The sequence below is a fragment of the Rattus norvegicus genome, chromosome 14, assembly GCF_021556685.1.
Source record: "Rattus norvegicus strain SHRSP/BbbUtx chromosome 14, alternate assembly SHRSP_T2T, whole genome shotgun sequence".
Lineage (NCBI taxonomy): Eukaryota > Metazoa > Chordata > Mammalia > Rodentia > Muridae > Rattus > Rattus norvegicus.
Window position 1 is genome coordinate 82,886,733 of NC_141547.1, and position 66,888 is coordinate 82,953,620.

A 66,888-nucleotide genomic window follows, 5' to 3' on the forward strand; every position below is an offset into this window, starting at 1 on the left:
CACAGTGCCTGGTGGGTAGGTGTGACCAGGAGATGAGCGAGATGAGCTAATGGGCTTAGAGAGCAGCTCTGGCCTCCTGACTGTCATACGGGGAGGATCTGGTTCAGAGTGGTTCCAGCTTGTTCATTTACCCAAATCTTTTATTAGTTTTCAAAGTGGACCTAATTCACTTATTTGAAAAATGTCCAAAAGAAAGATGCCCTCCTCACTGGCCCTTCTGATCTCCACTTTTTTTTCTTTTCCATTACTGGGGACAGAACTAAGGCCTGTGCATGCTAGTCAAGGGCTAGCACTCTACCTGAGAGTCGCACATCTCAGTCCTCTGACCTTTCAAGTAGATTTCAGGTCAGCATCTTCCTCTATCTTGTGTAGGGGTGAGAGGAGAAGTGAAGCATCTCCCTCTCAGGACCAGTTCCTATGGTGGGGAAAGAGCCCTGTGGTCCACCATTGGTTTCTTCTTTGGTTGATTCTTAAGTTCTCAAGCAACTTAATTCATTTTTCCAAGCACAGTTTCCCTATCTGTGAAAGAAGGATGACTACTTAGTTCTGTGTGTGTGTGTGTGTGTGTGTGTGTGTGTGTGTGTGTGTGTGTGAGAGAGAGAGAGAGAGAGAGAGAGAGAGGTGTGAGAGAGAGAGGGAGAGAGGGGTGTGTGTGTGCATGAGAGAGAGAGGTGTGTGTGTGTGTGTGTGTCAGAGAGAGAGAGAGAGAGAGAGATAGAGAGAGAGAGATAGAGAGAGATGTGATTCATACACTGAGGCGCCTTCCCAGTCACATTTGTCTATTTATTTGATTTATTTATTTAATGTACATTGATATTCTACCTCATGTTTGTGAAAATGTCAGATCCTCTGGAATTGGAATTACAGACAGTTGTGAGTTGCCTTGTGGGTGCTGGAAATTGAACCAGGGTCCTCTGGAAGAGCAGCCAGTGTTTTTTTTTTTTTTTTTTTTGGTTCTTTTTTTTGGAGCTGGGGACCGAACCCAGGGCCTTGCACTTCCTAGGCAAGCGCTGTACCACTGAGCTAAATCCCCAACCCTGTCAGTGTTCTTACTTACCGAGCCAGCTCTCCAGCCCTTGACTTTGACCTCTTGATTCTCCTGTCTTTCCTCCAAGATCTTCGACAAAGGCATGTGTCACCACGAATTAGAGGTATTTGTTTCTGAATCAGGATCTCAATGTGTAGCCCAGGCTGCTGTGGAGCCCCAGATCCTCCTGCCTCAACTTCCTGAGTGCTACAGACATGCATTGACACATCCTGCTACCCTACATTTGGCTCAAGACTGTCCTGAAGAGCTATAAAGGGCTTTGGCAACAGTATGGAAACAGGAAGTTTGTATAACATGTGCCAAGTAGTATTACTCACAAAAACTGTCCAGGATGCTTGAAGGCGCAGCATGAAGCTTTAGAAATGAGAATGGCAGGCTTGGTGGCTCACACTTTTAACCCAAGCTCTTAGGAGGCAGAGGCAGGTGAATCTTTAAGTTCAAGGCCAGCCTGGTCTACAAAGAGAGTCCCATAGGGCTACATAGAGAAACCCTGTCTTGAAAAAAAAAAGAAAGGAAGGAAGGAAGAAAGGAAGGGAGGGAGGGAAGAGAGGAAGGGAGGGAGGGAGGGAAGAAGGAAGGAAGGAAGGAAGGAAGGAAGGAAGGAAGGAAGGAAAGAGAATGGTGGGTCACAGTGGTGCATGCATTCACACTTTTAATACAGGTTCTTAGGACACAAAGGCCGGTAGGTGGATCTGTGGGTTTGAGGCCAGCATCTACATAGCTAGTTTAAGGCCAGCCAGGGCTACATAGTAAGACTGTGCAAAGGGGAGGGGGCTTGATGGTGGAAAAAGTGGAAGCTGCAAGATTTCCCAGTCCTGTCTCTTCTCCACATCATTGTTCCTTAATTCCTTAATTTTGTCATCTGGAAATCTGTTCTATGGACTGCTGTGGTCATGAAGGATCTCTTTGATTATTTCAGAATGGGCACTGAAGGATGTATAAAAATGAGAGAGAGAGAGAGAGAGAGAGAGAGAGAGAGAGAGACACTCTTCAGTCATTCAGTTAGAGTGCACTCCATAAACAAGAGCTTGGAGTTAAAATTACTGTGACATTGATGAGAGGCATAGGTCTCATGTTTTGTTTCATGGGGACAATAGGGACAATAATGATACTTCAGTGGGATGGGGTGATAGTTGCCTGTACTCCCAGTATTTGAGAAGTGAAGAAAGGAGAGTCTGATATTCAAGGGCATCTTTGGCTACTTAGTGAGGCCAGCCTGGGCTATATGAGACCTTGTCTAAAACAGAGAAAGCCAGACAGTCGAACTGGGGATGTGGTCAGTTGGTAGAGTCCTTTCCTACCACACACAAGACCCTGGATTCTATCTCTAGCACCACAATGCTAGCACTTATGAGATGAAAGCTGGAAGATCGGAAGTTCAAAGTCATTCTCAGCTATAAAAGGGGATGTAGGTACAGGAGTCCTTGAGTTTAAGGAAAAGAAAGGTCCCAGTGTACAGGCACACACACCTTTAATCTCAGCACTCAGGAGCCTAAGGTGGGTAGATATCTGTGAGTTTGAGTCTAACCTGCTCTACTTAGTGGGTTCCAGGCCAGCAAGAGGCCCTGCCTTGATAAATAAATAAACAAACAAACACACTCCTTTGCTCGGTGAGAATTGTACAAGACAATACAGGTAGGTTCATAAAATAGTCTGGTGTACAATGATGTCACTAACAGCACATGCTTTTCTTGTGTTATTTTATTTTGGTTAGATAAGCTTTCGAAGAAGCGATGCCGTAGCCCAGGGTCATACAGTCAGTCATCTGCGACTGGGTAGGGTTGAACCACATCCTTTTTTAACTGTTTGGTACTGTGGTAATGCCGGACAAGTGCACTGAGTTACACCCTCAGCCCCGAACCCACGTCTCTCTGACATTAGGGTCCAAGGCGGAAGCACTGTATAGCCTCTCTCTCTGGCCCTAGCTGCCTCACTGACTCAGCAACCGTGGGTGGCCTTATCCCTGTGCGTGGGCAACAGAGCCGGAGAGTAGCCTCTTAATTCCTTGGAAACCAAATATGGCCAGTCCTGCTTCTTCAAGGCCAGATCCCCGGGCTGGGCCTGCTTCTGCCTGCTCCCTGGGCTGTGGGTCCCTAATCACTACTCACCCTCTTGGCTGTTTTCCAGAAAACTTAGAGAGAGAGAGAGAGAGAGAGAGAGAGAGAGAGAGAGAGAGAGAGAGAGACTGACTCCATTCAGATAACCTCTCCTCAGGATATTTCTCCATGAGTTGCTAAAATGAACACCAGACCAGGGTCTTTCATTCCTGTTGAAGTAATTCTCAACTCCAAGGCTCTCTTAGGGATGCCAGTTGCTTGGAGAGTCTTTCCCTAAGCCTTTCCTATTCCCTCATCCAGTGCCCTGCACGAGCTTTCATGATCCTGTGATCAGGAGGAAGTCATCCCACCCCTCCCTTCCTCCCTCCCTCTCCTTCATTTACACCCATGTACACATATCTTTCATTTATACACCCATCCGCTCATTCGCCTAGCCCCTCATCCCCTACCCCGGACTCCGTGACTACCCACTTATGCTAAGAACTTCATGTATTCGTATAGATTAGAAACCTCTGATATCGAAGGCCTGGTGCTAAAAGATAAAATTTCCACCAACATCCACACATACAACAACAGTCCTAGTGTGCTCCTCCCAAACTAAATTATTTACCTTTCGTTTTCTTAAGGTTTTACTATATTTGCACTTGTGTGTGTGTGTGTGTGTGTGTGTGTGTGTGTGTGTGTGTGTGTGAGAGAGAGAGAGAGAGAGAGAGAGAGAGAGAGAGAGAGAGAGAGAGAGAGAGAGTTAGAAGATAACTTGCAAAAGCACTTCTCTTCTCCCACTGTGTGGCTTGCACTGATGGGACTCAGGTTGTCAAGCTTTTCAAGTGCCTTAAGCACCTTTATCCCATGAACCATCTTGGTGATCCTATTTTGGGTTTTGAAACAGAGTCTCCTGTAGCCCAGACTGGGCTTGAACTTGCTGTGTGATTGAGGCTGGCTTTAAACTCCAGATCCTTCTTTCTTCACTGTCTGAGTGCTAGGAACAATTGTGGTAAGTTCTACCTCACCTTCTCATAAATGTGTGTGTTAAAATACCGTCCGTACTGAGGGGATGGTGCGGGGCTGGGCTTTGGGGAGGTGGTTGGATGAGAGGGATTAGGGGATTATCCATTTTTACATAGCCTTGGCTGGCCTGGGGTCTACCCTGTAGACCAGGCTGGCCTGGAACTCATATCCATCCACCTGCCTCTGCCTCCCAAAGACTGGGTCTAAAGGTGTGGCCATCACTCCTGGTCTTACAGCTTGGTGGGATTTCTTAGGTACCAGTGGGAGGGGCATCATGTTGAGGGGAGGGTACAGGCTGGAGCGGGGACTCAGCATTTGGCTTGGAGGTTGTCCCCTTTACTAACAGCCTTTCTAGGCCCTTCCCTGCCTCCCGTTCTCCAGCTACTCTGGGATGGGGCTCCATCCTTTCCCTGCTTCCCCGAGTCCAGGGTTTGAGGGCGTCTGTCTTAATTCAAGGCCTGTACTTTCCCAGGTCCTTAGTGTCCCTGTGGTGGCGGCAAGTCTGAAAGACCGTTCCATGGTTCACGTGGGAGAGTATACACCTCAGTACAAACTCAAGGTCATATGCTAGAGTAGGCGGCAGCGCTGGGCTTTAAGGAACTGGGCATGCGCTCTGACTTAGTGCCTCCAGAGGAGGTGTTAGCATGAAGTGCTTAGAGCTGACAGATCCCACTTCCGCTAATTGCATGTGTAGCCGCTAAGGAGCCATTTTGCCCTCTGGCCTTTAGTTCCTGTGGAAAGTGAGGCTAATGCTAGCGTCTCCTAAAGTCATGTCAGAGGGTGCCCTGACGCAGAACTTGTGAAACCCAGTGGGTGCCTGACAACGAGGTGTTTATCCTACCAAGTACATACGTTCTCATCAACTCTAGAGAATCGTCCCACACCGAGCATAGTGCCAGGCAACAACACTACTTTAGCATACCTGTGTACCAGCCATCCTCACCAGGACGATTTTCCGTAACCTAGTGCTACTGCGTAGGCTGAGTCTGTGTTCACTCAGACTTTGGTGCACTTTCTGGGGTCTCTACGAGAGGGTTAGGAAGTTACACACTCATCTAGGGTATGTCAGACCACAGTGACCTCCCGGCATTCCACATGGGTCTTGATAATTCTCCAGTGTTAAGATTAAGGCTGGGCTTGATGGACACGTTTACAGTCCTAGAATGGTTTGAAAGGAAGGGCTGAGTGCCTATCAGTGACAGAGAGCTTTCCGGGCGTGAGCAAGGAAAGCAGTTCAATCCCTAACACCAATTAAAAAAAAAAATTGCTGGCTACAGTGGCACACAGCGGTCAACCTAGCCTCTGGGAAGCAGAAGCAAAAGGGTCAGGAGTCGAGTTCAAGGTTATCTGTGAGAGGTCAGCCTGAGCTACAGGAAATGCTGTGTCAGCAACAACAATCCCCACCCCCACCCCCGCCGCCAATCTACAAACACATAAAAATGGGTCTGGAGGTCCTAGGCAGTGATCAGATTCATCTGACAGCCTCCATTTTTGCTTTCCCATGGGGCTATCTCTTTCCTACCCCCAGCGTTAATGCACAGGGCCCCCTTTTTTATATCAGCTGAGCCCTCAGCCAAAGAAAACTCATCAATGCCCAAAAAACCAGCCAGCTGGGAGGAGGCCGCTTTGGAATGTCGGAGGGGGGTCACGAAGCTGCCTGTGAGCAGTCAGCAGAGAACTCTGCAGAGAAATTCGAACGGCTACCTTTTTTGGGGAAGTCAGAGCTCCACGTGTTGGAAAAGATCCAGGGGAAACCAGTCTAGAGGCTCAGGCCTCAGTTTCCCATCGTCTCCGGCACCACAGCCTTTACAGGGTGTGAGGACCTTTGGTGGGACTGGCTACTGGGAGGGAACACAGAGGAAAAACAGCCCTCCATCTTTGGTGGGCTGACATGCTGGCGGGAGGCAGCCACTTGTAAGGGTTATCTGGTTCCTGAGGCAGAAGTCTGGGGCCTAGCAGCCCTGATCAACATTCTTGGGGCTGGACGGATTTCAAAGTTCAAAAAGCTCTTTTGGGTTTTAGAAAGTGATGGAGGAGGAAGTGCAGGCCAAATTGTTCAGGCCTACAATCCCAGTAATTGGGAATTTGAGTCCAGTTTGGGACGTACAGCAAGAGCCTGTCTCAATGACAATGAAATGACCAGCAAGGTGACCGTGGCCAAGTGTTGTCCTGATGGCCGGAGTTTGATTTCCAGGACCCACAGGCTGGGATTAGGAAGGACAACGGACTCCTGAAAGTTGTCCTCTGACCACTGCACAGCTGACACACATGTACCATGGCCTGTGCACTCACGTGTGCATGCACACACAATGAAATGTAATAATGATGATTACACAAAACAAAATAAAAAGTGACTTGGTGGGCTCTGAGGCAGAATTCTGTAACTAGAAGTGACTATTATTATTGTTGCCGTTGTTGTTGGTTTGTTTGTGAGACTGGATCTCACTATGCTGCCCAGCTAATTTTAAACCCTTAGGTTCTTCCTGCCTCAGCCTCCTTAGTAGCTGGGGCCACACGAGTGCAGCCCTGCTCTGAGAGTAAGACCCTTAGGAGGCCAGGCCTTCGCTTCAGATGGGTACCCCTTGAGTGTATAAGGAAGCCTCTGCCTGCCTGCTCGTTCAGGATGGTGGGTTTGTAAAGAAAGGTTAAGGACCTGGCTCCCTCTTTTTTTGAGACCATGAGAAGCTGAGGCTCAGTGTGGGGAGTGGGGTTGTCACATAGTCAAGGCCTTCAGGGTGAGCAGATGTGGGTGGGTAAGAAACAGGGCTGGGTGAGTCCTCATTCAAAGCCTGTCAGCACTAAGACCTGAGTCTGGAAGACAGGCAGGGAGGCCCTGGGGAGAGGAGGTTCTGTAGCCAAACCTCCATGGCTCATCAGTGAGTTTGTCTAGGAAGGAGTTAAATTGAAGCGTTGCTCTGGCCAGACTTCTGCAGCCCAGGGCTAGCAACAAGGCCTGCCTGTCTGGGGCCTGTTTACCAGTGTGCTTGCATCACTGGCTCCAACGCGCAATGCAAACACTCACATTGTTGGGTCATGAGAAACAGGACTGTGGTGACATCATGCCCAGCCAGGAGCCTCTTACCATCCTCCCTCGGCCTCAAGTTGAAGCTGTTCAATTAGCACTGTTACCAGGAATTCTGTCTTCCTATAAAAACTTTGGAGAAACTTAGCCAGTGAGGGTGATGTGGAGTGTGTGCTCAAGTGTGTGTGTGTTTTAAAGGCTAAAAATAACCCATCTAGGACTCCTTTTGGGGTATTTGTAAGTATTAATGCACCACTGTTTATATTAAATCTGTGTCACACTGGACATTTTCATCTGGGTTTGGCTTGGAGACGGGATGAGGGGGATCACCCAGGCCTTTATATTCCCTCTTTTTTCCCCTTTTGGGAGAAAAACATGTAGCTCAAGTAAAAGTGCTCTTGTCCACAGCTTAGATAAATCTTTGCTTAGCTGGTGAGGAATGAGAGGCTCAGAGAGAAGGACCCCCCACCCCCACCAGGGTACACACATTACCACAGCCCCCACTGTGTCTGTAGAAGTTATTTTTCAGGGTATTGAAGAGAGATGTCTCTGTTTACAATATCTTGGCCATGCAATTATTATTTTTTTTCTTTTTTCTTTTTTTTCAGAGCTGGGGACCGAACCTAGGGCCTTGCGCTTGCTAGGCAAGCACTCTACCACTGAGCTAAATCCCCAACCCCCATGCAATTATTAATTTCTTTTAAAGCAGAGTAAACAGATTAAGGAAAAAGCTTCTTCTTTTTGAAAGTTTCATGTCGCTCAGGCTGGCTTTAAATACCTTAGCAGGTATAACCTAGCACTTCTTTTTTTTTTTTTTTTTTTTTTCCGGAGCTGGGGACCGAACCCAGGGCCTTGCGCTTCCTAGGCAAGCACTCTACCACTGAGCTAAATCCCCAACCCCTAACCTAGCACTTCTGATCCACCCAAGTGCTCATCCTTGGGCCTATTGAGTAAGGGATTATAGGTATGTGGTATCACGTCTGCTTTATGTAACTGGGAATCAAACCCAGGGTTTCAAGTGTGCAGGGAAAGCACTCTACCTACTCAGCTACATTTCTAGCCTTGTCTGCTTGTTTTTAATTATGTATATATTTGCAGTACTGGGATGAAACCTAGAGACTCCTAGCCACACACTCTACCATTGGGCAATAACAGCGGCAGTGAATGGAGGTAGACCAGATGGTCATTTTATCAGGGGTGGCATGGATAGATCTTGAGTGGATGTGGTAGCAAAGAAAAGTGAATGGTACAAAAAAAAAAAAAATCTCAGTTGACTAACCATGACATCACCTTTTCTTCTCTGACCCTAGACTCACTTCAGACTTTGAGATTGTTCCTCTCTCGATCTCTCCAAGACTTTTTTTTTGTCTCTTTCCTAAGAAACCCAGTCATGACCACTGAAGGACAATATTCTACTCAGGGTGGTGGACTTAGCTAATAAAGATAAGAATTAAGGGACTGGAGAGATGGCTCAGTGGGTGAGAGCAAGTACTGCTCTTGCAGAAGACTTTAGTTTGATTCCCAGCACCCATGTCAGGAGCTCACAGCTGCCTGTAACCCTGGATCCAAGAGATCTGGTGTCCCTAGTCTCTGAGGTCACCTGTACTCAAGTGCACATACCCTCACCCAGTCACATATGTACATGTGTCTAAAAATAATAAAAGTTCTGCATTTCAAAAATGCAGTTAAATGTGGCTTCAGATATACAATCATGGATTATAAATCTGGTGGAAATCAGGTGAACACTTGTCTGGCAATCAGTTCTCTTTCCTGTTGGTCACTGCCAGTGAGGGACATTCTCGCCCACCTCCCAGTCAGCCTTCCTCCTTCTTTCTGACTGGCTGCTGTGCCCCAGGTGTTGACTCATGAGAAGCTTAAGCTACAATTCTGTCTCCTTGGCCTTCGCATACTCCCTGTCATCAGGGAGGATCTAGTGGTTTTAAAGTTCGTTGACATCTTCCTTTCAGACACGACAGAGAGTCATCCTTCCCTTGGATGTAGGCTGTTCTCTGACTCACTTCATAGAGTGACTTCTGACAGTGGCCCACACCACACTGCTGCCACCATCTCACTCTCTTACTCACACTAGGGGAGGCCTGCAAGCTGGTTGCCATCCGCCATGGTGTAAGGATACTGAATGAGGCCCACAGGGGAAGGAACCACCCACAAACAACCAGCCCTGACTTGCCTAGCATAAGAGTTGGGCCACCACAGAAGTGACTTTTGGGTGACTGTGTCATGGACCAACATTCTGGCTTTACCATGAGCTGGCCATCTGTCATTTGTTTCTACTGCTGCTTCCCCCTTCTTCTCTCTCTTCTTCCCTCCCTCCTTCCCCCCTCTATCTCCTTCCCTCCCTTCCTTTCCTCCCTCCCTTTTTTTTTTTTTTTTGGTTCTTTTTTTCGGAACTGGGGACCGAACCCAGGGCCTTGCGCTTCCTAGGTAAGCGCTCTACCACTGAGCTAAATCCCCAGCCCTCCTCCCTCCCTTCTTTCTGTCTTTTCCTTTTTCTTTCTTGAGATATAGCCATACTACATAGCCCAGGCTTGCCTGGAATGTGCTATGTAGCCCAGGCTAGTCTTAAATGTATGGCCATGTGTTGGATTTGAGTACATCAGTCTTCTAATTATACTTCCTTTTTTAAACTTAATTTTTTTTAAAGATTTATTCATTTTATTATATATATATAAGTACACTGTAGCTGTCTTCAGATACACCAGAAGAGGGCATTGGATCTCTCTTTTTTTTTTTTTTTGGTTCTTTTTTTCAGAGCTGGGGACCGAACCCAGGGCCTTGCGCTTCCTAGGCAAGCGCTCTGCCACTGAGCCAAATCCCCAACCCCGCATTGGATCTCTTTATAGACGGTTGTGAGCCACCATGTGGTTGCTGGGAATTGAACTCAGGACCTCTGGAAGAGCAGTCGGATGCTCTTAACCGCTGAGCCATCTCTCCAGCCCCCTTAAACTTAATTTTTAAGAGTGCTGCTGAGTTTCTCAGGCTGGTAATAAACCAATCCTTATGGATGAGAGTACCCACCTACCCTTCCTTCTTTCCTCCTCCCTTTCTTTCTTCTTCCTCAGTCTCGATCTGTTAGCTCAGAGTATCTTTGAACTCACAGCAATCCTCCTGCCTCAGACTCTCCGCTGTTGGAATTATAAGCATGAGCCACCAGTCTCAAATCCATGTAGCTTCTGTCTCTGCCATCGGAACACCAGACTGCAGGCCTGTGATGCCATGCCCACCTTCCCCCATCTCTTTTACACCTTATTACATTTCTGCCCTCTATTAGTCCCAACAACTAGGAAGGCTCTCATGCCCCAAACCCACTGAGAAATGATCCAGTTGGATTAGTCCTAAACTATTTACCCTGCACAGCCTTCCCAACAGTCCCTCAACAGGGCTGGGGCCTACACCTCCTGAGGCCTAAGCCTCCTGGGGCCTACACTTCCTGGGGCCTACATTTCCTGGGGACCTATACCTCCTGGGGCTCTTTCTGTTTCATAATTGGTACCAGCACTTCTCTCTGTTCCCTGCATGCCATGCCAGGCCTACAGTGAACTTGTCTTTCAATGACACTTGGCCTCTCTGTATTGTTACCCAGTTAGATTTCTAAGTTAATATCTGGGCCCAAATCAACTAATAGATGGTAGGACCCAGAAATACCAAGCCATCCCTGGTTATCAGACCTGAAAGAGGCTTGAGAAAAGTGAAATGTTCACTGTTGTTTTCAGCGGTCAGATTCTGTGGTGCTGAGTCTTGAACCATAGGATGGTTCTTAATTGGCTACTGTTGGGATGGAAATCGAGGCTCAGGTCTGCACAAACCACACCAGGCCAACACGGTCTCACAAGGAGGAGGTTTATTGGGATGGCGGAGACAAGGTGGGGTAAGAGAGGAAGAGAGGGAAAGGGAGAGGGGGGAAACAGTAAGGGTGTGCCTTTTATTTCAAATGTGACGTAACTGCCCCCAGGTGAAGGTGGGAGCTGAACCAAAGGTATGCTGGGAATGTATGGCCATTGCCATGGCAACGGGTGATGTCACAGCTGGAGGCAGAAAACAGTTCCCAGATACTAACAGCTATGAGCACTGGCTTCCCATGTGCTTAGATGACTGGTTTCCTGAATCCCTTGAAAGTTTTCACAAGTGAAATTGTCTGCTATGTGATGTTGAGTGGGGGATTCAAGGGTCAATTAAAAAAAAAAAACCCAAGAAATAAAAATGAAAGGACATGACATGACTGCTCCTGGGTATGGTGGAGGAGAAAGTTTATTGTAGATGTGTGGGAGAGCACAGCCAGAGGCAGACACACCTGGAGAGTCCAGAGTGAACATGACCAGACTGAGCTGGGTCATGTGGAGTAGATGGGGAGGGCAAGGGAGAAAAGAGAGAGGGGAGCAACAGCCAAGGGGCCAAAGATACCAAAAGGGGTCCATAACCAAAATGTCTGGGTTACATAGAGAAGAGCCTCTGGGGGAAGGGCAGCCCAGTCCCTGGGAGGGAGGGTTCAGGGTGGTATTGCGGTATGCAAGCCATACCTTGTAACAGGTAGGGACTAAGGGATTCCGGGAGAACCATGTCATCAGGTCCGATTTGGTATGGTAAATAGCCACTGTAGCTGCCTGTCTGGGATTTGAAACTTAACAGAGGGTTACCCCCAAAGCACATTTACTCCATCTGGGATAATGGAGGGAACCTAAGACAGGCCAGCTCAGCATGGCCTATGAACTGGGGTGAGGGTGGGAAGGGACAGGAACTGAACACTGAGCCTTCCCAGACTCTAGACAGTGAGAATTGCTTCATAGCTCCTTCAAAGTGCCCGGATGTCTCATTTCACATGGAGGTAGTTCCCAATGCACGGCTGCTGTGAGCTCCTCATGCTCAGGACCTGTCCAGGATTTCCTGTGTGGGGGAAAGACTGGAGGAGCAAATACATCCTCCAGGGCCTTTTCCCAAGTGTGTGAAGCTTTCTCCCTGGTGAGTTGGCAGAAGCCTTGGCATGAGCTTCCACCACGGACACATGTTTTATGGTGTTTCTGAATAGCCACTGATGTTCAGAAATGTCTAGGGATGGCTGAGGCTAGAGATGTAGCTCACACGCTGGAGTGCTTGTCTAGCATGCACAGGACTCAAGTTCTATCCCCAGCAGCGCACACAAGGTCACGCCCCTGACCTCAACACTTAGGAGGCAAAATCATGAGAGTCAGAGTCTGGATCCCCAGTGCCCACATAAAATACACCAAGAACAGTGGCTTCTACCTAACCCCAGTGCTGGGTGGACAGACAAATCCCCGGGTCTTACTAGCTGGCCAGTCTAGGCTAAGAGAGAAACCGCGTCTCAGAAAGTTAAGAATAGACTGGAGAGGGGTTGGGGATTTAGCTCAGTGGTAGAGCGCTTGCCTAGCAAGCGCAAGGCCCTGGGTTCAGTCCCCAGCTCTGAAAAAAAAAAAAAAAAAAAAAAAACAGACTGGAGAGATGGCTCAGTGTGATTAAGAGTACTGCTCCTCCAGAGTGAAAAAGGAATTATGAATTCTAGTGATCCCATAGAGGACACACAGTCCAGGTATTTTATTTACAAGCTGTAAGCCTAGTGGGCAGGTCTTAGAGCTATTTTAACTTACTTCCCAGCCACATGTGCCTTGTTAGTCGCTTTCTCCTGCCACTGCAGCTGCTCCATTATGACTGATGGAGACTTCTTGTTCTGTCTTCTCCTCCGCTGTGTCCCCCCTCTCTTCTTCCTCTTATGATTCTTACCTGTGCCCCCTAGCCCTGTAACTCAAACTCCATCTCTCTCTATTCCAGTAATTGTCTGTTGCCAGTTTTATGCAACCAGTAGTTTTTAAAATTTATTTATTTATTTATATTTTTATGTGCATTGGTGTTTTGCCTACATGCATGCTTGTGTGATGGTGTCAGATCATGGAGTTACAGACAGTAGCAAGCTGGCATGTGGGTGCTGGGAATTGAACTCCAGTCCTCTGGAAGAGCAGTTAGTGCTCTTAACCTCTGAGCCATTTCCCCAGCCCTGCAACCAGTAGTTTTAAATTGGGGAGCAAGGTTTATATAGCATCACTTGATGTATACAAGGATCTGCAAGTGTAGGGGGGCAACCAGATCTTGGGGGCCAGTATTTTGCATTTGCATACATAGCAGAATCAGACCAACCTCCAATACCAGAGGACCCAAGTTTGGTTTGACCACAATAACTCCAGCTCCTGGGGAATCTGATGCCCTCTTCTGGCCTCCATGGGCACCTGCACTCTCGTGCACATACCCACACACAAATACACTCATATACACACAATTAAATAAAACCTTAAAACATAAACTGCAGAGGGCGCTGACCCTCTCCAAACCTGATGACCCAAGTTTGATTCCTGGAACCCGCATGGTGGAAAGAGAGAGCCCACACCTAATTGTGCTCAGGCATGTCTCTATGTACTCGCTGACCTCCACAAGTGTGCAGTGGCACACGCAGGCACACGCCCACAAAGTCAAGGTCATCTTTGATTACACTGGGAGTTGGGAGACCAGCCTATACCTCATATCACACTCTCAGAGAGGGAGATGATCGAGCTGTACTGAGGTCCACCCCTGCAATCCTAGTACTCAAGGGTCTGTATGGGCAAGTCATCTCCTGGAGGAACCAGAGGCGTCCTTATAAGGAAGTGGGCTCCATGTAAGAAGCACATCGAGCAGGGTGTGATGGTGCACGCTTTTAATCCCAGCACTGAGGAGGCAGAGGCAGGGGGATCTCTGAGCTGCAGGCTAGCCTGGCCTACAAAGTGAGTTCCAGAACAGTCAGGGCTACAGGGAGAAACCCACCAAAACCAAAACCAAACCAAACCAAACCAAATGAACAGAAACTCCCAAAACAAACAGAGATAAAGTAAACATAAGGGGGCCATTGCTCAGGCCCCTGCGCTCACCTTCCCTAGGGAGCTATCAGAGACATGAGGTGGCCAAGGAGGCCAGAGCATCTGTAGAGGTCCTCATCCTTCATCCCAACACTTCCAGATTGTGGGGCAGTCAAGTCATCCTGTGAGTTCTTGGCAGACAGCTTCTGATAGGTAGAGGTGATTATCAGGGAGATAAAGGCCATCTGGCTCCAGGGGCCTGGCCACTAATTCATTTTACATTTACAGGAAATGGAGGTTCCAGGCTCAGGGAAAATGCCTCCTACTCGGGCATAGAGGTCATGTGCAGTGTAAGGCAAGAATATTTTTTCCCTGCCAAGGCTGCATCTAGGTGACCCTTCCCAACATCCCTTGCAGTTAGGAAAGGTCTCATCACTGATTGCAGACGTCAAAATGAAATGAAATTTGAAAGGGTGTGTAGTGCTCCCCGGCTTGGCTCTTCCAGTTCTACGGCAGTCTCGAAGCTATGCCTGGTGAAGCATCTCTGACAGATCGCTGATAGAAGACACCACCACACAGATTACCATGCAGACTGTCATTGCTGTTACCACTGGGATGAACAGGGCAGCACAGAAACCTTGGGCACTTTGCCTTTGTGACCCAGGGAGCGAATGTTGTAGGCCAAGGTCCTGGAGCAGAGAGAAGGATTCAAAGCTGTCTGGAAGGAGTCAGTAAAGAAGAGTTGTCTGGTGCACAGAATCCTGATGGGAAGGTAATAAATTTGCCCTGGGAGTTGAGGGAGCCATCAGTAACATCAGTGAGAGGAACCAGACTGGAAGCAGAAGGGGCCAAGTCTAGAGACAACAGAAAGTGTGTGTATGTCATAAATATATGGGTTTTTGGTCCTCATGCCTGGAGCCTTCTGTCTTAGAGGTCAGGCTACCACATTTATCTGATGTGAGAAGGACATTTCCCCCTCAGCTACAGCCTAGCCTTGTCTCATTCTCAGGTCAGGCGGCCTGAACTCGGTAAGTTTTGAAACCACGCACCCTAGGCTTTTGGTGGGCTATGTGGCTGTTATGCCAGGCAAACCATGCCTTCTCAGTGCAGCGAGGAACAAGCCTGCTGGGCCAACTGCTGGCCTAAGCTGTGGGAGGGATGGCTTCTCCCTCACTTCCCTCCCCCAGTGAAGTGGCCTCCCGGGAAGTGGGCTGACCCAGCTGCATCCGTGGGAAGATCTAGCCCCCACACCTCGGCCTGACTGCCCCAGCTGAGGCCACAGGAAATGAGCCTCCAGCAGCCACGAGCTGTGATCTAGAGGACAATGACAAGGGCCGGAAGGCCGTTTGTCCCAGCTAACTTGCTCCCTTGGGTGGATTCCAGCTGCTAGAAATATAAGATTGAAGAGTCAGTGGGAAAACATATCTTTTAAGAAGATAAATAAACATTCTTTGGGTGTTAGCCAAACTCTGGGGCTCTGAAGGTGTGTGTGTGTGTGTGTGTGTGTGTGTGTGTGTGTGTGTGTGTGTGTGTGTGTGTACGTGCGCGTGCGCACACGTGTGAACAGGTACGATGCAGAGAATCAGAGTCTAACGTCTGGCTCTGGTGGAAGCCCCCCATGGTGGTTTCACCTCTCCGGCTGCTCTTCCTGATCCTGTCACCTGCTTTGGTTATTGTTCTCTGTGCTGCAACCGCCATGCCACTTGCCACGGAGAAGCCTCCTTTTGTTGAGACAGAGCCTTGGTATACAGCTCTGATGGCCTGGGACTCTCTACCAGGCCTTCAGATTACGCTCTTCCTCTCGTCTCTGGGCCACAGAGCTTCTTAAATCCAAATCAACTCACCCCTCTCTGGACTTGGCAAGCGGCCGGTCCCAGCTCAAATGCCACCTCCTACAAGGGGCTAACACGACCACTTCATCCATATGAATGCTCCTTTAGTGCTCATAGCCCTTACATATGGAGAGATCTGGTGTGTGTGCCCACACATAATAGGTTCTCAGTATATGTTTGTCAGCTGACTTGCTCAATATTTACATTCAGACCAGGGGTGGTGGTATATGCCTGTAATATACCCAGCACTCAGAAGGCTGAGGCAGGAGGATTACTAGCTTGAGGCTAGTCTGAACTACAGGATGAGACTCTGTCTCTAAACAAGAGCCAGGCAGTGCATACATGTAATATTAACACTTGAGAGACAGAGGCAGGAGAATTCGGAGTTAGAGGCCAGCCTGTACTATTTAGAGCGCTCAAGGCTAGCCTGAGTTTCAGAGTTAGAACCTGTCTTGAAAACACCATCAAAGCAAACAATAACAACAACAAAACCCAAACAAACAAACAAACAAACAAACAAAAAAAGACCTCAAAACAAACACAACATTCCACTATTAGCACCATCATGACCAACAACAAGAAAACCACAACTGAAACCCAAACCAAGTTGTCTCAGAAAATCCAGGCTTCCCTGCATGTCAGTAAAAGTGAACTATAAACTGAGTGTCAGGGCCGAAGTTCAGGTAGTCAGGGTTGCGAATCTCAGAGGAAACGTTGATGCAGTCTGGGTGGGCAGACGCCCAGGAGCTTCATAAAGAGACACAAGTGTGTCTAGGGTGCATTAACGTGACTGCTTTTGAGACTGGAAGAGAACTGCAGAGTAGAACTCAGGGTCTGCTCTGCAGTGGGGCTCAGGAAGGACACTCCGTGTCTGTAGGAAGGGAAGGACGGACGTGAGCAACAGCTACAGGTAGAGCTGTTCAAGGTTGTGTGGATGGAGGACCTAGATGCCATGCTGGGCAGCCTGCGCTTGCTGTCCCAGGTCAGAGCAGCAAGTCCTGATTCTTGGGAGCCTGTTGTAGTTCTGCATTTCTGACCACCGCTCTCCAGGCTAGTCCTGGTTGCTTCTGGAAATTACAGCTATTCGAAGCATTTCTTGGACGAGTCTGATTGTAACTCGAAGTATATTGGTTGTGAGCTTAGCCATGTCTGCTGCCTATGTTTTCTTCCCCTGTTGGTTTGGGGACCGTGGAGGCTCTAAGAAGCAGCAGAGAGAGCTCTGGAACTCTCCTTGGTTCCTCTGTGCTTCTGACTCCACACAGCCCCCCCCTCCTCCATCAGTTCCTTTCTCTGGTTTTCTTTTCCCTTGGTGGAATCGGGCTGTGGTGGAGCCTTGCCTGCAGTTCTCCCTGCCCCCCACTCCCCAGCCTCAAAGGTCAGGTACGTCCCAGACTCCCTCAGTCATGGCCATTTATGGCTCTGTTGTTCCAAAATGTGGCCAAATTTATAAACTCCCCTTCCTGGAGACATGAAACAATTTGTTCAGAGCACAGCGTGGGGGTGGAGCTGGGAGCCTCAGCTAGGCCTGGACTTCAGCCTCAGGCCTGGGGTCCATTGAGCTCCAGCCCCTCCCAGGGCCTCAGTTTCCCCAATCATAAGAGCAAAGAGATTGGATCATTTCCTAAATCTTTCAAATTTAGACAGATTCACTTTGCTGCTGTAAATGCCAATTCCCTAAACCCACTGATCTAATAACTGTAAGAGGATAGGGAGTGGGTGGTGGGATGGCTCAGTGGTTGACGGTGCTTCTCCTCCAGCTTGGCCACCCTGGAACCCGGGTGCTGATGAGGAAAAAAAAAAAAACCCAACTCCACAAAGTTGTCTTCTGACCTCCACAGGTTGCTGTGACTCACCCATAGTTTGTATTTTGTCCTGAGCTGCCAGGAATGGAACTGGGGTCTTTGCCTCTGTTAGACGAGAGCTCTGGTTCTGTCCTACATCACCAAAGCCTAAAAGTTTTTGAGACTTGATTTTTTTAGATAGCCTAAGACCCTGACTTTAAAAACATAATTATCAGGTGTCAAGAATGTGGGAGTGTGGGGTTGGGGATTTGGCTCAGTGGTAGAGCACTTGCCTAGCAAGTGCAAGTCCCTGTGTTCGGTCCCCAGCTCCGGAAAAAAAAAAAAAAAAGAATGTGGGAGTGTGTGTGTGTGGGGAAACCTGTGCATTTCTATCATTGTATGTTCAGGTCCATGTGAAGGGCTTTTCATTATTATCTCATTTTATTTTTTTAATTTTTCTGTTTTTTTCATACCAACTTCATCTTTTCATAGAAAATGCCTTAAGGTACACGCCAAATGTTATAAAGCACACGATGAGAGTAGAGTCCAATGACTGTTTGACAAGTTAGTAACCTGGTGTAGCCATTACGGCCATCCTAGTTCCTTTTAAGACAGGACCTTGAACCATATCCCAGGCTGGCCTCAAACCCATGGCATCCTTTTGTCTCAGCCTCCAGATTACTGAGATGACAGAATCGAGGCACCACATATACAACACTCTCATTCCTTCTGCAGAGTATGAGGGATGTAGATGTGAACCACCACCCCCAGCCCTGCCTGAGCTTCTCTTACTGGAGAAAAAAAAAAGAAATGTCCTTTAGGTGAGCCAGTGTAGAAGAACCACTGTAAGAGATCCACTGCAGGAGATCCACTGTAGGAGATCCACCAGAGGTGAGCTGAGCCACTGGAGGTGAGTCCCTGGAGGTGAGTCCCTGGAGGTGAGCCCCTGGAGGTGAGTGAGTCCCTGGAGGTGAGTCCCTGGAGGTGAGTGAGTCCCTGGAGGTGAGTCCCTGGAGGTGAGTGAGTCCCTGGAGGTGAGTGAGTCCCTGGAGGTGAGTCCCTGGAGGTGAGTCCCTGGAGGTGAGTCCCTGGTGGTGAGTGAGTCCTGGAGGTGAGTCCCTGGAGGTGAGTGAGTCCCTGGAGGTGAGTCCCTGGAGGTGAGTCCCTGGAGGTGAGCCACTATTATTATGCAACTGAGGTTGCTCATTGAAGCCTCACAGTCCTGTGAGGTCAGTACTATGACTGTTGGATATGAGTACTGCAGGAAACCCAGGGCAGCCTATGAACCATAGGGGAGGGCATTGGGGAACATCACTGATTGTCAGTGCCAAGTACCTGGGCTCCCCAGACAGCAAAGTCTTTGAAACTAAAGGAGTCACAGTCATGGTCCAACCACTGAGGCCCTACTGATAGGGTATCATTAACCTCTCCCAGAGACCATGAGAAGTGGGGCTGAGAAGTTCTATGAGAAGTAGAACACTTGTCTAGCATGTGGACTCCCTTGGGCTAGTTTCCCTCCCCAGCACTAAAGAGGGCGGCTGTAAAAAAAAATGGGAGATAAAGTTATAGCTCCTTCCTTCCTACACCTGAGAGATCTGAGGCTGAGACAATGAACTCACTTGTCCAGTGTCAGAGACTAGGAAAAGGCAGAGCTGGGGTTTAGGCCAGGTCTCTCCATGGTGGGTATGCAGGGTGGCCAGAGATTGAAGCCAACTCATATGTGTTGAGCAAAGAGTACCACTGAGCTGCATTTTACTCTGAGAATGTCCCAGGACTTGGGTTTGGATGGCACACATTCTCTAAAGGCCTGTGTGATAAGGACTTGGTCCCACGGCACAATTGGGAGGCTGTGGTCACCTTTAAGTAGTGGGGGGGTTATCACCCCCCATCTGTCACGCAATGGCATGGGTGCAGGAGCGATGCCCCATCCACCCGCACCTATAAGCCAGCCTCAATTAAATGTTGTCCTTATAAGAATTGCCTTGGTCATAGTGTGTCTTCCCAGCATGTTGAGCAGGTTAAGAGCCAGGGACCTAGCCCCACCCCTTGCCTAGGCAGCATAGTAGAGCTGGCCCTGGTGACGTGGGCACAGGAGAGCTGCAATACTGACCAACTCAGCCTTGACCCAGGTCCAGATTCAGGGTTCTCAGGCTTCTCAGGTTCACCCCAACATCTACCCCATCTATGAACTCCTGGAGTGCGTGAAGGAGCTGGTCCTGCAGATCCAAAGCTGCAAGATCTCCATGACACAGGGCAACAACAGGATGTCCCAGAAGAGTCCTGGGGAGGATCCAGTATTGATAGTATAGCAGAAACCAGAGGCCTCCAGCCAGACCAAGGACTCATTGCAATGAACATTTGCAAGAAAAGATGTCTGAGCAAAATGGAATACTCTGTGACACACTGCAGCTTCCATGGTGAGATGGGTTTGTTTGTTTCTGTGTTAGGGTTTTACTGCTGTGAAGAGACACCATGACCAAGGCAGCTCTTATAAGGACAACATTTAACTGGGGCTGGCTTATAGGTTCAGAGGTTTAGCCCCTTATCATCAAGGCAGGAACATGGCAGCATCCAGGCAGGCATGGTGCAGGAGTTGAGAGTTCTACATCTTCATCTGAAGGCTGCTAGCAGAATACTGACTTCTGGGCAGCAGGATGAGGGTCTTAACACCCACACCCACAGGGACACACCCACTCCAATAAAGCCACACCTACTCCAACAGGGCCACACCCACTCCAATAGGGCCACACCTCCTAATCATGCTACTCCCTGTGCCCAGCATGGTCACTGTTTTGTTTGGATTTATTTTTTAAATTTTTATATTTAATTTTTTTGTTTTCTTTTGGGGGGAGGGTGCAAGGGCAGAGGGCTGAAATGAGGGGACGGGGGGCATGAGTGCGATGGGGGTACATGATGTGAATCTCACAAAGAAGCAATAAAAATTAAAAAAAAAAATAAGTGGGGCTATTGGGAGGTGTTTGGGCCATTGCGGAAGTGCCCTTGAAGGGGACTATAGTCCCTGGTCCATTCTTCATTTCTTCTTTGTGCTTCCTAGCCGAGAGGCAGTTGATTTTATGTAGCACTGGCCCTTGCCACTATGGGCTGCTGAGACCAGTGCAATGAGGCTTGGTTACCGTCTGGGTTCACTTTTTATTACTGCGAAAATGAACACAACTGAAAACAAACCAACATAACCAGAAGCATTTGGGGAAGGAAAGGGTTCGTCTGCCTTACCCACACTGATCCATCATTGAGAGGGGCCTAGGCAGGAGCTCAAGCAGGAGAGGAACCTGGAGGCAGGAACCGAAGCAGAGACCATGGAAGGGAGCTGCTTACTGCCATGGCTTGCTCAGCCTGGTTTCTTATAGAACCCAGGACCACCTGCCCAGGAGTGGCCCCGCGTATGGTGAGCTGAGCCCTTCTACATTAATTGTCAGCCAAGAAATTGTCCCACAGACTTACCTGCAGATTGGCCAATCGGATGGAGCTCCGCTTCTGAGATGGTTCTACTTGTTTGTATCAGGTTGACAAACAACTAACAAGGACAGTTGCTCTTTTGTTGCAGTGATAAAACAGTCTGGCAAAAGCCACTTAAGGGGGAAGAGGCAAGAGCTTGTAGTAGCTGGTCACATTGTAGCCAGTTTGGAAGCAGAAAGCAGTGCATGCCTGTGCCCTTTGCTTTCTCCATTTTACACAGTGCAGGATCTGCTGCCCAGGGAACGGCCCTGCCTGTGCCTTAGACGAGTCTTACTGTATCAACTGTTATAATCAAGATAATCCCTTCACAGACCTTCTCAGAGCCTAGTTTTAATCTAGATTAACCCCTTATGGGTGTGTCTGGAGGCTTGCTGTCTAGACCCTGGCAAGTTGGCAACACCAGCTACCACAGGGCAGCCAAAGCAATCTCCTCTTTTTTTTTGTATTAATTAATAATTGACTAACTAACCAATTAATGTTAATACTAGTTAAAATTAATTTTTTTTGAGACAGGGTTTTCTGTGTAGTCTTGGCTGTCCTGGAACTTGCTCTGTAAACTATGCTGGCTTCAAACTCAGAGATCCACCTGCCTCTGCGTCCTGAGTGCTGGGATTAAAGGCATGAGCCACCACTGTTTGGCATCTCTTCTTGTTCTAAATTTAATCAAACGTTTAAATAGTAATGGAGGAGTCCAAGATGGCAGCCACCATGAAGAAGGTGGCTGCAGAAGATGTCAACGTTACTTTGGAAGATCAACAAAAAATAAACAGACTTACTCGGAATGCCAGTCGAATCACAGAGCTAAAGGAGGAAATAGAAGTGAAGAAGAAACAACTCCGGAATTTCGAGCATTCTTGTGATGACGTCATGCTGGCAGCCAACGACTGCTTAATGATTCCGTACCAGATCAGAGACGTTTTTTATTAGTCACTCTCAAGAAGAAACACAGGAAACGTTAGAAGATGCAAAGAAAGCTTTGCAAAAAGAGATCAATGCCTTAGAGTCCAGATGACGTCCATCCATTGGATGTTGGCCGACCTGAAAGTGCAGTTATACGCGTAATTTGACAGTAACACAAACCTTGAGGCAGATGGAAGCTAAACATTTTATAACATTTCCCCCCTCATTTTAATAAACTTGAATATTATCTTTTTTTTTAAACTTTTTTTTTAAAAGATTTATTCATTTATTATATGTAAGTACACTGTAGCTGTCTTCAGATACACCAGAAGAGGGCATCAGACCTCTTTACAGATGGTTGTGAGCCACCATGTGGTTGCTGGGAATTGAACTCAGGACCTCTGGAAGAGCAGTCGGTGCTCTTAACCACTGAGCCATCTCTCCAGCCCTTGAATATTATCTTAAATGATAATTTTCCTTCTCCAAATGAAACAAAAGGAAAACTTTCTTTTTAAAAATTTTCATTTACTTAATGGAAACGCCTATTTTCACGCCTTGCTTATTTATTTTATATTTCTAAAAGAAGACAGTATTCATGTATGTATCTTACATACTGAGTGTATCAATTTTAGGAACTTTATGTCATGCTACTAAAATCGGTTAAACGGTCAAAAAAATAGTACCCGAAGACAACTTCTATGTGGTATTAGATAGTATTGTTTGTAGACAGGGGTGGGACAAACAGGGATCAATACTGGAGTCTCCAGATGAATGCTTAGTCTTTAACAAGTGAGCCCACAGCCATTTCTAGTCATAGGAGCAATGGAAGGGTAAAAGCACTTTTTTTCCCCAAGCCTTCACTGCTCCTATAACGATGTTTATTCAGAGAGATTTGGGAATTCTCTTGAAGCCCACACAGCCTGTGAGTGGCTGAGATGGGATTCAAATGTTCTGAGAATCAAATCTAAACCTTCCCTGTGTGGGAGGACTGGACTCAGGTCTCCTGGCACTGCTTTGAAGGGAAACCCACAACACCACAGACAAAGGCCTTGCTCTCCCTCTGCTGCTTGCTGGTTTTTATTTTTACACGTGCAGACTGAACCAGGTTTTTTCCTTGAGGTTTTTTTTTTTTTTTTTTTTTTTTTTTGATCTGCCTCAGTTTAAAATCAGACATGTGGACATGTGGAGGAAGGTGAGAGATCCAAAAGCAGGCCCTCTCTCCCTCTTGTCCCAGGCATGGACTTGGGTCCTGTCCCTTTTCTCACTACCCTCAGTTCCCTGGGGGCTTCCTTCCTTAAGGCTGTCCTAGACGCTCTGCTCGGCTATCACAGGACCCGATGATGGCATCTTTTTAAGTGACACTTTCTAAGCCACAAGTAGGAGCTTACTTAGTCCTGAGTCACCTAGTCTACTCCTCTGGGTGAATGGGCCTTTCAGTAGGACCGTTGGCTCTTAAAGGGCCCCTCCCTCAAATTTTTCAGACATGTATGAGCTTAATACGTGGGGAATATGGCTCAGGAGAAAGGGCCCTTTTTTTTTTTTCATGGTAAAAAAATTTCTAGGGAAGAAAATACGTCAATCCTGAGATCTAACTGCTGCTCAAAAGCAACAGAGACAAATAACGGCTGAAGAAGAGCAACAACAAACCAACCTTTTCCTATGGCTGGGCTGATTTGTGAAGGCTGCTCAAGGCCCTGGCCAAACTGTAGGAGGTCACAGGAGGCAGCTAAGAGGACAGGGCATCCCCCAGTGGCCTTTTATCCACCGAGGGCTAGGGCTATGCTACCCAGCTCTCTAAGAAGCTGCCTTCGGGAGAAGGACCCATTTGAAAATCTACGGGCAAACTGAGGCTTCTGAGTCAGAATCCTGGGCTTGAGTTCCAGGGACACCTCTACTTACATATGGCCTCAGGAGTCAGAGGGTCTCTCTGAGCTTCAGTTTTCCCAGAGGGAAGTTGAACAACAAGTATGGTTGTGTCCTTTGTCCATGGAAGACTAGTTCCAGGATCCCCACAAACTACATGGATAACAAGATCTGTGGGCGCTGAGGTCCCTCGAGTACAGCGATGGGCATTTGAAAATTGCCTATGCACACTGCTCTGAACACTGGGATCATTTCTGATTCCACCGAAGACAGTTCAGGTGACATGCAAATAGTTGTCAAATTGTACTGAAAATGACAAGAGCCAAGTCTGTACAGGTCAAGAACAAGTGTAATATTTCCAATATTTTGTTTATATATTTTTGTGGTTCTGAGGGCAAAACCGAGGAATGGAAATCCAGAGCTCCAGGCTTCACTGATAAGTCACTTTCAATTCCCCTAAAGACTAACTAACCCCTCAAATAAGATACATTTTTATGAGACTAACGTAGTACCTACTGTGTTAGCCAAACACCTAAGGTTTTGTTTTCGTTTTAAATTCATGTGGACTGGAAATGGTTAATCCCAGCACTCAGGGCCAGAGGCAGGTAGATCTCTGTGAGTTTGAGGTCAGTTGGGTCTACAGAGTGAATTCAAGGCCAGAGCTACATAGCAAGACCCTGCCTCAAAACAACAGCAAAAATGTGTGTGTGTGTGCATGTATGTGTGTATGTATGTTTGTGTATATACACATATCCTCGCATACATGTGTACACACACACACACACACAACCTCAGTACTGTTAGCATTTTGGTGCTGGCACAGAACTCCATGGATGCTAGGTCAAAGATTCTACCACTGAACAACAACCCAGGCCTAAAAGGTTTCTGTTTTGTTTTAGAAAAATCACACACACACGTAACTAAAGTGAACCCTGGTTCTGCTCTTCACAGACTGCAAGGTTTTCTGATTTTGTTGTTATTTGTGTGTTTTTGGTACTGGGACTCACTGTGTAGCCCTGACTGGCCAGGAATCTGCCATGTAGACCCTGCTGACCTCAACTTAGAGACCCACAGAGATGGCCTCTCTTCCTCCCTAGTGCTGTGGAGCCATACCAAGCACAGGGAGATTCCTGGAGATGCTGGACTTCCAGTCTCAAGCCAAGGGGGTTCCAGCAAACCGGAGTGAGATGGCCGCCACCCTATATATAGCGCTTGCTACGCTGCCCGACAGTGTTCCAAACATTTTTTAAATACTGACTCTTTCATTTACATCACAGCGCTGCGAGGTTAGCACTATTATTATCTTCATTTTATAGATCCTTTGGGGGATGTGAGGCTCGCAGGGGCTAAGTGGCTTTCCAGGGCCACACAGCTGGCCAGATGCAGAACTGAGGGGAACTACAGAAGCCTGGCTGTGGGTCTGGGCTGGTCAAAGCCATGTCGTGTCATCTTGCTTCTAAGTTCTGTCTTTAGCGAATCACAGAGCCAAAGGCCATGACCTCACTACATACCCGGGAGACCCAGGTCTGGCTTTCTGTGGTATCAAAAGGCCTTGGCTTTTTTGGACATTAAAAAAAAAAAAAAAAAAGCAGACTGGTGCTTTTTTTGCTTTTTTTTTTTTTTTTAAATAAAAAACTTTTTTAAAGAAGTAGGATTTGTCAGCCCATTTAACTAGAGCCTCACTGTATAAAACATAAATTCTAGGCCCACAGTTTACATCCGAGTTTATCTGGAAATTCCTCGTGGAGTACAGAATTCTTGAGACTCTGCCCTGTAGCCTGAGGCTTCAGGAAGTACGGTGTGAAGACTTACACTCTTTCGAGCTTTAATGTTCAACCCAGCGTTTCTTTGGTTCATGTTGCAAATGCGTTTGTTTTTGAGGCTCACCTAACTGTCCAGGCCACAGCCTAGGCCAGGGTGGGCTGTCGAGTTGCTACTGTCATTTAGGGCTGGATCTTTCTATGTTCTGAGGTTTGTCGTGACACTCCAGGCCTCTGCCAGCTAATGCTATTAGCCCCTCCCCAGCGGCAACAATTCCAAACATCTCCACACGTTATCAAATACTCCCTACAAGGGAAAATCAACCCTGGTTAAGACCCGCTGACCTAGACTACAAAACAAGGTCTGTTATCTCTGACTGTTACCTTTCCAGAGGAGAAGCCAAAAGCAAATAGATTAAGAGTAGGGGAGGTGTGGGGTGTGGGTTAAGTGATTAGAAACTTGATCCTCAGTATTAAAGAAAAAAAAAAGCCTGGAACTGATACATGATACGTGTGTAATAAAAATAAATCGAGGAGTTCATGCCTCTAATCCCAGTGCTGGGGTGGGGGTGGGGGAAGGAGGCAGAGGCAGGAGGATCTCTGTGAGTTCAAGGCCAGCCTGATCTATACAGCAAGTTCCAGAACAACCAGGGCTACATAGAAAGTCTCAATAAATAAGTAAGTAAGTAAGTAAGTAAGTAAGTAAGTAAATAAATAAATAAATAAATAAATAAATAAGTCTGTGAGGATCTTCAGTGGAAGAGGGAAGGGTGTGTTTGGAAGGTCACCGAGAACTCACAGGGAAGCTGCTGGGTACCCAGAGGACAGCAAAGTGACAGTCAGGTCGCCCAGGGTCATCTGAGGCCAGAAGCCAGGTAGATTTGGGTTTACTGATTTGTGTGTACGCTGTGTTGTGTGGGTGGTTATATGCAGGATGGGTGTGCATGCACATGTTGGTGAGCTTGTGGGGGCCGGAGGTCGACACTGGATCACTGGATGTCTTTCTCTGACTTTCTGGAGGTTTTGTTTTTTTTTTTTTTTTTAAATTGAAGAAATATATTGTGATCATGTTTTCCCTCCCCAGTTCCTCTCAGATCCTCCCCACCCAGCTTTATGTTCCTTCTCTCTCTCTAAAACAGAAACAGAACAAAACAAGAAAAACAAAAATATAAGAGCAAAAGACTGATAACACACACACACACACACACACACACACACACAGAGAGAGAGAGAGCACAAACAAAGCAAATAATTGAGATCAAGTGTCTACAAAATACAATTGAGTTTTGTTCTTTATTGAGTAACTACTCCTCGGCATGGGGCTTGCCCTGAGCTGTGGTTAATATGTCCACTGAGACTCCATTGGATAACACTAATTTCCCTTTGCCAGCAGGTGTCAGTTGCAGTTAGCTTCTTGGTTAGGGGTGGGACCCTGGGACCAGCTCCCCCATCCACTCATCCACTTCCCTCTCTCTCTCATGCTGGGATCCTATCAGGTTTGGACCTGTGCAGGTGCCATGCATGCTGCCATAGCCGCTGTGTCCGTCCTGTTGTGTCTGGAAGACAGTTTCTTTGGGATCATCCATCATCACCTCTGGCTCCTACAACCTTTCTGTCTTCTCTTCAGAATAGATCTTTAGGGCTTGAGGGAAGGGCTTTGTTAGAGACATTCCATTTAAGACTGAGGGATACAATGTTTCTCCCTCTGTGTATCGTGCAGTTGTGGGTCTCTGTGTTAACCACCATCTACATTAAGACGAAGCCTTTCTCGGGAAGGCTGACTGAGGTACTGATTGGATGGGTATAGCAGTATGTCATGAAGGGTCACTTTATTTCTATGTTCCTTTAGCAGAATAGCATTAGGTTTCCCCCTAGGCCCATGGTCTGTTTAGTCTCAGGTTCATGGCCACTTTAGCATATCAGGCATGAATTCCATCTCATGGAATGGGCCTTAAAATCCAAGCAAAAAGTGGTTGGTAACTTTCAATACGTCTGTGCCACTATTGCGATGGTCTATCTTCCTGGTGTGTCAGTATTGAAGGTCTCAGGGTTTGTAGCTGGGTAATATCGATGATTTCCTGTCTCCTCCAGTAATGTACAAAGTACCTTTCAGCACCATGAATACTGCTCAGTAGGGTGAAACCTCTAGTTAGGCACCAGCTTGTCTCTTCTGTGTCTGATGACGTATTTAAGTGCGATCTTCAGCACTAGGGCCTTACCACCAGGTTATGGGAGCAATCAACACTCTTGTCAATAGCTTGTGATATTTGGGGCTTTCCATAACGCCCCCCTTGGCCAAGGACTCAATAATACGTTACCCATTCCTGGCTCTGGAGGTTTTATTTGGAGGCATAACATGTCTAGTCAGGGCACTGTCTCCCTTATTAGTTGGTAATTATTTAGATTCCTTTCGCATATGTATATATTTTAGGAAGCGTCTGTAGCAGCGGGTTTCCATATGGTTTTTCAAATGGCCTTCAGTGTTCTTTTGCCCCTCCCTTTATTCCCTCTCTACCCTTCTCTTCCATTTCTCCCTCTCTACTTAACTCTTGTTTTAGTTTTCTCCTTTGTTTCTCCACAGCACGAACTCTATTTCTTCTTCCTTAGGAGGTCCTCTCATCCTGTCTGGTCCCTTACTAGGTACCTAACCCCTGTGGTTATTTGAATTGTAGGACACATATCAAAGGCTTGAATGATAGCATCCACGCGTAAGAGAAAACACATGACATTTGTTTTGGGGGCTCTGGGTCCCCTCACTCAGGATTATTTTTTTTTTCTATCTCCATTCATTTGCTTGCAAATGTCCTAATCTTGCTTTCCTTAACAGCGGGAACAACACTCAACTGTGTAGACATTCATCCTTTTCACCATGTAGTCATCTGTTGAGCGATGTCTTGGCCAGTTCCAATTTCTGACTACTACAAACAGAGCAGCAACGAACACGGATGGGCAAGTGTCTCTCGTTAAACCCCAAAGCTTATCTACTAGGCTAGGCTGGCTGACTGATGAGTTCCAGACATCTGCCCATCAGCCACCCCTGTCCCCAGCTGGGGTTACAAGCCACGCCTGGCTTTTGATGTGGGTGTGGTTTTCTGAACTCCATTCTTGCGCTTGCTTGGCAGGTACTCTGCCAGCTAAGCCATCTCCCCTGCCCCTCGCTTTTATTTTTAAACACAAGCATCTAACCACATGCAGAGTCTGGGGCTGGGCACTGAGGAATGTGAAATGAGACAATGGATTCTTTGTGAGTGAATCAAGGAAGCTTCATGACAGAGGTGATGCTGGAGTCCACATTGGAGGAGAAACAAGAATCCATTATGAGGAGCCCAGATCGTGGGGGAAATTGCCTTCCACCACCCATGTGTGGGTGACTCTGTGTAAACTGCTAGGTTGTTGACTCCCTAGGCCTTGCCTAGAATTGGGCTACAGCCCAATAACTTTAACCGACACTGGAATGATACTGATGCAATAGGAGGAACCCCCACTCTGAGAATGGGCTCAGCAGCTTTTATGAGATGTCTCCAGTGAGGTATGTATGCCTCCACAGATCTTAGCTCAGTTAGGAAGCACTGGGGGTGGGGGTGGGGGGTGGAGAGTATGTGTGTGTGTTTACTGATCTTATTCTACTTGGGGGGAGCAACGGAGAAAGGGAGGGGGGAGGGAGATCAGTTGGGAGCATGCAGTGAGAGTGTGAGCTTCCAGTGTGTAGGCAGAAGAAGGATCCTGCCTCTGTGTGGCTCCCTGTAGGACTGTGACATGGGGAAGGGCAGGCATGGGGGGGGAGAGGCTTATCTGGACACTGAATTTAAGTTGAGGACCCTCAGCTCAGCTCTTCCTCTTTCCTCAGCACCAGACTCAGGCTGCCCCCCTCCCCCAGAAGTTCTTGAACATGCTACCCACACAGCCAGCATCTACTAGTCTAAAAATCAGCAAAAGGGATGGCAAGATGGCCCAGCGAGTAGAGAGGTATCTGGGGCTAGTACTGAAGACCTGAGCTCAATCTCTGTAACCTACATGGTGGATGGAGAGGCTCCCCCAAGTCGTCCTCCACCTTCACAGATGGACTGTGGACCGTGTGAACCCGCCCACATCCCACACTACCTACACAGACTCATGTATGCACACACACAGGCACACTCACACCCACCACATATCATCACACCCCACACCAAACACACCCCATACAGACCCACCACACAGACACACTCACACCACACTAAAATAAAGTAAATGCTAAAAAAAAAAAAAAAAAAGGAAAGAAAAGCAAAGAAAAAAAGGAAGACATTTTTGCCTCACGCTCCTGCCAATATGGCGGCAGAGGACCCTGTACAGAACACCACACTTAGGCTGTGAACGTACACATTCTCTAACCTATTTTCCTTCCAGGGTGACGTGGAAATGAAGGGGGAAAATTCCACAAAAATGTGCAGAGCATCAGAAATATGCTGGCAACGGTCGGAGATGTGGCCAGGGCCTCTTGCCAGACAAGCAGGCATGAGGCAGAAGCCAGAAAGGAGAGGAGAGCTGACTGCTGGTCATGTGACCAGAAACGGGAGTCTCAGAATCCCCCTCCCCTGACCAGTGGACCCCGTCAGACTGTCTCAGTCTGATGGAGCTGCATACACAGGTAAGCCTGGAACCGAGGAAACTGAGAGTCATTGAAGTGTGGCGTTTGTATTAGTGGCAATTAACTGTGACACACAACTGTGTGGAGGGTAGTGAATGTGAAGTCAGCCAGGGCTACGAAGTGAGACCCTTTCTCAAAAAGGAGGTTGGGGGTTAGACAGCCCAGCTGATAAAGTGCTTGCCATATAGACACGGGACTGGAGTTTGATCCCCAGAACTTGAGTGGTGGTCTGTGCTTATAGTCCAGTGCTGTGGAGAGAAAGACAAGCAGCTCCCGGGACTCACTAGCCAGCCAGCCTAGCTGATACGACAAGTTTACAGGGTCCCATGGAGAGACACTGCCTCAAAAAAAAAAAAAAATATGGTGCCTGAAAAGTGATACCAGAGGTTGTTTTCTGGCCTCCACACATGCACCTGCACTCACACAAACATGCACACACACAGATACTCCACGTCAATTGTATAAAGGATGGGACAGGTAACAGATGAGCAAACACGCTAGGGCAGCAGGTAAGCAGGTGCTGGCCCGTGGGTGTGTAACACGCAGCAGATCTAGGTGTAAGAAAGTGGGCAGAGCAATAAACAGGGACTGAGGTAGATGGGGGTGTCACGTGTCCCCGGATGCCTGCACCAGGTGTCATCATCAGTCAGAGCGCTCCTAAACAAGCTAGAGCAGAGGTTCTCAACCTTCCCGACGCTGCAAACCTTTGATGCAGTTCCTCGTGTCAGGGTGACCCCCCGACCATAAAATTTTCTTGTTGCTATTTCATAACTGTAATTTTGCTGTGAATCGTAATGAAAAGAATCTGATATACAAGATATTTGGTATGTCACCCCCCCCCTCCACACACACACACACAAAGGGGTTGTGACTCACAGGTTGAAAAACCATTGACTTCGTGGTCAATATGGAGGCATAGCAGCTCAGGAACTTACCTGATGAAAGGGTGGGAATGGGCTGATTTTAACGGTGAGCTTTTCAAGATTTTCACCTACTGTATGGAAAATTAACAGCACTGAAGACCTATCCCAGTATGGCCAGCACTTACATCTTGTTAGTTTGTTTGGGCGTTTTGGTTTGTTTTAGACAGGGTTTCATGTAGTCCAGGCTAGCCTCATCATAAGTTGAAAATGACCTTAGTCTCCTCCAGCTTCTATCCTCTTGCTTCTGGACTTATAGGCATGTGTCACCATGCTAACATATGCAGTGCTAGGGCTCAAAACTATGGCCTTGTGCATCCTTGGCAAGCACTCTACCCATTGAACTATATACCCCCGTCTCTCCCCCATTTTGGACACAAGGTCTCACTGGCTGGCCTGGAACTCACAGAGATTCTCCTGCCTTTCCTTCCAAGTCCTGGGATTAAAAGAGTGCATCACCACAGCTGGGTCTGACACGGATGCCAAAGGTCCCATCATAAAGATGTTAAGGAGTAATTATGAATGAATATAAAAATTCAGCAAAGAAACACAAATTATTAAAAAGAATAAAATAGCATATATAAAATTGAGAAGTATGTTAACCAAAGCCTCAGTGAGGGCTGGAAAGATGGCTCAGTAGTTAAAGGCACTGGCTGCTCTTCTAGAGGACCTGGGTTCGATTCCCAGAACCCACATGGTAAGGTTCTTGCTGTCAGGTCTGGTGACTTGAGTTTGATCCCCAGAATCCACACAGTAGAAAGAGAAAACTGATTCTCATAGCTGTCTCCTGACCTCCACACATGTGCTGTGACACCCAGTCCACACCCACACTAAATAAACATAAAAAATATTCAAAATTCCTCAGAACTTTGCCAAATCGAATACAACTAAGCATAGGAAGACCATCTGAGGTTTAATTTAGGTCTGTAAGTTGATTAGTTGAGAGTCAACAGGCTTCACTGTCTGAGTTAGAGTTAGGGCAGGAACAAAAGCCCAGGAATGGCGCCACCCACAATGGGCTGGGCCTTCCCCAACAATCACTAATTAAGAAAATACCCTACAGACTTACCTACAACCTGAATTTATGGAGGCCTTTTCTTAATTGAGGCGCTGTCCTCTCTGATGACTTTAGCTTGTGTCAAGTTGACATACAACTATCCTGCACACTATTGTCTTTAAAAATGAGCCAGAGCCAGGTGTGGTGGCACAGGACTTTAACCCCAGGACTCAGGAGGCTGAGGCAGGTAGACCTTTCTGAGTTCAAGTCCAGCCTGGTGTATATGGAGAGTTCCAGACCAGGCAAGGCTATATAGCGAGACTTTATCTTAAGGAGATAAGGAGGGAGGGAGGGAGGGAGGGAGAGAGGGAGGGAGGGGGAGAGGGAGGGAGGGAGGGGGAGAGGGAGGGAGGGAGGGGGAGAGAGAGAGAGAGAGAGAGAGAGAGCGCAAGCTGGGAGGTGGCAGCACATATTCTTAATCCCCAGCACTTAGGAGGCAAAGTCAAGAAGGTCTCTGTGAGTTCGAAGCTGGCCTGCTCTACACAGCCAGTTCCAGAACAGGTTGGGCTGCATAGGTCGGGCTGGGGAGATGGCTCCAACTGCTCTTCCAGAGGTTCTGAGTTTAATTCCCAGCAACCACATGGTGGCTCACAACCATTGGTAAGGGGATCCGATGCCCTCTTCTAGTGTGTCTGAAGACAGCAATAGTGTATTCACACACATTAAATAAGTAAGTCTTGAAAAAAAAAAGAAAAAAAATCAATCAAGAAATGATTTCCCCTTTATCTTCTAAAATTATACAAGTCACTCTATTATAGTGTTATTTAATATGCAAACTTATTGTTATACATAAAGTAAAACAGTTAATTGTTTTAAAGGACAGCTCTTTAATCTGTCCTTTAAATAAGATGAAAGGCAATTGAGGCATAGACTCCTGGCTTACACACACACACATGCACACCCTCGATCATGTGTGCACACATGTACACATACACACACACACACACACACACACACACACACACGATATAGTTTATATAAGCCTTGCAAAAAAATCACTATTCCTCTGGTGAAAATTACAGCCTTTTGAGGAAAACGGTCAAAGATGGATAGACATTCCATGTTCATGAATTGGAAGACTCAAGGCAGCGCTCCCTTCTCTGTACCTTCACATCTCTAGCAAAAGTTCTAATCAAACCTGGTAAGTTTTCTCTCATTGTTAAAGCACTGGCTAACTTACCTGTAAGGTTCGGGGCACTGTAGGAACTGAAGGTTTCTGCCCAATAGGAGGAGTCGGGGCTGACCATATGGCCCTGCAGGACCTGATGAGACAATGGGACAAGGGAGATCTGGGAGCCACCTATACAAATACGCCTGGTGGACACTTTGGCGGTCCTGGAATTTCCATGTTAGTTAAGCATGCACTTTCCACGGAACCCCAGCCCAGCTCCAGCTCCTGTCCCCTCCTCTTTGGTGCTCCTAGAGAGAAAATCCATGAAAGGCAAGCACTCTACAATTGAGCTCTGTGTGTGTGTGTGTGTGTGTGTGTGTGTGTGTGTGTGTGTGTGATGCTTGGGGTGGTGTGTGTGTGTGTGTGTGTGAGAGATGCTTGGGGTGGTGTGTGTGTGTGTGTGTGTGTGTGTGTGTGTGTGATGCTTGGGGTGGTGTGTGTGTGTGTGTGTGTGTGTGTGGTACACCCATGCCGTAGAGCAAGTAAAAGATGAGAAGACAATTTCATGACCTTAACCCCCTCCTTCCACCTTTATGTAGGTTTCAGGGTTTGACCCTTAGTTGTCAGATTTGCACAGTAAGTGCTTTGCTCATTGGACCACCTCTCCACCTTGTGGCCAGTTTTTTTTGTTTTGTTTTGTTTTGTTTTGTTTTGTTTTGTTTTAAAGAAAGGAACAAAACCAAGCCCACAAGGGAGGTTACCCCCCCCCCCCCCGCCCAGAAATGTTGCCAACCAAAACGAAAAAGAAGAATCAGACCCTAAAGTTAAGAGCCCATATATTGTTAAAAGGATCATGGGCCAGGGAAAACCATAAAACCTCTGGGTAAATGTGAAGGACATCTTGGGATGAGGGACTTGGTGTGACACCAGGAGTGTATGGCCCTTACCAGGAGACACTGGGAGGTTGAACTCACCGGAATTTTTTTTTTTTAAAGATTTATTTATTTATTATATATAAGTACACTGTAGCTGTCTTCAGATACACCAGAAGAGGGCATCGGACCTCTTTACAGATGGTTGTGAGCCACCATGTGGTTGCTGGGAATTGAACTCATGACCTCTGAAAGAGCAGTCGGGTGCTCTTAACCGCTGAGCCATCTCTCCAGCCCCCACTCACCGGAATTTTAAAATAATGTATGTATGACTGTTGAAGGAATGAAAAGAAAGAATTGTGGGCTGGGGGAAATGATTTGTAAGTCACATATCTGGCAGAGGAGTGGTATCTGTAATAGAATTTTCAGGGGCTGGGACGTGGCTCAGAGGTTGTCTTAGGGTTTGATTGCTGTGAAGAGACACCATGACCAAGGCAACGCTTTTTTTTTTTTTTTTTTCGGAGCTGGGGACCGAACCCAGGGCCTTGCGCTTGCTAGGCAAGCGCTCTACCACTGAGCTAAATTCCCAACCCCGACCAAGGCAACTCTTTTTTTTTTTTTTTTTTTTGGTTCTTTTTTTCGGAGCTGGGGACCGAACCCAGGGCCTTGCGCTTCCTAGGCAAGCGCTCTACCACTGAGCTAAATCCCCAGCCCCTCAAGGCAACTCTTAAAAAGGAAAACATTTCATTGGGGCTGGCTTACAGGTTCAGAGGTTTAATCCATTATCATGGCGGGAAGCATGGCAGCATGCCCGCAGCCGTGGTGCTGGAGACAGTGAGAGTTCTACATCTTGATCTGCAGGCGGCAAGGGAAACTGCCTTCCACAGGCGGCCAGGAGGAAACTTCCACACAGGGCGGAACCTGATCATGGCTACCTCAAAGCCTGTCTACATGGTGACGCACTTCCTCCAGTAAGGCCGTACCTCCTTCAGTAAGACCATACCCCCTCCAGTAAGGTCACACCTCCTAACTATGTCACCACCTAGGGCTAAGCAATTAAACACATCAATCTATGGGGGCCAAACCTATTCAAATCGCCACAGAGGGCAAGAGTGTGCCTCTGTGAGATGAGGGCCTGAATTAGAGTCTCAGGTATAAAGGGCTGGGCATGGTTTGTGCAAACTTGTGATCGCGGCACTCGTGGGCAGCAGCAGAGAGTTCCTCAGAGCTTGCTGGCTGATGGCCTGGTGGAAAAGGCTTTATGTCCAGTGAGAACCCTGTCTCAAAGGAATAAGGGTGTGTGATAAACCCCACCTGCTCTCTGGTCTCTGTCCGCATGCACAAGGTCACCCCTTCTTCAAGACAAAAAAAAATTATTTTCAGAATCGTCCATGTAAATGGCTGGAAAGATGGGTTAGCATCTTTTTTTTTTTTTTTTTTTTTTTTTTTTTTTTTTGTCTGAGCTGAGGACCGAACCCGGGGGCCTTGTGCTTTCTAGGCAAGCGCTCTACCACTGAGCTAAGTCCCCAACGCCCGGTTAGCATCTCTTAAGAGCACAAAGTGCTTTTCCGAGGACCACAGTGCAGCTCTCAGCAGCTCCTTACTGCCTACCTGTAACTCCAGCTCCATGGAGCCTATGTCCTCCTCCGGCCTCACTGAGCACCTGCACTTATGCACACGAACCTCCATTCCCCAAACACAAATGCACATAATTAAAACAAACGACTGAGCGCCTAAAACCAAACACCACAATAGAAAACCGCACAAACTTCATCTAAAGGTATGGGCAGAGTGTTCAAGGCCCGAACCCAGGGCCTTGTGCTTTCTAGGCAAGCGCTCTACCGCTGAGCTAAATCCCCAACCCCGCGGCTTTATTTATAACAGACTCAAACTGATACCCTTCCAATGTATACGATACATCAAAACTATGGACTACGACTCACTATAGCAAAAATAACAAACAAATGAAATATAAAAAAATATAAACCCCAGTCATATATACATAGTAATTTGGATGAGCCTTAGAAAAAGTATGCTGAGTAATAAAGAAAAGGGCAACTTTTAAAGTGTACATCTCCATGAGTCTATTTATGTGATTTTTGTAATTACAGAGGTGGAGAGAAAATTAGTGGTTGCCAGGGCTTATGGGATGGAGGTAGGGTGGGTGTGGCTAAAAAGAGTCACACAGGAGTGCTCTGTGGTCTCTAGTTAAGTATATTGACTGAAGTTACATGAAGCCGCACATGCCATAAAATTACATACACACATATGAATACAGTTGTGCACAGGAGAGTGTGAAAGCAGAGATATTTGAATTATCCACCCCAGGCTGGAGAGATGGCTCAGCGGTTAAGAGCACTGACTGTTCTTCCAGAGGTCCTGAGTTCAATTCCCAGCAATCACATGGTGTCTCACAACCATCTGTAACGGGATCCGATGCCTTCTTCTGGTGTCTGAAGATATAGCTACAGTGTATTCATATACATAATAAAGAAATTTTTTAAAAAATGAATTATCCACCCCGCCTCTGCCCCTTTATTTTTTTGGAGACAGGATCTCACTGTGTAGCCTTGGCTGACCAAGAACTCATAGACACCCACCTGTGTCTGCATCCTGAGGGCTGGGATTAAAGGTGTGTGCCATCACCACTGGTGCAAACTTTTCTTTTAAGAGATTTATCTAGAACGTGGAGAAATGGCCCGGTGGTTCTGAGCACTCACTGCTCTTCCAGAGGACAAAGTCCAGCTCTGAACTTCCAACACTTTCTTCTGATGTGTGTGGCATACATGTATGTGCACATACACAAAACACACTTTAGAGGTTTGTTTACTTATTTGTATATGTGTGCAGGTGTCTGTGAATGCAGGAGTGTTTGTGCCTGAGCACCCACATGAAGGTCAGAAGAGCTGCTGTATGTCCTTCCTCACTATCCCTCTGTGCCTTTGAAGCAAGCTCTCCCCCCTGAACCTGGGTGCATTGGCTATTTTTCTTTTGGGTGGGGGTGGGGGTGGGGGTGCTATTTTGGCTTATGAGGGGGTGTTTTATTTTACTTTATTTTGTTTTTATTTTACGTGTATGTATGCTTTGCCTGCACACATGCCCGGACACCATATGTGTGCAGGGTCCAAAGAGGCCAGTATCAGACCTACCATCTTCTAGAAGAGCAGCCAGTGCTCTTAACCACCGAGCCATCTCTACAGCCCACTCCTTCATATATTTAAGGAGCTATAAGAGGAGGGAAAGGGCAGCTGGGATGGCAGCCTGGCCCACAGGCACGTTTTGCGCACTGGAGAATGGTTCCGAATCCAGAGACATTTGCAGACCAGGCTCTGGCCATGCAGGCCTGGGCACCTCATTCACAGCCTTTGATGACTGCTTAGTGTTGAACCAGGCTCTAGCACTCTAGGGCCAGGCTTCTCACCAAAAGCAACGCCCAGGAGATGCTGACAGATTACAGAGTAATGGGCACTGGCATTCTGGGGCCACGGCAGAGGATTGCCATCCTTTCTTCTACATAAGAGCAAGACCAGTAAACATCCATGGGAGACAGAATGCTGGGTTGGAAATGCTAAGAACAAGAACCATCCCGAAAGCAAAATAGAGATCAGAGGCAAGTACATGGAGGCGGGGGCCAGGGCAGAGGCAGGGGCAAGGGCAGGGGCAGGGGCAGGGGCAGAGGCAGGGGCAGGGGCAGGGGCAGGGGCAGGGGCAGGGGCAGGGGCAGGGGCAGGGGCAGGGGCAGGGGCAGGGGCAGGGGCAGGGGCAGGGGCAGGGGCAGGTGAGACTCTGAGTTCCAGGCCAGACTGGTCTACATAGCAAGAACTTGTTTAAAACAGCAACAACAAACAAACAAAAACCACAATACTGTTTAATTGAAGTGATAACCTACAGAGAGAAAATATTACACACATACACACACAATTCTTTTAAATTTTTAAAAGAGATTTATTTATTTAATGTATAAGTAAACTGTAGCTGTCTTCACATACACCAGGAGAGGGCATTGAATCCTATTACGGATGGTTGTGAGCCACCATGTGGTTGCTGGGGAAGTGAACTCAGGACCTATGGAAGACCAGTCAGCACTCTTAACCATCGACCCATCTCTCCAGCCTTTTCTTCTTCTTCTTCTTCTTTTTTTTTTTTTTTTTTTTTTTTGGTTCTTTTTTTTCGGAGCTGGGGACTGAACCCAGGGCCTTGCGCTTCCTAGGTAAGCGCTCTACCACTGAGCTAAATCCCCAGCCCCGCCTTTTCTTCTTTTAAAAAGTAACTTATTTTTATCTTGTGTGCATTGGTGTTTTGCTTGAATGCATTTCTGTGTGAGGGTGTCAGATGTCCTGGGACTACAGACAGTTGTGAGCTGCCATGTGGTTGCTGTGAATTGAACTCAGGACCTCTGGAAGAGCAGCCAGTGCTTCTTAACCACTGAGCCATCTCTCCAGCCCATTTATGCTTCTATGACCAGAAGCAAGGAAGGATTCTTTTCAGAGTGTGCTGCTAATGATATCTTCTTATTGAACCACGAGTGGACGAAGGCTTGCTCTGGGGTAATCTGGTGCAGATGTTCCATGAAGATAACACAGGGCAGAAGAGTCCGCTCACAGGCATCTGTGACTTTAGTTCCTGGGAATCTGACGCCCTTTCCTGGTAGATCTCATGCATACACACAGTGCACCGACATATGGATGAGCAAAACAACCACACATATAAAAAAATCTAAAAAAAAATATTTTTCAAGGGACAAATAAATACAGGGTTCATGTGTGCACACTTTTGCTTTTTTGTATAATTTGAAAATTTTCATAATAAAAAGTTAAGACAACAATAATCATGTCAGTCACCTTGCCTTCATACTGGGGCCTAGTGAGGAGTGGTGGAGTCTCCTCAGAGGGCTGTGTTCTAAAGGGTCTCTCAACTCAGGCGACTATGGGACAGGGGGACATGTACTCAATGGTATCAAAGTCTCCAGTGTGTCCTAAGACTGGGTGGGGACACATATTTTTAATTGGAGGTGTCTTGAATTAGAAAACCATCTTGGGGACAGGAGAGATGGTTCATCAGTTAAGAGCTGGCTACTCTTTTTAAGGGCCCTAGGTTCCATTCCCAGCCTCCCATGGCAGCTCACAACCATCTGTAACTCCAGTCTCAGGGAATCTGATGCCCTCTTCTGGCCTCTGTGGGCACTGCATGTACTCGGAGCACTGACATACAGACAAAATTTAAAAATACAAAATTATCAGCTTTGTAACTTTTCTGTCAGCAAGAACATGGAATATGCATATTCTTTGTTTAAACCCCCTCGTTAAAGTAAGAGGAGGACAAAAACTCCCCTCAACATGTACAGCCTTGTGCCGGTCAGCCAAGAGCCTTTTGTCAGGATATGACTCTCAATGAACTCCGTAAATATGGGCTACTCCCCTGCCTATTTGTATAGACGCGATTTGCACTTCAAAAGTTTTTATGGGACTCTAAATCATCATGAGGATTTTTTCATACATGAGGAGATGGAGGCAAGGTACTTGTAAGTTTGGTTTCCAGCATAACCTACGAGTTGTTTCTGCAGGTTTATACTGGCCACAAGGATGGACTTAAAGCTAAGTCTAGTGCACTTGTATTCTTAGCACATGGGAACAGGATGCAAAAGGGTCTTGGTGACATGGTACATTACATTAAAGGTGCCTGTAAGCAAGCCTGAAGACCTGAATTCAGCCCGGAGGACCAGAATGGGGGATAGAAACATATACACCTAATCAAAACCACCTTCCACCTCCCCCCACAAAAACACAACATTAAAATAAGGAAGAAAAGGAAGGAAGGAATGAAGGGAAGAAGGGAGGGAGGGAGGGAGGGAAGGACAGAGGGAGGAAGGAAGGAAGGAAGGAAGGAAGAAAGGAAGGAAGGAAAAAACATGGCTGGAGCAATAGCTGGGTCTTTGCTGAACAAGTCTGAGGACCTGGGTTCAATCCCCAGAGCTTGCATAAAAGCTGGGTGCGTTGGGCAAGTACTTGTAATCCCAGTGCTGGGAAGACAGAGACAAGACAATCTCTGTGGCTCGTGGGCTGGACAGCTCCACATAATCCACCATCTCCAGGCCAATGAGAGACCCTGTCTCCATAAGGGGGGTGGCTCCCGAGACTTCACCAGAAGTCATCTTTTTCTACATGCACAGGTACACATAGGCACCCACCTGACTCTGGGTCCTATCTCTGTCTTTTAAACCCAGATGAACACGTGGGCACACATCCCCTCCCCAACCACAACCACGTGATTGAACAACCAACCAAGTAACAAAAGCATAGATCTAGAACCCTGTAGATAGCTATTAAATTTTATCTTTCAAGTTAAATACCGTGTGACTTTGGGTAAAATACCCAAACTCTGGGCTTTGACTTTCTTTACATCTGTGACATGGGAGCATCCATACTTCATTCTCTGGAAGGCCGGGCAGATAATGGATCCCTTATCCATGACCTGAGGACCTGGGTTCAAAGACCCGTGGCCTGTGAATGCAACAATGTAGTTAGGGACTGGGAGACTATAAAACACCGCTGTTTCTCTCCCTTTGTCTTTGTGTCTCCCAACCCTGTTTTACCAGGTAGCTTTATGGAACTAGCCTAGGAAGATCCAGATGCCTTGTAGCGGATCCTCCTGAATACATTTCCCAAGTGCTGGGGTCACAGGCATAAGCCACCACAGTGCACCTCAGAAATATTTTCCTGTTTGGCCATCTGCCAGGTGTGTTAATGGTTCCCTTTGGGGATTGGGACATTAGAAGATAAAACTTTTCAGTTTCTCCATCTTTGCATTTCTTAATTTTTCAGAATGTGCTTTATCCTCTAGAACTACCCTTAGCTGATGCAGAAATTGAGGTGCAGGCCCTGCAAGGTCTGAACCCAGCCCCCCCCCATCTTTGATCTTTGTTGTTCTCAACAGTAGAGGATCCAACACCAATGCAGCGTTGTTGGTTGAAGTCCATGATCTCTTGGGACTTCCTTAGTTGCCCCAACATCCCTATCCTGTTCCAAGGGCCTTCCAAGCTACTTCATTGCATTTAACTGCCATCTTGCCTGTGCTTCCCTTTGGCTAAGGTTATTGTTACAAGGTTTGTTTGCTTCGTTTGAGGTGTAGTTTCATATAGCCCAGGGTGGCCTCAAATTCCTGCTTCTCCTGTTGAAGTTGTGAACGTGTGCCACACACAGCTCAACTTTTGACAGTTATCTTTTTATTTTTAGATTTATTTTAAATGTATGAGCGTTGTGCCTCCATTTATGTCTGTGCACCATGGGCATGTGTGGTCACTGTGTAGGCCAGAAGGAGCCTTAGAAACTGAGAAGCAGAGGGTTTGTGAGTCACTGTGTGGGTGCTGGGAATCCAACCTGGGTCCCCTGTAAGAATAACACGTGCTCTAAAGTGCTCAGCCATTTTTCCAGGCCTGACTATGACTGTTTTGAGAAGCACTGGTATAATCTTTGGTAGAATGCTTTGATGTTTTCCTCGTGGCTATATTCAGTTGTTGGAATGGTGGTCACAAAATTGCCATTTCTATCATGTTGTATCAAGCACACGAATTTCCTTCTATCTCTGTCTCTCTCTCTCTCCTGTGTGTGTGTGTGTGTGTGTGTGTGTGTGTGTGGAGAGAGAGAGAGAGAGAGAGAGAGAGAGAGAGAGAGAGAGAGCATTTAGTGCTGTGGTTAGAACCTAGGGCTCTGCTTATCCCTGGTAAATGATCTACTCATGAACAAGATCCCCAGCTAGTACCATGATTTCTGACTATTGGTGTTGCCTGGCCTTGACCCCCTGCCATGCCAGTTAAATGAACTGCCACTGTGAAAATGTACCTGAGTAAAACAACTAAGGAGTGGGGGTAGATTTGTGTAGTTCATGGTTTCAAAGGTCCACAGTCCTTGACTCTAGGCTTGCTGTGGGGCAGAACATCATGGCAGTGGGAATCTACTCACTTCATGGCCGACAGGGAGGAGAGAGAGGTACCTGAGATATGATATAGGCCCCAAGAACACACACCCAGTGATTAGTTCCTCAGCTGGCTTTGCCTCCTAAACTTCCCAGAACCTCTCAAAATAACCCCATCCATTGCGGACTGAGTTCTTTTTTTCTTTTTCTTTTTCTTTCTTTCTTTTTTTTTTTTTTTTTTTTTTTTTTTTTTTTGGAGCTGGGGACCGAACCCAGGGCCTTGCGCTCTCACTAGGCAAGCGCTCTACTGCTGAGCTAAATCCCCAACCCCAGGGACTGAGTTCTTAATACATGCTCCCTTTGAGGCAATGCTTCATCCCTGCTCTAAGACTGATGTAGTGCTTGTCAGGGGCTCTGCTGTAACCTCCCCATTCCCCTTCATTTTCCCTACTGTATGCTTTGGAAGGAAGCCACTATGCACCGTCTACACCCCTGAACAGGGCATTGTGCTCCCTTCCTTGAGATCAAGGTATTTTCACATTTTTTTTTAGATTTCTCTTGGTGATCCTTCCCTGGGACAATTGTAACACATTGGCAAGAGACTTGAAACATCAGAAATTACCCCCCTGCCCCCGACAATTTTGGAAGCTAGAAGTCTGAAGTCAAGGCATCGGGAGTGCTGTACTCCCTCGAGTTGCGGGAGCACTCCATCACTCTTTCCAGATAGTTGCTGTGGCCCTAGTTATCCCTGGGCTTGTGACAGCGTCATACGACCTCCATACATATGGCTGCCTGCTTCATTCTCTGTCCTTCTCTCTGCACACCACCACCAATCATTAGCTCTCTGTTCTAGGTCCAGTTTGGTACCTTAAGACCCTTAACTAATTACATGTCCAAAGTCTCCATGGGTATAAATTTGGGGTAGACTCTTCATTCCTCTCTCCTCTACCTGAGTGATTTGTTTGTTCTCTCTTCATTTACAACTGCCACTCACAAATGGGTTTTTTTTCTCCATCTTTATTAACTTGGTTATTTCTTATTTACATTACAATTGTTATTCCCTTTCCTGGTTTCCAGGCCAACATCCCCCCTAGCCCTAGCCCTCCCCCTCTTTCTATTTGGGTGTTCCCCTCTCCATCCTCCCCCCATTACCACCCTCCCCCCAACAATCCCGTTCACTGGGGGTTCAGTTTTGGCAGGACCCTTCCACTGGTGCCCTTACTAGGCTATTCATTGCTACCTATGCAGTTGGAGCCCAGAGTCAGCCCCTGTATAGTCTTTGGTTAGTGGCTTAGTCCCTGGAAACCCTGGTTGGTTGGCATTTTTGTTCATATGGGGCACAAATGGGTTTTATTTTAGATTTTTTTAAAAGATTTATTCATTTATTATATATAAGTGCACTGTAGCTGTCTTCAGACACACCAGAAGAGGGCATCAGATCCCATTACAGATGGTTGTGAGCCACCATGTGGTTGCTGGGAATTGAACTCAGGACCTCTGGAAGAGCAGTCGGTGCTCTTAACCGCTGAGCCCTCTCTCCAGTCCTTTATTTTAGATTTTATCTCATAGTCCAACACTTGCTTTATTTTTCTAGGTTCTGGGAATTAGGTGCAGTCTCTTGCATGCTGGGTAGGTGCTCTACCCTGGGCAGCAACTCTACCACTGCTTCTTTTGTTGTTGCTGTTAACCTTGTTTCTGTTTAAATATTGGAGCTTTTTCTGTTGGACCTTGTAACATGTTTCCATAAAGTGTTTAATTCTATTTTAGTCTTTGTTTTCAGGTAGGGTCTTACTGTGTAGCTCAGACTAGCCTCAAAGTTGCCCTGTAACCTAAAAGGCCCTTGGATTTTGGCCTCCTCAGCGTTGAATTATGAGTTTGTGCCACCATGGCCAAGCTCATACATTTTAAAAAGGTTTTTAAGGATTTTTAAAAATTTATTTATATTATTAATGTATAATTATTACTTATACTTATTACATATCTGTGATCAGTTTGTAGTGAGAATTTTGGTTTCTTTAAAAACCCAGTTATGTTCTATGAGTATGTCTTTGTTTTAATCCCAGGTTGGGACATGGGGTTGCCACTGACTGAGATCATCCCCTGCTCCAGGAGGGGCGTGATTTTCTCCAGCTGCTGAGAGTTTCTGTTTGGCCTTCTGAGGACTCGGGAGAGAGAGCTCCATGAAGGCTGTGGTGGCTGCTGCTCCCCCTGCTGCTGCTGCTCCTCCTGCTGCTGCTCCCCTGCTGCTGCTGCTCCCCCTGCTGCTGCTCCCCCTGCTGCTGCTCCCCCTGCTGCTGCTCCCCTGCTGCTGCTGCTCCCCCTGCTGCTCCCGCTGTTTCCTGCTGTCGTGTTGACTGCTTTTGCTGTTTGCTGTTCTGCTGGTTGGAGATATCCTAATGATGGAGACTGGACTTCCTCCTAATCGGCAGGAGTTAGTCTAAAGAGGTCTACACTCCCTTTCCCCTCTAACCTTTCTCTCCTACCTGGTGTTTGGGAGTTGGGTGGATAATAGAACCCAATAAAGTAGCACAAAGCACACATCTGTTATTTAATTATTTAATTTTAAAATTTGTCTCCATGTATAGGTACTTTCTTGTATGTATGTCTGTGTACTACGTGTGTGCCCAGTGCCTTCAGAGGTCAGAAGATGGCATTAGATCCCCTGGAACTGAAGTTATAGGCGATGACAAACTGCCTTGTAGATGCTGGGAATTAAACCTGGGTGCCCTACAAGAGCAGAGACTGCTCTCAGCTACTGATCCATCGCTCCAGGTCCTGTTTCTTTTGAGAGAGGGTCTCTTCATATCACTGGCTGTCCTAAAACTTACTGTGTAGACCAGGTTGACTTCAAACTCACAGACCTCGGCCTGCCTCTGTCTCCAGAGTGCTGTGATTAAAGGTGTGCCATCACATCTGACCAGCCCCCCAGCCCCTGGCTTTTAAAAAGGCCTTTTGTTACTTTCTTGCTCTATAAGATACTTCAGATTCACATTATCTGTCGCCTGCCTCAGTCTTAGAAATCAGCCACTACTCCTAAGAGAATCATGGCTTTCTGAAGGACAGCAACAGAAATGACTAGGAATAGCATGGAAATGGTCATGGTTACTGGTCTGCTTTTTGTTTTGTCGGAGACAGAGTTTCTCTGTGTAGCCCTGGCTGTCCTGGAACTCATTCTGTAGACCAGGTTGGCCTCAGACTCAGAGATCCTCCTGCCTCTGCCTCCTGGGTGTTGGGATAAAAGTTGTGCACCACCACCGCTTAGCTTTTCAAAAATCTACCTCAGCATGCAAATGAAAATGTTTTCCTAACCCCTACACATAATGTACCTGAAAATATTTCTGTGTGTAACCATCCACACCTGTGTTAAGCTAGACCCGTGTTCATACTGGTCCGTACTCATTCAACAACTCTAGTCCTTAACGTGGTTCATCCTGGCCTTGTCACCTTGGTAACGGAGAACTTCTACTCCAACACTAAGAATGTTCTCTCCCACCCCATTACATGTGCATAGCAGTGTCTGTACCCACATAGGAAACAACTCCATCACTTCCAGAGGCCTGCATATGTCCTCTAGAGATGCTATTCACTCAAAAAAAAAAAAGTTTTCCTTAGGTCTGCGCCCTGCCCTCAGCCCAGGCCCCTTCAGTGGAGTGGTTCACATATTCATAGGAATTCTTTTGTGGCAATCTGAGTCCCTTCATAGGATTTCCCCCAAGTTCTAGATGATTCTTTAAACTTGTGTAAAGAGTTAAGGTTGACTCTTTGTATAGTTTTATGAGCTTTGATAAGTGCAATAATGAATTTTATCTGCCACTGCAGTGTTCTACAACTCTTTTTTTTTTAAAGATTTATTTATTTATTTTTATGTACAGCATTCTGCCTGCATATGTGACTGCAGGCTAGAAGAGGGCACCAGATCTTATTACAGATGGTTGTGAGCCACCATGTGGTTGCTGGGAATTGAACTCAGGACCTCTGGAAGAGCAGTCAGTGCTCTTAACCACTGAGCCATCTCTCCAGCCCTACAACTCTTAATCTAAAAATCTGCTATGCTTCTTCCTCCCCTGGAACTCCTGGCATCTATTAGCCATTTTAGCATCTCTATATTTTTGTGTTTTTCCTTTTTTCACACTGGCTTCTCTTATTTAGCAATGAGACATTTAGCCCCTTCCTTCTTAGAGGTAGCTAACTTTTTACATTACTATTCTTCTTCTGTATAGCTCTGCCCTCTTTGCTTCTTTGGCCTCAGCTAGAATGCTTCTGGGCTCTGTCAGTGATAAGTGAAACGTCTATGAACATTTGGCTACAGGTGTTAGTGTGAGGTGTGTGGCCAGGTCTGGGGGCCTGGTCTTAGGTGCTGATATACACGTCCATCTGCATAAGAAGCATCGAGCACAGGCTTCAGGCTTTTATCTTCCATGGTTGGAGGCTCAGGCTACATTGTGAGACTCTGCCTTTCTGAGGTCTTCCTACTTCTGTTTCAGAAGTGTTATGTTAGGATTACAGGTGTGACACCATGCCAGGCTTGCAGATTTTCAATGTTCTTTTCCCAGGGTCACAGGATGGCTCAGAGACTCTGTGCTAGCTATTTTTTTTTTTTTTTTTTTTTTTTTTTTTGCCAACTTGATATAAGCTAGAGTCATCTAGGAAGAGAGGCACTCAAGGAAATACCTCTCTGTAAGATGGCCTGTCGGGCCATTTTGTTAGTGATTGAGACCCTGGCAGAGCCTACCGTACTCTAGGTAGGGCCAACCCTGGGCAAATATAAGAAAATAGGCTGTGACCGGGCCATGTGGCACATGCCTTTAATTCAGCACTCTGGAGGCAGAGGCAGGCAGATCTCTGAGTTCGAGGCCAGTCCGGTCTACAGCGCGAGTTCCAGGACAGCCAGGGCTACACAGAGAAACCCTGTCTTGAAATTATTCCCGACACCAGAAGAGGACATTAGATACCCTGGAACTACCGTGATGCGGACACTGGGAATCCAGCTCTGGCTGTCTGCAAGGGCAGGTCGTGCTTTTAACAGTGGAGCCAGGTCTCCACGCTCAGCACTAGGTCCTTTACCTCATTGTTTGCCTAGGGCCATGACGTCATTTCCAGCCTTCCAAATCTAGTTAGTCACGTAGTCCGGATTCAGCTGCGTCTCCACCCCCTCTATTATCACAGACGCGGTTAGAGATGCAGTTTGCAGCCCCACATCGGACTCGTCCTGTGGGTACAGCATCTTATCAGTTAATTAGAGTGGGCTCTCCTGCAGTCCCGGCGGGCCCTGAGCTCACTGTAGCTGAGCATGACTGTGAATTCTTGCCCCTCCTGCCTCTGCCTCCCAAGTGCTGGGATCGTGGGCGTATGTCCCTGGACCGTGCTCAAGACCTTCATTTTGAAAGATTCCTGTGTAGTTCAAGTTTGGGAGACACCGTTTCCACCGTAAGACCGAACCGAGTTGTTTTGCAGTTTACCTCTGTGCGCCAGGATCTTGGTGGATGCTAAGGGCTGTGTCAGCCAGAACAGAGTTCACGTACTTAGCCCCAGGGTTCTTCGGTCTTGGAGTTAGGGCCAAGATCAAGGAGAAAAGTCACAGGAGGAAAACTCCTCCCTCCCTCCCTCCCTCCCTCCCTTCTTTTCCTTTACCCCTGGCTTTCTTTGGCTTTTGCTTTCTTTTGTACATTTTGTGTTTTATTTTTGGATACCGAGGTGCTCCCACCCCCAACACACACAGAGACAGGGTTTCTCTGTGTAGCTCTGACTGGCCTTGAACACCCCCCCCCCCCCCCCCCCCGCCCCAAGCAGGCTTAAGTCAGAGAGAGTCTCACTAGTGGAACAGGCTGGCCTTAGACTCAGAGACTCACCGGTTTCTGCTTCTTAAATTCTGTGATTGAAAGTGCGTGCCACCACACCTGGTGGGGTTTTGGTTTTTTTGTTAGTCCAGCCGATCTTAAACTCTGCTTGCCTCAGCTTTCTGAGTACTCAAATTACAGGCATGCTTCATCAAGTCCGTCTCAGGGAGGTTCTTTTAAAAAATCTTATTTTTACATTATCCATATAGAGAGTTTGTTTAGTTTTTTTTTAAACGTTTTTCAAAATTTATTTTTATTTATTTTACTTCGTGAGCGTGGTGGTCATGGTGGGTGATGAGAAGCCACAGTGGATGCGTGGAGGCTTGTGGGAGTTGGTTCTCTCCACTGTGTGAGCCTCTGAACTAACTCAGGTGGGTGCTCAGGCTTGGTGTCAAGTGCCTTGACCTGTCTCACTTCCCCACCTGTCCAAGATACTGCTAATAATGTTTATCTCCAGTGCACTCTGATAGATTCTGATAAGAATCAGATGAGAGAAAAAGTACAGGTACGAAGATGTTTGTAATTAGTCAGGTGGTGGCGGTGCAAGCCTTTAATCCCAGCCCTCAGGAGGCTGAGGCAGCTACGGTTGGTAGTTGGCAGCATAGAACAGGGAGAGACAGAGAGGAAGTGGGAGTATCACTAAAAAACCTACAACCAGGCCTGGAGGTAACTGCCTTTAATGTCAGCATTCCAGAGACAAAGGCAGGGGGCACATAGCAATAGACCCTGTTTCAACCAAAACAAAGAAAAACTAGTTACACCTCCCCTAATCCACAGTAGGCATGTTGTGGGACACTGTTCCTGGGGAGACGTGAACAACGTCTACTGGCCTCAGATGAGGGACCGATGACAGACCAAGCAAGGATATCTCCAAAGTCTGCCTTGGTAAACCAATGAGTCTTATTGGGGAAAGTTACTATAGGAGATGGGTGGGGGTGAGGGAACGAGAGGGAAATAACTCACAGCCCACCCCCAGATGCAGGGCAGCTCATACAGCTGGGAGCCTGGAGCACGCTGAGGCAGCTCCATGTGGTCCTTTGCAGGTGGCTCAGCTGGTTTGAGCCTCCTCAAGGCACCACTGTGCGTCTTTGTTTCTCCTGTGCAGTTCAGCTGGTCTCTGCTTCTCCAGGCTGTTTGCCTGGTCTCTACTTTGTCCAGACAGCTCAGCCTGTCTTAGACTGACTCACGGTATAGTCCTCACTGCTATGTGCATCTAGAAAGGGGAGGGAAAGGAGAGGGAGGGAAGGGAAAGGAGAGGGAGAGGGAGGGGAAGGAGGGGAGAGGAGGAGACGGGGGGGGGGGTGTGTGTGTGTGAAAAGAATGAGAGAGGGAGAGAGGAAGAGGGAGGCTGTCTAGGGTTTCTTTTGCTGTGATGAAACACCATGACCAAAAGCAAATTAGGGAAGCAGGAAGGGTTCATTTGTCTTACACTCCCACATCACTGTGCATCATCAACCGAAGTCAGGACAAGAACTCAAACAGAACAGCTCCTGGAGGCAGGAGCCGATGCAGAAGTCTTGGAGGATGCTGCCCGCTGACTTGCTTCTCCAGGCTTGCTCAGCATGCTTTTTTTTTTTTTTTTTTAATTTTTTTTCGGAGCTGAGGACCGAACCCAGGGCCTTGCACTTGCTAGGCAAGCGCTCTACCACTGAGCTAAATCCCCAACCCCTCAGCATGCTTTCTTATAGGACCCAGGACCGTAGGCCCAGAGATGGCACCACCCACAATTGGATGGGTGGACTCTCCCCTAATTAAGAAAATGCCCTACAGACTTGCTGGAAGCTAGGTCTTATGGGGGCATTTTCTTTTCTTTTTTTCCTTTTTTGGAGGGTGAAGGGATGTTGAGACCTCGTTTCTCTGTGTAGCCCTGGCTATCCTGGAACTAGTTCTGTAGACCAAGCTGGCCTCACACTCACAGACGCCTGCCTCTGCCCCTCTGCCCCTCCGTCCCTCCATCCCTCTGTCCCTCTGCCCCTCTGCCCCTCTGCCCCTCTGCCCCTCTGCCCCTCTGCCCCTCTGCCCCTGCCCCTGCCTCTGCCTCTGCCTCCTGGGTGTGAGGTTTGTGTTTAAGTTTTTAATATTTTGAAACAGGGTTTCTCTGAGTATCCCTGGCCATCCTGGAACTTGCTCTGTAGACCAGGCTGGCCTCAAACTCAGAGCTCCCCCTGTTGAGGCATTTTCTTAATTGAGGCTCTCTCCTCTCAGATGAGTTTGGCTGGTGTCAAGTAGACATAAAACTATCCAGTACAGACGCCTAGTGAAACCTGCCAGTATCAGAGACTTCCTGGAGGCATTGGGTTATTTACCACCCAATATGAAGGGGCTTCCTTACCGGATCAATGTTTTAAGTCCCCTTAGAGCATCCCATTTTTCCTCCTCCCGGTAAACACCCAGCGTCTTGATGCCCTTCCCTTAGGTTGGAGGGTTAAACCTTCCAGGAAGCCGCAGCACAACACTCCATTCCTCCCTTTGGCTCTTACGTTCTTCCCGCCTGCTCTTCCACAGCGGTGCATGGACCTTGGAGGGGGCGACATGGAAGTGTGACTGTGGCCCTCTAACTCTAGTAGGGTGTCAGACCTTTGTGCCTTTTTACTTATCTCTGTGTTTCCAGAGTGCAGCTGGTCATGAGTCCTTAGTACTTCTTTGGCCGTAAACCGCTACCGAGGAAAAGGCGGAACACGAGACACCGAGAAACATCCACAGCAGTAAACCCCGTGAGGAAACCCATGCTGGGACGCACCTCACTCAGCGTACTGTGCGCATTACTAAAGCGATCGCTATCTGTCTGGCCCCGCACTGGGGCCCAGAACTTCCCGGCCACTGAGCTTAAGTTCTCAGTTCCAGCTGTGACTTCTTACTATGCAGCGGGGCCTTAAGTCCAATCAGGAAGCTGGCTTTGTCCATAACCACTCGTGACTTTATAGAAATAGCCGATATGTATTTCCATCATGAACCGGGTTAGATCCCAGTCAAGCAGGACTAGGCTGCAATTCTCCTCGGCAGCTAGGAGCTCGACCACAGGGAGGGACACTTCAGTTCAACCCTAGCTTCTTGCTCCACATCCTGTAACCCAAGTATAAGCCATCTTCAGCAATAGGGACTTCATTCATTCTGGAATGGCAAAAGCCTTTATTGTTTTAGGGACCTCTAGGACAGTGGCTCTCAATCTATGGGTCCTGACCCCCACAGGGGTCGCATATAAGGTATTTGTATAGAGATTCATAACAGTAGCAAAACCTCAATTATCAAGTAGTAATGAAATAATTTTATGGTTGGGGAGTGTATTAAAGGGTTGAGAACCACTGCTCTCAGAGCTCTCTGATCAGCAGCTCCTAGGGAGGTAACCCTCCCTTAGTACTGTGATTTTTTTTTAATAATCTTATGACTTTTTTTACTTTTACAGGATACCCTTGGGATCTTAACGTCCCTTCACTCTTTGGGATTTTTTTTTTAACTTTATCCCTTAAGGTTTATTCATGTGTTTCTCAAATGGGTCTCTAAATCTGTAAAAGCACTTTATGATTAAATATGTGTGTGTGCACGCACGTGTGTGTATGTGTGTGTCTATATATATATATATATATATATGCTTTTTTTTAAACAGAGGATGACAAGAGTGCAAAGTCCCTAGCCACCACCCCATAACAAATGGTAGCACTGTGGAGACAAGCTTAGGAGAGAACTCTGAGTTCTGTTGTCTTCTGTTCTGATCCTAGTGTCAGGTGGTTACAGAAGTTCATAAGTATGCCGATATTAACATAAGCTACAATCCATGTCTAACACAGCCTTCAAGTGTCTCTTCATTTATATTAACTTTCTGGTCTTCCCATCCTGGGCACTTTCATTTTTTTTTTAAAAGATTTATTTATTTCATGTTATGTGAGTATACTGTGCTGTCTTCAGACACACCAGAAGAGGGCATCAGATCTCATCACAGATGGTTGTGAGCCACCATGTGGTTGCTGGGATTTGAACTCAGGACCTCTGGAAGAGCAGTCAGTGCTCTTATCCGCTGAGCCATCTCTCCAGCCCTGGGCACTTTCACATAAGGGCTTTGGTTTGGTTACCTAACGCTTGATAAATTCAGTGGGGCTACCTTTAGCTGAATTGTTTAGCCTAGGGCCAATGGGGGAATAGTCACTTGCCTCCTTGGCTAGGTGGACAGTCTCTATACCCAGTAGAGGGACAGATACACGCCCTCAGTCACGCTCAATCCCTCTCATTTACCTTGTGTTAGGTCTTGAGTATTACCCATGCTTGTTACCCTTGACGCTCCAGGGCCACCGGTTACCAAGGCACTGCTCCTTCCAGCTTCTGCCAAAGAACACATATTTTTCTTTAACAGTAGTAGACTATCAATAAGTCTGTGACTTTACAGGGGGCCTTCTGCATGGTGACTGCATAGCCCTCACTTGCAGGTGCCTTGGGCACTCTGTTAGGGAAGTGGTAAGGAGGCTTTCTAACTCTAAGGTCCTCCTTTCTCCAACCCCGCTTCTTTCTCTTTCTCTGTCTCCCTGTTTTCTGTAACTTGGATAGGACCCACTCTACATTTTGGCCTACAACATTTTACATCTTTTTTTTTTTCTTTTGGTTCTTTTTTTTGGAGCTGGGAACCGAACCCAGGGCCTTGCCCTTCCTAGGCAAGCGCTCTACCACTGAGCTAAATCCCCAACCCCAACATTTTACATCTTTAAAGTCTCTCTGACTTTACTAAGATTATGTCCCACCAAAGCCACTACTGTGTCATCCCATTCCCAAGTTTAAAGTCCTTTGATCTCTTTTTTTCAACTCTTGAATGAACACAGCTTTATATGAACTGGGTGTCAAACGTTGATTTCGAATCTCTTTAACAGTTTTACTATTGCTCGAATCTCACCTTTTCTTTACTATCCAACACTTCCGGTGGGTTCCAAGTGTTTTGGATTCCAGGAAGGGTGTGTCAGCAGGTCTAACTTTACTCTCATTTCCTCGTATCCTGTCAAGCAGGAGAAACAGCGAGACATTGTCTCATGCTCTCTTATACAAGCAAATTCCCACTGAACAGTCTTCTCAGTGTAAGACATATTTTAATTATATATAATAGTGGCTACAGAAACTCTGACAACCCTGACAGAGTTTCACAGTTTTACCCTTCAGGCTGCAAACTCGTTCTAAACCTTCAGCCCTTTAAGTGCGTCTCTGGACTCACCCTGGGTCACACTCATCGAACAGGCATGCCACCTATATCATACAGAGAAAGACAGACAGCCTCACTGGAATTCCTCCCAACCTTAGACTCCAACCCCAGGCCTTCCTCTGGGAAAAGCACTTAGCCACCATTGCCTGTTTCAGCATCCCCTGTAGGGGCCAAGCAAATGCTGACACAATAGGAAGGCACACATTTCCATAACACATGGGGAAAGGTAGCCATTATGGTTCTCTTTGGACATGCTTCACCCTTAGTTTCATGCCTTCGGTTCTGTACCCATAACCAGGACCGTGAAGCCACATCTCTACAACTCATCTTCCGTTCTGTTAGACCTTGATTAGGATCCAAATATGGGCAACACTATTCCCATTCACTCCGGATAGAGAACTGATGACAGACCAAAGTAAGGATAGTGCCACTCCCTGGGCCGAGCATATACAAGCCATCACACTGAGTGACTGCTCCTAAAAGCTGGAACCCTGGAGCAGGGAGGCAGCGCTACAGGCTGGACGGTGTCCTTGTAGGTAGTGAGGTTTGTCTGAGCCTCTCCCAGGCAGCTAGGATTATCTTTGTTCCCTTGAGGCTGCTCCACTGGTCTCTTCTTTTTTCTAGGTCACTGAGCTAGGAGAGGGAGGGACCTAGAGAATCTGGTCAGCTTTAGGGACTTCCTCAAGCTGCTCTTGGTTGTTTGCTTCTGGCCCTTAAGCTTCTCTACAAGCTGGAATCTTTCATCTCCCTTAGACATCTTGCTGTTTGACCTCCCTGGTAAATATCCTGTATCTTAAAGAGCATCCCCCTTAGAGGGGAGGTTTTTATGTCAGAAGAACCAGCTACAGAACGATGTCTGATGTCTGGGGGAGCTTGATCTGCTTTCGGATCCATCTAAGAGGAATCAGAAGATCAAAACCAGCTTGGGGAGACCTACCTAATCAGGGAAGAATGGAGGGAGGGAATAGTCCATAAAGCAGGAAGATGGTTGGCAATTGGGGTGAAGGAATGACCTCCCTCCTGCTGAGATCACCTCAGCCCCTCTGATCCTGCAGGAAAGAGGCAGTCTGGGACACCTAAGCACAGGGCTGGGGCTGCCAGGTGCTCCAGGCAGGGAGTTGAAGGTGGCTCACAGAGGCTTGCAACCTGGGGAGCAGACCCTGTTACTGCCTGGTTTTCTGTCACTGTGCAGCAGGAATTCATGCTTCATTCTGCCAGCTGCTTCTTGAGGCCTTTTGTGCTGGTTTGAATAAGAATGGCCTCCATAGACTCATAAGTGAATGCTCAGTAAACAGCATTAGGAGGTGTGGTCTTGTTGGAGTAGGTGTGGCCTTGTTGGAGTAGGTGTGGCCTTGTTGGAGTGGGTGTGGCCTTTTGGAGTAGGTGTGGTCTTTTGGGAGGAAGTGTATCCTTGGGGATGGGCTGGTTTTGGGGTTTCAAATGCCCAAGCCAGACTTAGTGGCACTCTTTCTTCCTGCTGCTTACAGATCTGATATCGAACTCTTTTTTTTTTTTTTTTTTTTGGTTCTTTTTTTTTTTTTTTCGGAGCTGGGGACCGAACCCAGGGCCTTGCGCTTCCTAGGCAAGTGCTCTACCACTGAGCTAAATCCCCAACCCCTATATCGAACTCTTAGCTACTCTCCAGGACCATGGCTGTCCGAACGCCGTCATGCTTTCTGCTATGATGATACAATGGCCTAAACCAATGAGGCTCTGGGTTCAATTGCCAGTGCTAAGGCATGAAAGGAAGGAAGTACATCCAACAAAGTGGCATGTGCCTGTAGTCCCAGCACTTGAGGCAGAATCAGCAGTGTCAGGAGCTGGATGCAGGAGCCCAGCAAATGGCTGCAGAATGAATTTGAAGCTAGCATAGTCTACATGAGATACTGTCTCAAACAAACAAACAAACAAACAAACAATAAACAAAAAGGAGGTAGGAAGAGCTACATCTTGATTTTTTTTTAAAAAATGGTGCTTGTAGTTTCCCACTTGGAGTTGGGACTAAAGGAAAGAAACGGTGGCTAAGCCTGGTGGTGCCTGCATGCAACCCCAGCACTCAGGAGACAGAGGAAGGACGATGAGCAGTTCACAATCAGTCTTGGTTACACAGCAAGTTTGAGGCCAGTCTCGGCTACACAAAATCCTGTCTTAAGGGGGTTGGGGATTTAGCTCAGTGGTAGAGCGCTTGCCTAGGAAGCGCAAGGCCCTGGGTTTGGTCCCCAGCTCCGAAAAAAGAACCAAAAAAAAAAAAAAAAAAAAAAAAGTAGGATGGGCTGGAGAGATGGCTCAGTGGTTAAGAGCATTGACTGCTCTTCCAGAGGTCCTGAGTTCAATTCCCAGCAACTACATGGTGGCTCACAACCATCTGTAATGGAGTCCCACACCCTCTTCTGGTGTGTCTGAAGACAATAACAGTGCACAGTGTACTTATATCAAACAAATAAATAAATCTTAAAATTCTAAACAAACAAACAAAAACACCAAAACCAAGTAGGCAAAGTAAAGGACCTAGAAGGGTCACACAAGCAAGGGGAGCACCACCGGGACCTTAAAGCAGCCATTCCTGCCCTGAGCTCTTCCTCTGCACGTGTGCTGGCAAACTGGTGTGTGCTGTTTGAGTTCACTGAGAAGTTGGATTTGAAAGCAGGGTTACCCCTCCCTGTCCTCCAATTTCAGACCTAAGCATGTTTGTCCCAAAGTGTCCCTCAAGTCCCTTTGTGAGGAGGACAGAGCAAGCCGAGAGTGAGAACACTGCCCTCCCCAGAGCATCAGAGAAGGCAAACCATCTGCAATAGCCGTGACACAGAGCTGCCGCAGTGGAAAAGACAGGCTGGAAGCCTGGCTGTGGGGAGAAAGCTCAACTGGGAACTCTAGTTTCATTCCCTCAGTTTTCCCAGTTGGTTTCTGTTGGATGTTTTAAGTTCCAGATTTGATGACATAATCTTTCTGCAGTTTGTTCTTTCCTCTGGAAGCCTTACTGAGGCCTAGAACTTCCACTGAAGACCTGTCATAACGGGTCTTTCCAAGTGGACTTCCACGGGCTTCGGGTGAGCCTCAATTCGATGGTGATTCACTTATTCCACCTTCCTACCCACTCATCTGTCACTTGCTGGTTATTCTTTGACTTTAGCTTGTTATAAACGTAATAAATTCATTCATTTAAACCAAAAGTATGGCTACTAAAAATCATTTATCAGATTCAAATAGAACAGCCTCAATTTTTCAAAATTTAAAGAGAAATTGTGAACTAATAAAAAATACTATGTTTTGGGCTGGAGAGATGGCTCAGTGGTTAAGAGCACTGACTGCTCTTCCAGAGGTCCTGAGTTCAAATCCCAGCAACCACATGGTGGCTCACAAGCATCTGTAATAAGATCTGATGCCCGCTTCTGGTGTGTCTGAAGACAGCTACAGTGTACTCACATACATAAAATAAATAAATAAATCTTAAAAAAATTACTATTTTTGTGTTATAAGATTTTTTTTGGTAATTGGTATATATTTAACTTTTCATGTAATAAAACTTTATCACTTGCCAAATGAAAGTTAGACAACACTTATTACAACCAAGCAGACAACACACACTGACACACTCACATACACACATAGTTTTGCACACACACAGTCATATACACACTTATACACTTACACACACCACATACACATAAAGCAAATATATGCTTACACATTCACAATCATGGACACACACATACACACATATTATATCCATTCAAACAATGATATACACATGCCACTCATATAAACACACACAGACGTACACACACACACACACACCACACAGACACACACAGACACACACACAAACACACAGACACACACACAAACACACAGACACACAGACATACACACACACACACACACTTATTACTGACAGAGTTTGAAGGCTGGTGACAGGCTCAGAGGCAGAGTGCTGGCCCTTAATGTATGAGGCTCTGGTTTTAAGCTCCACATCCCCAAAACAAAATAAAACGAAATGAAAACAAACCAAGCCCCTTCAAAGCCTAACACCTGGCTGCACTTTCTCCAGGAGAAAGTAATAGGAAAGGGCCAATCTCCAAGAAAAACATCCCACAAAACTGATGAATTTCTTCCAGGAGAGAAAAAAAAAGATCCTTAGAAAACAAGCCTATTTTTTAAAATATAAATTTAATGAAATTTAGAACAATGATGTTCTTCCTTTAAATTGTTTTTTGGTCCAATAGAAACAGGGCACCATTTCATGTTTACTCAAACAACAACAAAACCCTTGAAAGCTTTGAACATGCATACACCATCACTTCTGGCAATGACCTGGGCCTGGCAGGCTCTTTAGGAGCCATCTCAGACACACAGTCAGGTCCCTGGTGTCAGACACAGAATCAGACTCTGCTTCACAAGTCCTCTGGGCACCGTAAGCAGACTGTGCCTAAGTCAGTTTACTTCTTCACTCCCTCGGTCGTTCCCCTTTTTTTGGTTGTTATCTATGGACTTCTATTTTTGTTCAGACACAGCTCTCCCTTGCAAAGAAGACAGTGCATTCTGCTTTGGTTTAGACCACCCTTGGTTATCTTTGCTCCTTCCACCGGCTGTTTCCAATCACGTGCACGTCAGCATGACCCTGACTTTCTATCGGAGTTTTCTCCCCCAGACTTTTCAACTTTGCTCTTTGGTAATAAAAATTTCATCTGTATGCGCTTTTAAAGAATGGCTGGATTTGTACAATTTGAATAATTCTATATACTTCCTTGAGGTTTTGGTCCTGGACCCTTCTAATATCCAGCTGCAGTTTTGACAGATTTTATTGTTAGACTACGATAGCACTGTCAGGATCTCCATTTTAACAAAGGGTCTTGCTGTCCTGCCCAGGTTAGCCTTGAACTCCCAAACCTCTCCCTTCTCTCTTTCCAGATTTCTGAGGTCATAGGCACACAGCACTGTGCCACCTCTCCTCACCCTGACTTAGTTACACTGCTTCATATTCCCCACATCTTTTTTTCCTGGCTGCCCTTATCACTATGTTGGAGTTTATCCTCCCTACCCCACCCCCTTTTATACAGAGGATGCAGAGAGAGAATCCAGGGTCCCTGCTTGCCTTCAAATGTCTTCCTTTGCCTCTTGGCAGTATGACTGGAGATGGAATTTTCATTCAAACTCATTTTGTCTGCACAAGAGTTTGTGTGACTGGTCAAAACTAGGGGTTTGTTTATAAGATGTGGGAAATGCCTGGATTTGCTCTCATGGGCAGAAGGACAGGGAGAAGACCAAGGGGGAATCATAGGATTTTCAAGGAGATGGAGGGACAGCTAATGTTCCACAGGAGGTATATTGTTTGAACAATGCTTTTGGGGAAAAAAAAAGTTCCCAAATTCTCTACTACTACTCTTCGACCTAGAGCTGAATTCCTTATCCTTTTGATAGACTCAGTGACCTATTTCTAATGAAGAGAACAAAGCAGAGGTAATAGTGTATGACTTTGGGGACAAGGTCACACAAAGCACCATGGCTGCTTCTCCCTTCGTATACTGGCTAGTTTTATGTCAGTTTGAAACAAGCTACGCCATCTGAGGAGAGGGAACCTCAATTAAGAAATTGCCTCCAGGACCGGAGAGATGGCTCAGCGGTTAAGAGCAACGACTGCTCTTCCAGAGGTCCTGAGTTCAAATCCCAGCAACCACATGGTGGCTCACAACCATCTGTAATGGGATCCGATGCCCTCTTCTGGTGTGTCTGAAGACAGCTACAGTGTACTCATATATAATAATAAATAAAAAAATCTTTAAAAAATTAAAAAAAAAAAGAAATTGCCTCCGTAGATCAGGCTGTAGGCATTTTCTTAATTAGTGATTGATGTAGGAGGATCAGCCCATTGTGGTGGGGCCATCCCTGGGCTGGTAGTTCTGGGTTCTATACGAAAGTAGTCTGAGCAAGCCATGGGAAGCAAGCCAGTAAGGAGCACCTTCATGGCCTCCGCATTAGCTCTGCTTCCAGGTTGCCGCCTTGCTTGAGTCTCTGTCCTGACTTCCTTGGGTAATGGACTGTGGTGTGGAAGTATAAGTTGAATAAACCCTCTCCCCGCCAGGTTGCTTTGTTTCGGCAACAGAAACCCTAACTAAGACAAGTTGATACCAGGACTGGAGTATTTGCTGTGAGAGACCTGACTATGTGTTTTAGGGAAGCTTGTAAAGGACTTTGGAACTTTGGGCTAGAAGAGCCATGGAGGGCTGAGACATCAGTGGAATGTTCTGTTTGAGCTTAGAAGATAAGAATGTTGAGGGAAGCGCAAATGTCGGAGGCCTGGCTTGTGAAGTTCCAGAGGTAAACGTAAAGAATGTACTGGGACCGTTCGTTTTGAGTTAAGAGTCTGTTTCTAGTCAGCTGGGGTTGAAGAATCAACTGTGATTAACAAGGTACCAGAACCACTGCAGAGAAACCTTTGTTTGCCTGCTGAGATATTCGGGGCTGGCCAGCTGAAGGTGAGAGATTGGTGGTGATGAAGAGGCGACCAGGACACTTGAGGTGAAATCTTCTGGGAAGTGTTTCCTGCAGGCACACAGAGGCTGTGTTTAAGAGGGAGTCAAGGTTGTACCTCCTGCTGGCAGCTGAACTTAATAGTGTAAGAGTTGCCCAGGGTGCTGGTTTTGAAGACATTCGGGAGTCATGGAGAGCAGCTACAGCTGAAAGTACAGCCCAGTGGCAGAAACTCTCAGCATTTTGGAGATGCTCGTGCTGTAGGATGACCACTAAGAACAGCAACAGCAGGGCTGGAGACATGGCTCAGTGGTTAAGAGCCCCGACTGCTCTTCCAGAGGTCTTGAGTTCAATTCCCAGCAACCACATGGTGGCTCACAACCATCTGTAAAGAGATCTGATGCCATCTGTTGCTGATGCCCAGCAACAGAAGTGGAGAGGAGCCAGCCCAGCTTAGATTATGAACTGTGTTGTGCTGCAGAGGGCGAGCCAGAGAAGTGGCCTATGGGGAAGCACAGATCGTGAGTGAATTCCAGATACTGGGTATTGAATTATTTACACTGTCGAAGTTTGGTTTTGCTATGTTCAGATTGTGACTATACACTGGTTCTTTCCTCTTTTTTTTTTTTTTAAGATTTTTTATTATATATGTACACTGTAGCTGTCTTCAGAGACACCAGAGGAGGGCATCAGATCTCATTACAGATGGTTGTGAGCCACCATGTGGTTTCGGGGAATTGAACTCAGGACCTCTGGAAGAGCAGTCGGTGGTCTAAACCACTGAGCCATCTCTCCAGCCCGGTTCTTTCCTCTTGAAGTAAGAAATTATTTACCTTAATGTTGGTTTGTATAGGAGCCCACAGTGAAGAGACTTTGAACTTTCAAAAGAGACTTTGGATTTTTAAAGAGACTGGATATTTTGCTAGGCTGTGGTGGCACACACCTTTAATCCTAGCACTCAGGAGGCAGAGGGAGGTAGCCTTCTGTGAGTCAGATGGCTAGTCTGGTCTACAGAGCTAGTTCCAGGACAGCCAAGGCTACACAAAGAAACCCTGTCTTGAAAAAAACAACAAAAACAAACAAAAAAGAGACTGGACATTTTTTCAAAGACTGAATTTCCCCCCTCCCCCCCCAAGACTGAACTTTTAATGCGTTTGCATTTATAAAAGACTGTGGGACTTTTAAAGTTACATATTATGTTGTGGTAGTGATAATTAACATGTCATCTTGGGGATAAATGTGAAAGGAAAGGTTCTAGCTGGAAATTGATGTGTTTATGTGTCAAGGTGACAAGGGGCCAGTTGAATTAACTAGTTTTATGTCCTTTTGACACAAGCTAAGTCATCTGAGAAGAAATGAACCTCAATTAAGAAGCCTCCACAAGATCAGGCTGCAGGCGGGCATACCTGTAGGGTATTTTCTTTTTTTCTTTTCTTTTTTTTTTTTTTTTTTTTTTTTGGTTCTTTTTTTCGGAGCTGGGGACCGAACCCAGGGCATGTAGGTAGGGTATTTTCTTAATCAGTCATTTATGGGGGAGGGTCCAGCCCGTTGTGGGTGGGGCCATCCCTGGGCTGGTGGTCCTGGGTTCTATAAGAAAGCAGGATGAGCAAACCACGGGGACCAAGCAGGTATGCATCAACCCTCCGTGATCTCGGCATCACCTCCTAGGTCCAGGTTCCTCCCTGCTTGAGCTCCTGTCCTGACTTCCTTTGATGAACAACAACGTGGAAACATGAGCGGAATAAACATGTTTCTCTCCAAGTTGCTTCGGTCATGGTGTTTCATTGCAGCGAGAGAATCCCTAAGAAAGACAAGAGGGCCGATGGTTTCCATTTTCTGTTTCTAGAGATGTTTGCCTCGAGGGAAGCTAGCGCCAGGTAGAAGTCTGACTTTTAAGTTTGAACTTAAAAGCAAATATGTGGGGCTGGGGATTTAGCTCAGTGGTAGAGCGCTTACCTAGGAAGCGCAAGGCCCTGGGTTCGGTCCCCAGCTCCGAAAAAAAGAACCAAAAAAAAAAAAAAAAGCAAATATGTGTGCTTGTGTGTGGGGTATTTGCATTTGAGTACAGTTGCTGTGGAGGCCAGGCATTGGGTCCTCTAGAGCTGTCATTAAAGGTGACCATGGGTGCTGGGAACCTGAACCAAGCTCAAGTCCTCTGTAAGAGCAACACAGACTCAAACCTTGACCATCTCTCCAGCTCCACTGCCTGACTTTTCTTGAGGCTACCATGTTACTAGGTAGCCCAAGTCAGCTGTGTAGAAAGACAGAATCAGACATGCTCAACCTGTATCTGTAGCCAACAATATCCAACTATTCAGAGACAAAGGGCCAGCCAGACAAAGAAGTGAAAGAACGATCTTGGCTTGGACATTCTGTCCCTGGATTCATATTGTGAAGATCTATGGCTCCAGTGGAGCTCCCCAAGTCATCCGTAGCTATCCTAGGCTCTCTAGTTAATGTCTTATTTGTCTAAGCACAGAGATGACTAATCCATGCTGTGCCCTAACCAACGTCTGATTCACAGAATCATAAGTATATGCTACAGTTTATATCTTGACTGTCATCCAAAGGCTTGCGTTAAAGGCTTAGTACCTAACATGGCAAAAGAAGATGTGGTGGAAATCCTTAAGAGATGGGGCCCCATGGGAGATCTTAGGCCAACTAGGGGGGTATGCCCTTGATGTGGAAAATGGGACTCTAGTCTCAGTCTCTGTCTCTCTCTCACATGTCCTCTCTCTCTTTCTCCTGTTCCTGTCTGTGAGGTGAACAGACCTCTACTCCCGCTGCTCCTGCCATGGAATGTTATGCCACCACAGATCCAAGCAACAAAACCATTTGGTTATGGACTGAAGCTTCAGAATGGTGACCCTTTCCTGTGTTTAATGTGATTTATCCCAGTCATCTGCCGCAGTTTATAAAAGATCTTACACAGTACATTAAATGGTTGTTACTTTATGCTATTTTGGGGGTAGCAGTAAAGAGCAGTCACATAACACAGTTCATAAATGTTTACCTCAAAACTTCCTTTCAAAAGTTTTATTAACATGTACCTGTATATAGATGCATGCCTTTGCATATACTATGCTGTTGTATGTGGAGGTCAGAGGACAACTTTTCGATGTTGGTTCTCTCTTCCCTTCCTTTTCCATTCTTTTATTATCATATTCTCTCTCTCTCTCTCTCTCTCTCTCTCTCTCTCCTCTCTCTCTGTGTCTCTCTCTCTCTCTCTGCATGTGTAGTGTATGTGTATGTGTGTGTGTGCGCCTGTCTCTCTCATCTCACTCTATATCCTATGGTGCCTCAGCCTCAGAGTGCTGGGATCATAGGTATAAACCAGCATGGCCTGTTTATATAGCTCCCTTAACTAGTACAACTGTTCCTAAGCTTAATGAAAACGTATTGAATAATTGATTTCTGCTTCCTTTATTCCCCTTTCCTGATTATCCATTCACATTTCAACCCTAAAACTACTGTAATGATGCTATTATTAGTCAGCCAACTTTTACTTTTCTGGAGGCCTGGGAGAACCCAGGGCTTCGTGGATGGAGAGCTAGGCAGGTCTCGGGCAAAAGGGAATTGGCTTCCTTTGACCTTAAGTCTCTCTGAATAGCTCCCTTGAGTGAAGTAAGGCAGTAGCTTTATAATAGTAACTCCAAGGTTAACAGCTTCAGGACACTGTGGGAAAACAGCAGTTAAACAAGAGCATGATGAGGAATTTGGAGAGGGAGAAATCTTGGGGTACCAACAGGTTATCTAGCTTTGGGCATGTTCTCCCTCTCATGAGACTCCTCCTTATGAGTCTCTTCAGCCAAAGCCCGAAGTGGGAAAACCTGAGATCCTCAAAAGTGAGGTCTGGCAGTGCCTCAAAATGTCAGGATCAAATGCACCCCCCTCCAGATGCTTTAGATTCTTTAGAAAATGTGGGCTGACATTATGGAAAGAGCAGGTTACAAAACAGTCCGTACAGAGTGTTCCCTGTTTGTAACCTTATCCTGCCTCTCTGCATAAAACCAAGCTGGGGAAGGCTGTTTGCCAATGTGTTATCTGTGGTTATCTGAGGGGGGCAGGAAGAAATTATTCCCAGTGATTTTAATTTTCTTTCTGGTGTGTTTCCAGATTTTCTACAATGGACATCTATTACTTTTTATGAGCAAGAAATGGAGAAACCTTTTTTTAAAAGCAGGCAGTTTGACACATGCCCCTCGTCACGGTTGGTAAGCATGTAAGTTATTTCTAGATAGAATAAGAACTCGTCCATGAAGTTCTGTAAATGGAGGCTGTGGGGTTGTAGAACAAATCACAAATTTATTAGCTTAAGTCAGTACATATTATCTCACAGGCTCAGCTGAAGCTTCTGCTCGAAACCTCACAGGGTCTGTCAAGGTGTTGGCCAGAACGTATTCATATCTGGATTTCTATAGTATTTTGGTTTCTGTGATGGTTTGAATTAAGAATGGGCCTCACTGGCTCATATATTTGAATACTTAGTCAACAGGGAGTGGCACTACTTGAGGAGGATTAGGAGGTGTGGCCTTGTTGGAGTAAACTTGATCTTCTTAGAGTAGGTGTGCCCTTTTTTGAGTAAGTGTGGCCTCGATGAAGTAGGTTTGGCTTTTTGGATTAAATGTGTCTTTAAGAGTGGGGGTTGAGGTTTCAAAAACCTATGCCAGGCCCAGTGTCTATTCCTGATGCCTGTGGATCTGGACATAGAACTCTGGACATAGCACAATTCCTGCTTCTTTTCTGCCATGATAATAGACTAAACCTCTGAAACAATAAACAAACCCCAGCTAAATGCTTCTTTTTTTTTTTAAATAAGAGTTGTTGTGGTAGGGTGTCTCTTAAGAGTAATAGAACATTAATACAGAAGTTGGTACAGGTGGTGGGGTATTGCTGTGATAGGCCTTAACATGACTGTTGGCAGAATTTGGATCAGGAAAGCTGTTGAACACTTTAAGCCGGATTTAATGGGTCACACAAATAGGAGTGTGGAATCCAATGGTGTTGAGAGTAACACTGATTCTGACAGCAGAGTTTAAGAAGTTTCAGATGGGGAAGAATATTAGTGGCCTAGAGATAATTCTTGGAATATTTTGGTAAAGAATATGCCAGCCTTTTCATTATCAAACAAAACAAAACAAAAACTGCCTGAGGCAAATTGAAGAGCTTTGGATTAAAGGTATTGGTTGGGGAGATTTCAAGACAGCCTAGTTTTGTCTAGTCAGATGGTTTAGTGGCTACTCTTATACAGATCTATAATGAAAAGGAGCAAGCTGAGGAAGGAAAAAATATAGAATGTACAGTTTGAGGAGAAAAAGGAGCACTGGGAAGTATAATGGAGCTAGGACTAGTGCTCAAGGAAATAAAATGTTAAAGTCCAATGCTGAATAGAATAAAGGGAGTGGCAATACTCCACCCTGCTAGTCATCCAACTTGGGAAAAGGAGTAAAAAGCTTAAGCAGTGAATATGACCATCAAAACCAGAAAGCTGATGAAAATGTATTTGAATAAGGGGGCCAAGTTCCAGGCCCAGCAAGCAGGAAAACTTGGTAGCTTTGGCCATGTGCTTCTGGCTTTAGAGTTAAGGAATCAAAACATGAGTTGTGAAATCTTTCTCTGTGGCTAAGGAAAACCACTGAGGTCAGGTGTGTGTCAAATGTGTCCCTAAATGGTGGCTTAGAGAGGCCATTGTGTGAAGCTGTGAAGCTGGAGCCTGGATTTCAGTGGACACACAAAGGCGTTGGAAATGCTTGAGTTGTGGGGTACTTTCCAAGAAGAGCTGTAGACTGAGTGTGGAACCAACCCAAGAGAGAAAAGTGCGTGTTGCAGTTAACAAAGCTGAAAGGAGTTGGGGATCTAAGAGTGTTTTGACTTCAGCATTTGGAGTTTTCCCAGCTGATTTTCGGTCTTGCCTTGGTGTTCAGGATTTCCTCACTATGTTCCATTTCCTCCTTCCTGGAACGAGAATGTATATCCTGTACCATTGTATGTTGAAAGTATGTGATCTGTTTAGTTTATAGGGGGTTAAGAGAAGGCCTTGACTCTCAGAAGAGATTTTGAACTTTGGATTTTGAAGTTGTCTGAAACTGTGAAAGTCTATGGGGACTTTTTTTTTTTTTTAAAGATTTATTTATTTATAAGTACACTGTAGCTGTCTTCAGACACACCAGGAGAGGGCATCAGATCTCATTACAGATGGTTGTGAGCCACCATGTGGTTGCTGGGATTTGAACTCAGGACCTCTGGAAGAGCAGTCAGTGCTCCTAACCGCTGAGCCATCTCTCCAGTCCAGAACTTCTGATTTAAAGAGAAATTACAGAGGCAAAAGTGACAGGAATTGAATAGTTCTGATGAAACTGTCCCTTTTAAAGTTGTAATTTTTGCATTGTAAAATGACTATTGGGGACTAGAGAGTAGAATGTAGTGGTTTGACTGAGAATGGCACAGAGGTGCATATACTTGAATGCTTAGTCATCAGGGAGTGGCACTACTTGAGAAGGACTAGGAAGTAGGAAAAATTAGTAGGCTTTATTGCAGTAAGTGTGGCCTGGATGGAGTAGGTGTGGCCTTGTTGGAGGAAGTGTGTCACTGAGGGTGGGCTTTGTAGTTCCAAAAGCCCAAGCCAGGCCCAATGATTCTCTCTCCCTGTTGCCTGCGGATACACATGTAGAACTCTCCGCTCCTTTCAACACCATGTCTACCTGCACACCACTATGCTTCCCTCCATGATGATAATGGATTAAAATTTTTTGAAAGTGTAAGCAAGCCCCAGGTATGTGCGTTCCTTTATAAGAGCTGCTGTGGTCATGGTATCTCTTCACAGCAATAGAATAGTGACTAAGTCAGGTTCTGTGTATTCCCCCAAATCTTCACACACTAAAAACTTAATCCACAAGCTATTTAGAGCTCATGTCTTTGTAAGATAATTAAAATTATATGAGGTTATAAAGGTGGGGAGTCTATGGTGGTATTAGTGGTTTTATAAGATGAGACAGTACACTCTCTAATACTCTCTGTCATATTATGATAGCAAATCTTTCCCCAGATAGCACCCTGCTCTTGGGACTCCACTGCCTCCAGAAATGAAAGAAATCGATTTCTTTTCCTTATAGATTACTTAGTCTCAGGTATCTTGTCATAGCATTAAGAAACAGACTAAGATAAATGGGAAGGATCTACTTCCATCCACTTTCATGTTCAGTCATGCTATTGGCAGAATTAAGTTCCCTGTCGCTGTATGAAAGAGCTCCAGTTTATTGATATCCTTTGGTTGGAGGGTAGTGTAAGCTACTTGAGGTCACTCACTT

The 66,888-nt window shown here is 46.5% G+C and overlaps 1 long non-coding RNA gene and 1 pseudogene across 1 annotated transcript; both read left to right on the forward strand.

Moving 5' to 3' along the window:
* Nucleotides 1-21,760: 21,760 nt before the first annotated feature.
* On the forward strand, nucleotides 21,761-22,240 carry LOC134481779 (prefoldin subunit 4-like; annotated as a pseudogene).
* A 6,570-nt stretch (nucleotides 22,241-28,810) lies between these two features.
* LOC108352784 (uncharacterized) lies at nucleotides 28,811-44,646 on the forward strand. The gene is made up of 4 exons (XR_015637520.1): nucleotides 28,811-29,131; nucleotides 29,989-30,229; nucleotides 33,229-33,347; nucleotides 44,164-44,646. It is a non-coding gene; the product is annotated as an uncharacterized LOC108352784 (long non-coding RNA).
* Nucleotides 44,647-66,888: the final 22,242 nt, after the last annotated feature.